At 41.7% G+C, this 72,089-nt stretch overlaps 1 protein-coding gene across 2 annotated transcripts; it reads right to left on the bottom strand.

The window, feature by feature from the left end:
* Positions 1–14,249: 14,249 nt before the first annotated feature.
* On the bottom strand, positions 14,250–55,329 carry HTR1A (5-hydroxytryptamine receptor 1A). 2 transcript variants are annotated; one of them, XR_015732089.1, is made up of 2 exons: positions 51,785–55,329; positions 14,250–14,575 (listed from the first exon to the last, which is right to left on the bottom strand). XR_015732089.1 is itself a non-coding variant. In XM_034440972.3 (1 exon), exon 1 carries the CDS (start codon positions 53,910–53,912, stop codon positions 52,575–52,577), a length of 1,338 nt encoding a protein of 445 aa, XP_034296863.1. In that variant the 5' UTR covers positions 53,913–55,329; the 3' UTR covers positions 45,523–52,574. The 2 variants fall into 2 exon arrangements, 1 of the variants encoding a protein (XP_034296863.1); XM_034440972.3 differs by lacking the exon at positions 14,250–14,575 and having other exon boundaries at positions 45,523–55,329.
* Between the last annotated feature and the right edge of the window lie 16,760 nt (positions 55,330–72,089).

A 72,089-nucleotide genomic window follows, 5' to 3' on the forward strand; every position in this document is an offset into this window, starting at 1 on the left:
ATCATTACTATATGAGCCAGCAAATTCACAAGTTGTGACTGTAGAGGTTTTACAAGAACTTTTAAATTTCTATACTTCTGTGATACTGGAATCAATTGAAAGGACTATTCAGAAAGAATAGACTATTAGAAAGAAAGACTATTAGAAAGTGTAAATATCATGTAAAGTTCCTGTCGCGATCATTTGTTTGACTATTTCTTTTTTTTTTATGTATTGTTTTAAATAAATAAAAAAAAAAGAAAGGACTATTCAAAATTATAATCTGGAGAACAAAAATGATTTGCTGGCTGGAAAAAAGGAAGAAAATCAAACTAACTTGTCTTTGGAGCAGGGAAAAAAGACTGTCAGGAACACAATGGAAGTTACCACATTGAAAACTGAGGAGTCTGAGGAGCCTTTCGGACCCTGAGTCCGAAAGGAGAAGGGCGGTATAGAAATTCGAATAAATAAATAAATAAATAAAATAAATAAAAACAGAGGTTTTGGCAGAGGCTTCTATGCAGTTAATTGAAAAGCAGCAAATAGACTCTTTCCTGCAGACTGATAAACTTTATCGTGACAATTCTTAGTTTTATAGACAGAATCAACTCTTAAGAGAGGAAGTGACTGATTATATAAGCAGGAAGAGTCGAAATGGAGGTTTCAAAATGAAAGAGATAACTTTTAGGAGAGAGCGATCTTCAAAGATGCATCAGTCTCAAATCTGCATTCAAAATTTTCAAAAATAAAAGCAGGGGGAGGAGCAATGCTGAAGGAGAAAGTATTATTGAAGATGAAGGATTGGAAAATATATAGAAAGAAAGGGAGAATTGAAGATTAATTTCTTTTGGGGAGGATTTTAATAATAAATTTGAAAAGTCTATTGAAATTAGCAATTTTTTTTTGAAGTATAAGTAAAAATGTTTAACTAAAAATGGATAGCTTTTTTAAAAAATGATTGTGGTATTAAAATGGTTAACTTTAAAGTGAACGGATAGTTTTCTGAAAGTTTTGAAATTGATATTTTGAAGAATGAATTTAAGAGTTAGAAATAATTAAACTCAATGGATTAATAATCTCTTTAAGGTTATATTCTGAAGAATATTCTACTGAAGTATTTTTTTGAGGAAGAAAAAAGAAAGAAAGAAAAATAAAAGAACTTAATGAAGTACTAAAATGGTTAATTTAAAATTGAATGGATGCAAAATAATATTTTCTTTTTTTTTCTTTTTCTTAAAGAGATATGCTTTAAAGAAAGCTTTGAAATGTTTAAATTAGAATTTTAAAAGGGGAGGCTGATGAATTTTTAAAAGAGGAGTTAAAGAGGGTGAGGGAGTTTTGAATCTTGTAGCAAATTAGCATATTTTAGCTTATGTTTAGTTTAATGCTATACCCTGTTTTTGCTCTGGGAAGTCAGGGGTGGGGGTGGGGAGGGGAGGTTGAAGGTTGTGTGGGGACAAAATGGTTGTCTAATTTTTAATATAATTAAAAGATAGATTAAGGTATTAATAGAGAAGTAAGAAAAATGGGGGAAATGTTATAATAAAGGGAATGACAATATTAAAATATGATAAATATTGGAGGAGTAAAAAGAAAATTTAAAAGATGTATTCAGAAGATATATTGAATGATTGATTATGTATTATTTGTTTGTTTGTTTACAATATTAAGATATGATAAATATTGGAGGAGCAAAAAGAAGATTTAAAAGATGTATTCAGAAGATATATTGAATGATTGATTATGTATTGTTTGTTTGTTTGTTTATAAAATAAAAAAATTGTTTTAAAAAAAAAACTACAAAGACTAGTAAAACTCCAAACCTGATCTAAGAGATTGTACATCCTAAAGCAGCAAATCTCATTAAGCAAGTTTTAAAAAATAAACTGTAGTTAGTTACTGTAGCCTAACTATTTGTGTAAAACTAAGGTCATCCACTTCACTGTGATTTAGTTCAAAGTCAGATATATTTTAACTACAATCTAGCCAAACTAGATTAACATAGTTAACCTTTTTAATCCATCCCATATCCTTACTTCAGGCCTCAGCGTTTCAATTTAATGAAAAATACATGGAGAAAGGAGATTCTACTGACCTCTGTCCTTTTTTCAGGCAGATTCAGATTCAGTTTTGGCACTGTTTAGACCTTCATTTTCATGTAATTAAACCCACATTAGTAAATAGTGGAACACCCTTGCTAAATCTATTCCCAGCCCTGCTATATGTTCATTGCCTAAGTGCCTTCCTCTTCTTTCTTATGCTGGAGAATGAATTTCTACAGGTGATAGCTCTTTATGATATGTAAATGTTTACTTGCCCTAATGCAGAGAAAACCTATACAAAGTAGACAATAGGCTCCTTAGGGTAAAAGTTATTTACCCAACTCAGAAAAGATGATGTGGACACTCTTCCTACAAACTTCTTTTCCTTCATATTTATTTATACTTATTTATTAAATTTGTAGCCCATCTTGTCGTGAGATGACTCTGGGCAGCTTAAAAGCAGATGAGATAGAGATAGATGATAGAGATGAAGATGGAAATCAAGATCGAAATGGAGATAGATGGATGTATATATAAAATTATATACGTTTTCTCACGACCAAGGACCAGAAGCCAGACCGCAGCTGCATCATTAGCCACTTTAAACCCCTCCAATCCATACATTAAGCAGACTGACACCCACCATGAAGAGCTCGCACGGCCACAAACACGAAGCCAAACAACAACAACGCAGCTCCCCAGCTCAAATCCCCCTGCAACTCAGACTAAGCTGAGCACAACCAAGCCCCCACCCAAACAGAACACACCCCCAGCCAATCAGAGCACAACCAACCCCCCATCCAATCAGAGCACAGCCAAGCCCCTAACCAATTAGAACACACCTCCACCCAATCAGAACACAGCCAAGTTCCCACCCAATCAGCTCACACCCCCACTAGCAGTTAAAAGGAAGAGACAGCTGCGATCTCACATTGCTCCTGGAAGCACGAAGCCGAGAACACCAGCCTGAAGATGACGAATGAGACTTCGTCGAAACGTCGCCAAGACACTTCCAATTTTACGTGGGAGAAGACCCGAATAACCAAAGACCTACAAAATTATATACATGTACACACACACACATACAAATAAATACACAATAAAAATACAAATTATGATTAAAAGATGGGAGAGAAGGGACCATATATTGTTTGAGCATGTAGGAATGCTCTCACACTGTATTTCATGTTAATCATTTTAATGATGTATTTGGATATTATTATGCCACCCAGATACTTTGGCAGTGAATGGCCATAATGAATAAATTAAGTAAATAAATAAAGGAATGTGATATATCTCTCTGCAGGAAGTTCATTTGGATATACCTGGAATGTCTTGGAATATTGCCATGCTATTTAGCCTTTTAGTACATGGAATTCTACAAACTGAATATTGTTGTTTTGACTTAAATTTCAGCTGAAACGTGACAGAAAGTTGTCAGGCGTTTCCCTGCCATTCTACAGTAGCAATATTTACTGATGCACTATGAATGACATCTGTTCTAAGGGCTGGCTTCAATGACTCTCAGGTATTTTAAAGTTGGGAGGAGGGTAGTATGTGTAGATATAATAGGTACCTCTATCAAGATAAACTCCAAGACTTCCTGTTAGAACAAAAGTCATAGAGTATTGCAGAACTCCAGGAGGGCACTGCTTGAATCCCTGAGCAAACCTAATTTCCCCACTGTTGAGGTTCAATAGCTTAGCTGGGCAGAATTTCTGTTGGGTGATTTTATTCTTCCTGGGAGAATCCATTAACTGTGAGGAAGAAGAGAATTTGAGACACTTCTGATTATAGCTGGAGTCTTTCAGGACAAAGGAAGGAAAATTAATGTGCCCAGACCTCAGAAGCATTCAGTAATCAGACAATGTAGATCATAGATGTTATTTTATCTTGGAAATTCCTTACAGAGAAACTTGGAACTTCACCCAATTCCTTACAATATAATTTCCCTGAGGCACAATCTCCACATTGCACTGGTTTTCACGTTGTTCTTTTATTTAATGCCTACTTGTGTTTTTCTGGGTGTAATAAATTAATAATTTAACATCTCTTTTAAGCATACATTTTCAGTGTCAGCTGTGTTTTGAGGTTTTAAAATGTCTCAGAAAATCAAGATCACAATGAATACCAAATATTGAAATTGACTGAAACTTCTCTCTTTATCTTTGTCTGTCTCTGTCCCTGTCTCTCTTTCAGAAAAGAAATTTTACTCATTTTACTTTATTTCTTTATACCTGGCTAAGGGTAAAAAAAATTAGGTGCTGGCAGCAAAGATCAATGGAAGGCTCTATTTCGGTTTGTTTTTTTAAAAAAAATGAAATAAAGAAATATCGTCTATAGATTAGATTTACAAACACATATGTGTGTTCACATACATGCACACTGATATGTATATGTTATGGGCATAGTCCTCACCATAGCCTTTGAAATTTCAGAATTGATGCAGAAAGGAGAAGGAAGGAATTGAGAAGGAAATACAATGATTCAAAAATACATCTGAGTATTTCTCCTTCCTTTGGGAGAATAAACAGTATAAAATTGTTTTTGTGGACAAAAGAGGAAGAGGAAGAGGGAGTATTAGGTGTGTTTGCCACCTTGAGTTAATTATTAAAATAATAAATTTATTATTATTATTGTACTTTACGTTATTATTTATTAATTTTAATAGATAAGATTTCAAAATCTAAATAAATAATACAAACAATATTGTGTTTTAATAAGTTTTAATTGAGATTTTAAGTGATGCCTCAAAGTTCAAGAATCACCTCAATTCAAAACAAAAGTTGGCCATCTCTCCCAGTGACATAACATCTAGAAGAGCCATTTTAAGTTCAACCAGGAAAACATTTAGAAAATAATAAAAGTTGAGCATCCTGATTGGTAACTGCAGTATTACAGAGGCAACAATAAGAACTAGCGCTATTTACGTTTCGTAACCATACAAAATCATTTTGTCTTGTATGTCTTTGTAATCTGATCTGAAAATAATGAAGATCTTGGGCATGTTTTTTCCTCCTACTTTAGAAGTTATTTTGCTATTACAACAGTAAGTAAAGGGCATCAAAGATAAGAAGCTCTTATGTAATACAGTGACCATTCCGGCTCACTTTAATAAAAAAGCTGATTTAAGCTTTTTGACCCTTCAAACTGCAAAACCTCACAGAGTCAACCAAGCCAAAGGCAACCATCTGTCAAAGACCTGTAAGAGTAAAGACAGAAATGATTGTTTCTGAAGTCAAGGCAGTCCCAGGTTCTCTCAAGCAGCAAAGAACCATTTTTTTTTTAATTGAGTGAGCAGGATATATAGCAGTTAGTGTAAGAATGGTAATTAAGTTCAAGAAGAACTTTTCCTGATTAATGACAACATGACAGCATTACACAGAGGAGGGAGATCCCCATTCAAGCATAGCACACAGCTTTCAGTGGGAAGACTATTCCAGCATACTGTATACCAACTTTAACTGCAGCATTTAGGGCAAGAAAGAAACAGAAGAATCACTATACTTCAGCCTCGGTGCGACAGGCATTTGCATTTGTTTGTTTGTTTGTTTGTTTGTTTGTTTGTTTGTTTGTTTGTTTAAATGTGTATGTCACTGGACTCATAATCATTCTGAATGGTTTGTTTTGTTGGCTCTGCTTTGGCCAATGATGTCCATAGTGTTGAGGTATAAGAAAGACAGCTATACCTGCTGCCTTATCAAACTTAATTTCTGGAGACCAAGTCTCCTCCTCCTCCTCTTCCTCCTCCTCCTTCTCCTCCTCCCACATTGAAAATGAGATATAGCTTGCCTCTGGGATTGTCTCTCCTTTGGAGGTATGTTAATGAGACTTGTTATTCTTCCTATCACTACTTCCTATCGGGACTCTTCATTTCATTTTCATTTCATTTTATTAGATATATACCGCCCTACTCCCAAAGGACTCAGGGCAGTGAACAGCCAAAGAGATAAAACATACAGACTACAAAATTTAAAAGACAATATAAAACCCAATTAAATAGTTTGGCCCAGAACAGATTAAAATACCCCTAAAATTTTAAAACAGATTTAAAATTTACAATTAAAAAGGGAAGTTAGGCCAGGCCAGCCTGCTGAAATAAAAAGGTCTTAAGGGCACGGCGGAAGGCGCGTAAATCCGGGATCCTCCGTATCTCCGGGGGGAGCTCATTCCAGATAGCAGGTGTCCCCACAGAGAAGGCTCCCCCCCGGGGGCCACCAAACAACACTGTTTGGCTAATGGCACCCTGAGGAGCCCCTCTCTATGAGAGCGTACTGGCCAGTGAGAGGCAACTGGTGGCAGCAGGCGGTCCCGGAAATACCCGGATCCTAAGCCATGGAGAGCTCTAAAGGTGGTAACCAAGACCTTAAAGTGCACCCAGAAGACCACCAGGAGCCAGTGCAGCTTGCGCAGGAGAGGTGTAACATGGGAGCACCACGTCGCTCCCATAACCACCCACGCGGCCGCACTCTGCACCAGTTGGAGCCTCCGGGTGCTCCTCAAGGGGAGCCCCATGTAGAGAGCATTGCAGTAGTCCAGGCGGGAAGTGAAGAGGGCATGAGTAACCATGTGTAAAGAGTCCCGATCCAGAAAGGGACACAACTGGCAGATCAGGCGAACCTGATAGAAAATCCTCCCGGTCACGGCTGTCGAGTGCTCTTCTAAAGACAGCCGCAAATCCAGGAGGACACCAAGTTGTGAGCCCTCTCCGTGGGGGCCAACGACTCACCCCCAATAGTCAGTGATGGCACCAACTGACTATATCGGGATGCCGGAAACCACAGCCACTCGGTCTTGGGTGGGTTTAGCCTGAGTTGTTTCTCCCCATCCAGCTCTGCACAGCCTCCAGGCACTGGGACATCACTTCAAGGGCATCATTGGGGTGGTCCGGGGTGGAGATGTACAGCTGAGTATCATCAGCGTACTGATGGTACTTCAGCCCGAAACCACGGATGAGCTTCAAGCCAATCTGACACGATCTCAAAATAACTTATAACTACTATACACATAAATTATTCTGTTCAAAACTTCCATCTATTAGCAATAGCACTTAGATGTATATATTGGTTCATAGTGCTTACGGCCCTCTCTAAGTAGTTTACAGACTCAGCATATTGCCCGCAACAATCTATGTCCTCATTTTATTGACCTTGGAAGGATGGAAAGCTGAGTCAACATTGAGCCGATCAGAATTGAATCCTGGCAATCGGCAGAATTAGCCTGCAATACTGCAATTAGCCTGCAATACCTTCCTCTTCCACCTCTTGGGATATTACTAATAGAATGTCCTTCCACCCCATTCTACTTTGGACATACTCATTGATGATTTTTTTTCTTGAAAATTCTTGAATAATTTCTACCTTCTATTTTATTTAAAATGCATCCCATTACAGATTCTCTTTCCATTTTCCTCATGATTGTTTGATTCTAAATTCAATAACCTAGAAATGTATGCACACCCTTAATGTGTGCCATTTCTGAACAAAGACACAGAAATATACATTGTTATTCTCACTCGTACAAATTTTGCAATATAGCTTTTCAGTTCAGAAGAGATTTACAAAAAGTGAAAATATATGCATCATATTAGAGAAACGTATGATTGGAACACGTTGCAGAATAAACAAAGTCACATTAAAATATGTATTGCAAAATAAATATACATGAAAGTTTCAATTTTGGAGAACATAGGAAAAAATAAGTTTAAAGCTGGAAGAATTCATAGATTTATCTCTCCTTGATTATTTCTTAAGCATTTGCTTCATTTTTATTTCATTTTTAAAGAAACGCTGCTTTTTATCCATAGCAATCTTCTTAGTACAAAAGGAGGAGAATTATTCATACATATCTGATTGAATCTTAAATAGGGCTGTAGCATCTCTAGTCTTCTGTAGAACATAAGGCTCCAGGTCAGAAGTTAATCCAAGCTTGAAGATGTTGCAAGGCAGAATTTATTGGCAGATATATGGCATTTCAGTGAAGTAAACATTTCTTTAAAGGGCCCTGTCCAGTTCCTAAATAAGCCAATAACAATTTTATTTCAGAATACCTTACCTGCTAGTATCAGAACCTGCACAGTAACTGTACAAAATACAGTACCAGAAGAAAAAGCTAGTCAAGTTTTATCCACCAAGGCACTTCTATGATGTCCTTCTTACTGTATATCATAGCTCACCAGGCAACACTAATTCAAAAACCTGGTGCTATGGTTATATTTCATCTATATGATCTTTGTGCTGTCAAGTTATTGAGCTACTGTAGTATTGAGCAGCAGTAGAATCAACCATAGCAATAAATTGTTCATTTACAAAGGCACTTTCCAAATTGGCTTTACATTTTCCATCTATAAATAGGAACATTAATAAAATTTTTGGCTGGATGCAGATTTGAAAGTGAAGGTATTGTGCAATGTGATGTGTCTCGGTTACAGTGTGCCCCTCTATATCCTGGAAGGCATTAGGATTATAAATCAGCAGAACTTTTTATGGGTGTGTGATCAGCTAACACACAAGATAACCAATGTTACTTTACCCCAAGTTCCAAAATTTATAAGAGAGAGAAGTAGTAGCCCATGAATGTAAAAGTTTGCTCTGGCTTTGAATTCATTGCAAGTCATTTTCAAATTCCAGCAAATCTTTGGACATTGTATAAATAGTTTGTCACTATAGTCAGATCTCATCAAATTTTCTATCCCTCTAATTATTTATCTGGTGGCAGGAACATAAGGAGTTTACAGCTTCATTCAGGATGTCTTAAAATCTGAAATTGCATTGTTTGTCAAGTGTCTTAATCAATGCTTCTATCATGTCTATTGGACGTCTCCCAGCCTATTCACCTTATTTATGACAAATGAAAGTCAATGGAATGTTAGTGCTTATCTTGAATCCATTCATTCTTATTTCCATAAACTAAGAGAAGCAAACTATAGGTTGGAGATATATTGTCCCAACTGGAGAATTGGGACTGGCTGAAATGTGAAAAACATTTCTCTACCTCTACACGCAAGGTAACCTTTCTCAAAGAACTGCTATAACAATGAAGTGTGGGTTGAAAACTATTTATGCCAATAAATATCTTGGGGGGGAAAGGTGAAAAGGGAAAAATGAAGTGAACAGATAAGTAAGTGCAATTATCTATTTTGCTTTGGCATTACTGTGCTTTCCTTTGTTAGCTATCTTGCAGTTCCTTTCGAAAGGAAAATGTGGCACCAATATTAAAATGAAGACAAATAAGAAGGGAGGGAGGGAGGGAGGGAGGGAGGGAGGGAAGGAAGGAAGGAAGGAAGGAAGGAAGGAAGGAAGGAAGGAAGGAAGGAAGGAAGGAAGGAAGGAAGGAAGGAAGGAAGGAAATGACTGAATCCAAAAATGGAATGAATGAACAGAATGCTAGCATTTAATTTGATTTGCTACTTTTTACTCCTTCCTTTTCCTTTGAAAGGAAAAGTGAAAATAGTAAAAGGATTTTTTCAGATCAATATAAAGGTGTGAATTATAACACCAATATTAACGGTGCATGATTTCTCTGTTGAATAAAAGGATGATTTCTCTGTTGAACAAGCAATTATTTGTCATCTCTTGGTATTTCAATACCCTTCTTTAATTTCCTAAATATTGCCACCATGGACTCCGTTTCCATTTTCTTCTTTAGTTCACAAGTCTTTCCAGCTATCATTGAAGTGCTTTCTCTCTGCAAGTTAAATGCATTTCTGCACTGACTGAGCTAGCCTTTTCAAACACAGACAGGAAATAAGCAGAGCAGTGGGGTCAGCTGGGTAGAAAAGAATGGAATCTGTCTCATATTCAGTCAGTCACCAATTACAATCTATCAGCAGGAGAGCAGGCTTGAAATTAGTTTCTTCTCAAATGCAACTCTCTGTTCACTGCTTTCAGTGTGTGGATGGCTGAAACCAGTAAACATGCCAGGACTCTTGCTTGTTTTCAAGCTATTTATGAGATTTTAGTGGGAAGAAAAAAAATAAATATCTTTTTGACCAGATAGATAGGTGATAGATAGATAGATAGATAGATAGATAGATAGATAGATAGATAGATAGATAGATAGATAGATAGATAGATAGATACAGGGCCGGATTTTCCTATAGGCCAACTAGGCTTCAGCCTAGGGCCTCAAGATCAAGAGGGGCCTACATTCAAATTGTTAGCAAAATTAAAATTACACTTTCACTATAGGTGAAAGGGCCTCATAAGTGGAATAGCCTAGGGCCTCTTTTCATCTAAATCCGGCCCTGGATAGATAGATAGATAGATAGATAGATAGATAGATAGATAGATAGATAGATAGATAGGGAGATAGATAGGGAGATAGGGAGACAGACAGACAGACAGACGATAGTTTTTTATTGATTTTGTTTTGAGGAAATTTTTATGCTTTTGGAACATAAGGCTTTATTTGGATAAGGTTAGCTAAATCAAGTCTCACCCTGGCCACCCCTACACCCATTTTAGCGAAGAGGGAAAAAGTTGTGACACGTCACATGATGACAACGTGATACCACAAGTTTGACACCTCTGCTCTACAACAATCATGGGTAACCCATGGCCCCAATAAAATCCCCTAGATCTGTGTTTCAGCTGTAAAGTTCCTTTACCACAACACACCCACATGTTATGTTGTTGAAATCTAACAATAAATTTTAAATTTCAGTAGAGGGTTTTTTTTATTTAAGTAAATTAAAATGGCCCCAAAATTGTGTGGTAAGATGTGAAGCAATGCCCTTTCCCAATGATACCCAATGATGGAGCACAAATTTGGGTGCTAACCCCCTTTGGTAATGTCAATTTTTCACCAAACACTGTTGATATATACTGTAACTCTCAAGAAGAAACTCTTTTTGAAAGATTTTAGTATTTCTGTTGATTCAGAACTGAAAGTCCTTATCCATTATCTCCCATCACCTATAACAGCTAAAATCCAAAGCACAGATCCAATTTATGCAAAAAGTTAGAGAGATAAAAGTAGGCATAACAATTATTTCCTATTAAATAATTATTCTTGATGGCTTCATTTAGATATCATGCTTTAAGCAAAGGATTGAAGATTCAAATAAGTATATATGATTCATGTATGTGTGTTTGTGTGTGTGTGTGTGTATGATATGAATAATTATAGCATGTAATATAGCTGCATCTCTTTTTTCTAGCTAACCAGCAGAAAGAAAGCCACTGACCTAAACTAATATTTCCACCATAGGAATTCCAAATAAAAGATTGGTGATTGGAGAATCTAAGGGTTGGAAGCATTCTTGAAGATCTTCTAATCCAAACCCAGTGGAGAAAAGAGTTACAAAATAACCTAATACAAAAATCAAAACATTTCCTTTAAAGTAGCCATCTTATGTTCTAGTAATTGATCTCCAAAATATACGGCTTTTCTAGACACTTCATGGGAACTATCCAAGAAAAATCAAGTCCATGAAGAGGGTAATACATAGTTTATGGGCTAATTTAAAAATCTGTTGTCCCACTAAGTGTCTATAAAATAGATCACAAAGATCTGAAGAAAATGCCAGACACCGGTTCTTAAAGAGTTTCTGGTCCATTTCTGAATCCTCAGGTTTCTGAATAACAGAAGCAGAAAAAGTCATCGGATATTCAACTGCTTTGTTTAATTTTAGACATAATAGAAAGTGTTTTACAGGTAGTACTCAACTTACAGCCATATAACAATACGACCAGACATAATTTTTCTAGCATCCACTTTGCTTGGATTTCTTCCACTCCAGCTATTATTATTATAATTTATCACTGCCTTGTGGGAAGCTGATAGCAGATCTGTTGCCATCACATTACAGCTGCTTCAAACATCATCAGATTTCACTGAACACAATTTGTTGAAACAGATTGACAATGAAACGTCATTTTTACAGGCTAAATTTGCTCTCTCTCTCTCTCTCTCTCTCTCTCTCTCTCTCTCTCTCTCTCTCTCTCTCTCTCTCTCTCTCTCTCTCTCTCTCTTTCTTTGGAAGAAACACACAACAGTTAACATTAGGGGTGTGCACAAAATAGAACATATCTTTGATTTCAAGCTTAAAACAAAAGGTTTCTTCCCAAAAGTTTCCTTTCAAATTTTACAAAACAAAACAAAAAAATTAGTCTGAACAATCTTTATTTTGGTAAAAGGAAAGAATTTTGCATCATATTTAAGCAATGAGAAACAGCGGGGAAATAAGATCAAGCCTCTTGGACTACCACAGGTAGAGAACTCTCTCTGCTACCCTTTCATTGTCATCTTGTTTTTGCTGCCTGGTTCTGGTAGCCCTTCCCTGGACTTCCTTGCGTTCCTTTCTTGGTCAGCAGCCTGACCAAGCAGCCTCCCCGCTGCTAAAAAAAAGACTAAAAGGACAATTGTAGGCTATTCTGGTTTTTAAGTTGTTGTTTCATGCATACTGTATGTGCACTTTTCCCCGTGATTTTTTTGTCTGAAGTAAAGAGCTAAGTATCTCTGTGAAAGCAACTCTCCCGAACAATCTTTGACAGCTTTCTATCTCAGCATAATATAAAGAACTTCTGATTTGTGCTGTGAAATGGGATGGTTGGATCTCACCTATTATTCTGCCTTTCCCTCTTGCATAATGCAGCAATGCTGGTTAAATCTATTTTGCTTTTCTGGGTCTTTCTTCAACAGGGGCTGGTAATAAATGCAGACATCAGAGAAGAATGAAGGAACCCGGATTCCTTACCCTGCAGAAGTTTTTCCCACATTCAGTAAAAGGAAAGCATGGCAACAACACAGTCATCAAGGCAAACAACATGATGTCGCCTTTAATCTCTACATCCCCCTAATGCTTCATTGCTTTTCTAATTTGCTTGTGAAATGTGCTAGTTATTCAGCATCTTTACTTTTTTTAATTAAAGAGACAAGTCATTAGGCAGTCTTCTTAGTTTCAGGATCTCACAAAGCAATAATTAAAGACAATTTTTGCAATCCACATAGCTGAAAAAATTGGCTGCCTTGAATATATCATCTAAGAAATGTTTGATGAACAAAGATGAAGTTAGAGGACTAGCCACGATCATACCAACATAACTAAGCAATGCAATGCGATATTACAATGTAAGATCTGCCTTCCATGTTTGTGTATGCAACACTTTATTCTCCGAGGAAGAGGAATTTATAATTTGTTATTGTGGCATAGTTTTCCATAGCCCCAGGAAAAGTGGGATGAAGAAGACAAAAGGTTTATCTAAAGGTCATCTATTTGCATCTATACTTCAGTCCTGATGTTGCCGAATATGGATTTTATCTGTTACAAAAGGAGTTTCCTCTGGCACCAAGAGCTTCTAGCACAAGGCTGGTATCCTAGCCAGCCTGCCAAAGATTTCCAGATGTAGTAAGGCGAGTGTCAGGGTTCCAAGTAACACCCCCAATGAAAGAAGACTCCAAGGCTAGAAGTTTCTCAAAGTTCCATTTTATTAGAGATGTCATATTGGCACATCTGGGAAAACCCGAATCTGAAAGCTTCCAGGTTTTCCCCACCCAAAAGAAAGTCCAAGTCCCTTCCCCTGCACCCACATGTCCATCACATGGTCCAATCAATGCACCGTCCCAACTGGAGATGCCTCCCAGTCACGCCACTCCAGGTGCAGGCTGAATATCCTTGACTCTCAGAGAAAGGAATCTTATTATGGCTAGATATCTCCACCACTCCATGCAATCCCCCCTCCCAATTTCCCACAGGACTAAGTGTGGCAGCCTGTTCTGCTCCAGCTCCGGATTTCCAAGGATATTGTCACACACCAATGGTCCTTATCAAATTTATTAAGTAGCAAGAATAAACCAAAGTCCGGCAAAGGTTGGCAATCAGCCCAGAAAACAAAATACGATAAGACTTTTCCAAAAATGCTCTGATGATAATTACAAGTTGTTTCCAGCAAGAAACTTACTAACCATGTGTGACTTAAATAGGCTAAGGGAGTGGCCAATTATCCTCAAGCCTTACTCTTGAGGAGATCTCCTCCTCTTGAGTAGCCATTCCTGCCTTTTGGCAGCCCTGCGTGCTCAAGCATTGAGAAGAGGCTCCTCCACTTCGCTCTCTCCAATTGAAGGAGCCTCTGGAGGTTCTGAAGGCCCTGGCTGAGTCTCTGCCTCTAGCACCACATCCTCTTCAGCCTCCTCACTGTCCGGCTGTGAGCACCGGCTGTGCAGGCTGCTGGCATGACACCACACCAGCCTCCTCGTTGTCGGGATCAGCCACGATCCACGCAGGCCACTGGTGGGCCACAACACAAAGAAAAAGATGGCCTCCAGGGTTGACAGCGAGACTGTCACAGGGAAAGAAATCAAGCTTAGATGATAAAGCATGCTAGCAAAGTAAGGGAAACAAACGTTGAAATGAGAGGTGGGGAAAGGGTACCTTATTTGATTCTGTATGGGCTTGTGAGTTGTTAATATGTGTTCCAAGCTCTGGTGACCAGCCTGGACCTCTATAGAATATTGAGAGAATTCAGAGAAGTAGCATCAGTCCTGAAATTTTGTTGATGTCCCAAAACTCCTTGTTAAAAGCATCATAGGTGTTTTCATCTGGAAAATGCAACCTGGAAAAGAGTGGATAGGGAAAGTAGGTTACTCACGCTGAAGTTAAATGTATAGCTCTCAAAGTAAATTCAGGGACTGTTGCCAGGGGTGAAATGCTCTGAAGTCTGCTACTGGTTCGCTTCACTACTGGTTTGCTTCGTGCATGCATGCCAAATGTGCACTTTGCTCATGCATGCGCGGTGCATGCCAAACGCGCACTTCATGTGTGCGTGCACTACAGGCGCTACCGCACAGCACTGAAAAAGGAGGATTAAGAAGCTTTTTCTGAGTCTGCAAAGGTAAGTAGAACAGCGAGGGCGGGACAGCTGTGCTGCGTGATTTAGATTTGCTTTACTGCTTTCTAGCGAATATAAATCATGCAGCACAGCTGATCATCGGAAATACCGGTTCGCCCAAACTGGTAGCATTTACTTTTACTATCGGTTCACCCGAACCGGTAGCACCTATTACTACCAGTTCGGGCGAACTGGTCCGAACTGGTAGCATTTCACCCCTGACTGTTGCCTCCAAATTATAAAGCAGTACATATATCTGAATGGCAAGGCATTCTCTAGACAGGGCACAATCACGTCTCAAAGCCTCATGTTATGACTTTGAGAGTCTAATAGCTCTTTATAAATAAGATAATTCTACAATTAGCCTGCATCCAAACTATTGGGATTATTAAGGTAGGACCAGCATTGTCACAATATGTCCTAATAGACAGAATCGTTAAGGACTTTGTCAGTGGTTCAGGGTACTGTTTAATACTGTATGTTTCATATTTATATCTAATTTGAATGTGATATTGTTTGCAGTATCTCCTTAAATTATATTTTATTTATTTATCAAATTTCTACACTGCCCTTCTCCCTTACCTGTAGGGGTGTAGGATGATATATAAACCAGATAATAAAATAATAGAAAAGCATGACTAAAAACGCAGCTAAAAACAAAAGTAAAAACAAGGTTAAAATTTACAAGTTAAAATTAAAGATCAAAATTTTAAAATGCACAAGGCTAAAAAGTTAATAAAGGAATGCCCTCAAATCATTTGCCATTCTCAGTGGTGCATAATATTGTTAGACACCCCTTCCCAGGCTAAGTGACAGAGCCAGATCTTAACTCTCTTCTAAAAAACCAGACACAGACTTAACACTCCTGATTTAACACTCTTCTGGAAAGCCTTACCTCTGGGGGTAAGAGGTTCAAATGGGTGGAGCAAAAGCAGAGCAGGCCCTCTTCCTAAATGCCACCAGTTCAATTTCCTTAACTGATGAGATTTGTAGTAATAATGTGCCAGTTATTTCATCATTATAAAGAAATAAATGCAAAGTAACTTGACAAATCTTTCTTTCTCAGATATGCACACACCTACATAAACATGTCTCCACTACAGCCACCAAGGTGAAGCCATTTTAATGGATGAACGCTCAAAGGGCTACCGTTTGTTTCTGCAAAGTGTTTATTAGATATTAAAAATTGCAGTTAAGAGTCCAGGTCTCACTTGGAGCAGGACTTAGATTGCATCTCTACATGTTCCAAGACTATTGTAAAAACATAACAGATGGCAGAACTGAAATTTATCAGGACTCTTTAATAGCTTGTTCAGCCTAACAGCAACATTTCCTGAATTAGACCTCAAAAGATCTGGCAATGTAACAACTAGAGCTTGCTGCTGTCAGCAGCAAGTACTGACCAGTTCTGGAGAACCGGTATCGGAAATTTTGAGTAGTTCGGAGAACCGGTAAATACCACCTCTGACTGGCCCCGCCCCCATCTATCCTCTGCCTCCCGAGTCCCAGCTATGCCAGGCCCACCAAGCCACACCCACTGAACCAGTAGTAAAAAAATTTGAATCCCATCACTGAACTAGAGATACCCAAAATGACATACCAAAAGCAGGAGAGGAGGGAAAGGGGAAAGGGGGGAGAGAGGAGAGGAGAGGGGAGGGGAGGGAGGAGGAGAGGGGAAAGGGAGAGGGAGAGGGAGATGGAAGGGAAGGGAAGAAGGGAAGGGAAGGGAAGAGAAGAGAAGGGGAGATTAAAATTGGGATTTAAACTGAAGTCTTCCTTTTAGCATGAAATCTGCCCTGTGACCTTCAACCAGAACTTTGCTCTCAGACCAACCCACCTCAAAGGGCTAGTGTGGAAAAAAATAGAAGGCAAGAGCATTGCATATATTGTCTAGAGTTCCACAAAATAAAAAATGAATATAAATCTAATAATTATTTTTACTCCCCAATTGTAGGGTCTTACATTTATATCTATTGAAATATGTCTTGTTGGATTTTATTCAATGTCCAAGTTTGTCAAATTTAATGTGTGGGACAACCGATTGTTCATACTATGCTGTTTATGTGCATATGTGTAGTAGATTTAAAGCCAATAATTCTTTATGGATTACCCATTCTTTAGAAATAAGAATCAGGGCAACTTTTACATATGCACAAATAAAAATCTAAATGTGTTAGGTGGATGTTCAGTGGATACTTCAGGAATTTCCCAGTCATTTGATTAGATTAGATTAGATTAGATTTATTAAATATCTATACCGCCCTTCTCTCGAAGGACTCAGGGCGGTGAACAGCCAAGATTAAAATACATACAATATAAAAATTAAAATAAATTAAAACAGAATTAGATCAGTTTGGCTTCCCCAAATTTTAAAATCACCCATTAAAATTTTAAGCCAGCCCGGCTTGCTGAAATAAGAGAGTCTTCAAAGCTCGGCGGAAAGTACGGAGGTCCAGGATCAGTCATATTCCTGGGGGTAGCTCATTCCAGAGGGCGAGTGCCCTCACAGAGAATGGTCTCCCCCTGGGGGTCATCAGTCGACATTGCTTGACCAACGACACCCTGAGGAGACCCTGAGGAGACCCTCTCTGTGGGAGCGCATTGGCCAGTGGGAGGTTATCGGTGGTAGAAGGTGGTCTCGTAAATACCCGGGCCCTAAGCCATGGAACGCTTTAAAGATGAGAACCAATACCTTGAAGCGCACCCGGAAGACTACCGGGAGCCAGTGCAGCTCGCGCAGGAGAGGTGTTACATGGGAGCGTCATGTCACCCCCATAATTACCCGCGCGGCTGCATTCTGGACCAGCTGGAGCCTCCGGGTGCTCCTCAAGGAGAGCCCCATGTAGAGAGCATTGCAGTAGTCCAGGAGAGAGGTGATGAGGGCGTAAGTGACCGTGCATAGGGAGTCCCAATCCAGAAAGGGACGCAACTGGCATATCAGGTGAACCTGATAAAAAGCCCCCCTAGCCACGGCCATCATATGCTCTTCTAAAGACAGCCGTGCATCCAGGAGGATGCCCAAGTTACGAGCCCTCTCCGTGGGGGCCAATGACTCGCTCCCAATAGCCAGCGATGGCACCAGCTGGCTATATTGGGACGCCGGCAGCCACAGCCACTCGGTCTTGGAGGGGTTGAGTCAGAGCCTGTTCCTCCCCATCCAGACCCTCACGGCCTCCAGGCACCGGGACATCACTTCAAGGGCATCATTGGGGTGGTCTGGGATGGAGATGTACAGCTGAGTGTCATCAGTGTACAGATGGCACTGCACCCCAAATCCACGGATGATCTCACCCAGTGGCTTCACATAAATGTTGAACAGGAGAGGCGAGAGGACCGACCCTTGCAGCACCCCACAAACAAGGTACCTCTAGGTCGACCTCTGCCCCCCAGCCAACACGGACTGCGACCGGTTGGAGAGATAGGAGGAAAACCACCGTAGCATGGTGCCTCCCACTCTCAACCCCTCCAGCGGCGCAGCATGATACCATGGTCGATGGTATCAAAAGTCGCTGAGAGATCTAATAGGACCAGAACAGAGGAACATCCCCTGTCCCGAGCCCTCCAGAGATCATCAACCAAAGCGACCTATGCTGTTTCCATGCTGTACCCAGGCCTGAAGCCAGACTGGAACAGATCCAGATAGACAGTTTCATCCAGGTACTGTGGGAGCTGTCGCGCAACCACACTCTCAACAACCTTCGCCACAAAGTGAAGGTTGGAGACAGGACGGTAATTTGCCAAAACAGCCGGATCCAGAGAGGGCTTCTTGAGGAGGGGCCTCACCACCGCCTCTTTCAAGGCGGGAGGTAAGAAACCCTCACTCAAAGAAGTGTTTATAATCCTCTGGAGCCAGCCTCGTGTAACCTCCCGGGTAGCCAGCACCAGCCAGGAGGGACACGGGTCCAATAAACATGTGGTTGCGTTCAACCTCCCCAGCATCCTATCCACGTCCTCGGGAGTCACAGGATCAAACTCCTCCCAGATAACATTCTCAAGACCCGCCTCGGACACCTCGCCTGAACCCACCCAGTCAGATTCCAGGCCATCCTGAATTTGAGCGATTTTATCATGCAGATAATGCACAAAATCCTCAGCACGCCCTTGCAAGGGGTCTTCCCATGCTCCCAGGTGGAGAAGGGAGTGGGTCACCCTAAACAGGGCAGCTGGGCGATTATCTGCTGACGTGATAAGAGCGGAAAAATAGTTACACTTTGCCGCTTTTATCGCCACTAAGTAGGTCTTGATATAAGACCTCACTAGTGCTTGGTCAGATCCGGAACGACTAGCCCTCCAACTACTCTCTAGGCGTCTTTTCCAGCGCTTCATCTCCCTCATCTCCTCGGAGAACCAAGGAGCTGGGCCGATTCGGGGCCGGGTCAGAGGCTGCAAAGGCACGACCCAATCTAAAGCACCAGCGGCCACTCTATCCCAGGCGGCCACCAGGTCTTCCATCGAGTTGTGAGCCAGAGTCTCAGGGAATGGCCCAAGCTCCATTTGGAACCTATCAGGATCCATCAGGCGCCTGGGGCGGAACCACCTAGTCGGTTTCGCCTCCCTGCAGTGGGGTGTAGCGGTCAGGAAGTCAAGTCTAAGGAGAGAATGGTCTGACTATGACAAGGGTTCGATGACTATATCCCCTATATCTAGGCCATTCAACCACTGACCAGAAACAAAAACCAAGTCCAGAGTGTGTCCTCCTGTGTGAGTAGGGCCATGAATTAACTGGGTCAGGTCCATGGCTGTCATGGAAGCCATGAACTCCCGAGCCACCTCCAACGTTTCACCAATGGACAGCAGGTTGAAATCCCCCATCACCAAAAGCCTGGGGGTATCATCTGCCACCCCGGCTATAACGTTGAGGAGCTCGGGCAGGGCCGCTGCCCCACAGCAGGGAGCCAGGTACGCAATCAGCAAGCCCACCCACATCCCATGGCCCCACTTCACAAGGAGAGACTCACATCTGGCTATCTGAGGTACAGTGGCCTCCCTAGGATCGAGACCTTTCTTTACAATAACCGCCACTCCCCCACCCCTACCTGGGCCCTTGGCTGATGAAATGCGCAGAAACTCGGTGGGCACATCTCAACGAGGGGGACACCCCCTCCTGGCCCAACCAGGTCTCTGTAATACCTGCCAGGTCCACTCCCCCCTCCTGAATAAGGTCACAGATGAGGGGGGCTTTGTTGACCAGGGACCTGGCATTGCACAGCATCAGCCTAAGACCGGGGCTCTGAGACCCTAGACAACCCAGGGAACGAGGTGAGCATTGGGGGCCGGAGCACATCACCGCTTGGAGACAGCGGGCGCGTGCCCCCACAACACGATGTGGCCCCCTGCTCCCACCATATCTGTCCCTCCCACCCACAGTCCTGATGAAATCGCCCTCCTCCATACCAACACTAACCCCCTCAACTCCCCGCTTCGCACCTCCCATAACGCGACCCTGTGCCGGGCCTGCCCCCCCCCCAACAAATCACCCTCCCTCTCCTTCACCAAACAACCCTCCCCCTCCAAAACCCCTTAAAAGATTAGCTAGTGACAATTTAAAAAAAAACCTCAGCCCCCTCTTCGCCGCATGCCATCTCTCGGGGTTCCAAAACCCATCATCGAGGTAGGCCCTCGATAGAGTGGAGGGCCAATCCTGTGAGAGGGAGGAATCTCGCAGAACAAGAAGCTCAGCTGCCGAATACATCTTGCTACAAGAGGATAAGGGACCATGTCCCAAAGGTCCAGATGGAGAAATAAAGGTCCAGGGGAGAGCAAATAAAATGAGAGCATCCAAAATCCAAGGTCCAAAGTCCACTGTCCCCTCACAACAGTGGGCAGAGTCTCCTGCCAAGTCGACACAGTTCAAGGGGGATATGATCCAACCACCCTCTCACAGTGATTGGTCTGATGGTCAGTCCCCTCTACTGGTGAGATGGAAGTAATGAACCAATATAGTGTCAAACACAGCCCAAGGAGTTAAAGTCCACACCACCCTCTCATGGTGGTTGGTCTGATGGTCAGTCCCCTCTGCTGGTGAGATGGAAGAAATACACCGGCTCCCATAGCATCCCAGCATATTTGGAAATCCCCCCAAATGGACAGGGGAGAAGGGCTCAGATGGAAATAAGTCAGATATCAGTGTCAATAAGCCACTGAGTCAGTGATGGCGGCAGCCAGTCCGAGATAGACATAATGAGTAGGGGAAACGATGGGAAAATCCCCAGCCCCCAAAATCCAAACGGAGGCCTCCCAATGTCTGCGAGGATCTAACCCATTAGCTGGGCAGCCCTCATGCAGAACCTAGCCAATCCCGGACGGTAGATGTTTATCTGCCATGTTGACCCCATCGACCATCCCAGTAGGGCTCAGAGTGGATGCCCTCCTCTCCGCCATCGTCTCCGCCATCGTCACACGGGTGCCATTCCAGCGGCAGCCGATACCGCCGCTGCCGCTGCCAAACAAAAAGCCCTGGCAGCGTCTCAGAACTCATCAGGGAGCCCGGCGGTCCCCAAGACGCCCAGAAGCAGCCCCGGGGCTAGGAACATCGCCGAGCCACAGACGACACCAGCAAGCCACTCGCCGCCGCTGCTCTGACCCCCGAAAGACTCCAGCGCAGAAAACGCCAACACTGCCCAGCTGATGTAATCTGCTGCACCAGACCTCACCGCCCATGCCAGAGACGCCAGAGCCGTTATCTTCATCCAGCCACGATGTCCTGAGGGGGGAAAGCCCCCAATCGGCTGGTGAAGAACTCCCCTAACCGGGCCAGGGGTCGTAGCTTTTCAAAACGACCCCCAAAGGACCTATAGGGTAAGCAAGCCATCATCCTCAAGCCGCAGTTCAGGCAGACACCGCCATCTTGGACATGTGCAGAGTAAATGATTTTTTAAGAACATTGCCTTGCTAGCTACTGGTTAAAGGAGGCAGTCTGGGATTGTAATGTGATTGCTTCTGAGCAATCTCCCTGTGTTGCCAATCCCAACTGACTCCTTGATTTACCCAGGGATTTCAGAAGATGAATCAACCAAAGCAAAACCTGGAGAGCTGGTGAAGAAAAATGAAATATGAATATGACTGAACATGAGTATGAGCTTTGCTTACAGCTGTCAAGTTTTATCAAGAACTGAGCAGGTAAATCTGCTCATGACTATTTTGATAGCATTTTGCTGGCAAAGTTGATCAGCATTGCCAAATTCTTGACTCTTCCTGGATGGGGTCTGACATGGTAACTGAGCATGAACAGGGGATTGAACTAGAAGACCTCTGTGGTCCTTCTAGCCCTATGACTCTATGTTTTACTGTTATACTACTAATACTGTACTAATTTAGATTAGCTGGAACAAGCTACATGTGAGGTATGCATGGCAGGTGCAGGTGCTTTCTGAGGTGACTGTCCTTGTTGCACACAGACCCATGCCTATCTGGGTCTGGGAGTTGTAGTAGTCTGGATGGAACAAAAGAGGTTGAATGTGAACTCCAGTATGTTCAAAAACTTTGTTTAGCAAGATTGTCAGTCAGCACCACATTGATTCTTGACTGAATGACCTATGAAGCCTTATATAGCTTCCCATTCCAGGACAATTTTTTGACAATTTCCTGCTTCCATGAAGCAAGAGAAGTCAAGGAAGTGTCAGTTTTTCTGTTGCAGCCTCAGCCTTGTGGAACACACTTCATTTGGAATTGAGTTTGCCCTTCTACTATAACTTTGCAGAAGTTACTTAAGATAAAGCTGTTCTCAAAAACATCCATAGTTAATATGCTCTCGCCTCATTATTATTGCTGTGGCTGTCGTTATTGATGTTTCTTGTTGTTATGTAATGAATGATTGCTCCATCTGTTTCTAAGATGCTAATTTTACCTATGGATGTTTTAATTCTTGATAACTTGTCATGGGTTGTTTATTACTGGAAATCACCCACCCACCATAAGAACTTAGTAAATTAGGTGGTATAGGAATAAATAAAAAAATAAACTTCCCAATAAATAGAGAAGAAAAGAGAGACAAAACAAGTGCTTTTCCATTGATGGATGAAATGATAGAAATGATAAGAGTTCTAAGTAAGAAAGAAGAACAACAGAAAGGAGGCAGTGCTGGAATCAGATGGGCAGTCAGGCTGCACAGGAACATTAAAATAAATACTTTCTTATGGGTTAGAACAGTGTGTGTGTGTGTGTGTGTGTGTGTGTATGTATTTGGACAATGTGTAATGATGGTATGCATGAGTAGCTATGGGTAGGTATAGGCAGATAAGGGCATTGCTATAAAGGAGAATATTTATAGCTCAGGATTAAAGTGAGGAGTCCTTTGCATTCTCTGACCTTGGTTGTTTTATTGCAGACATTTCATTACCCAAACTAGGTAAAATCATCAGTGCTCAATGAGTGCTCACCAATTACCCTCAAGGTCATTCCTTGATATATTCATATAATACTTCTACTTTGTGAACCAGACTGATTCCGTTTAGGTTTGGGATACAATACAAGATGCTGAGCATCATCCAGAAAACATGCATAGTAATAGGACTGGGTTATTTGCAGGACTGTCTTCTTCCAAGAGCATCTGCCCATACACAGGGAAGGCACATGAATTTTTTTTTAATAAATTAATAATTTATATATATATATATATATATATGCTGTAGCTCAAGCTGATGAAGGGAGGAGAACTTGTGGCTCAGAAGGTTAATTCAACTGCCTAACATGCAGGAAGCCCAAGTTCGAATCCGAGTAAGCTGAGTATTGCTAGCTAATGAAAGCTAAAAAGTTTGAAATAGATCTATACTAGTCTCCCTTTATTTCTTTATCAGCAAAATATAAATTTGGTATAAAATAACTATGTGTGTGTCAGTGATGGGTTCTAACCATTACCACTGGTTCGCTTCACGCACGTCAATTCACGCATTGAATTTCAATACAGCTGAGGCATGGCAATCCACTCTGCCACGCCTTACAGCTGGGCTAAAAATGAAGGAATAAAGGTAAGTATAGCGTGGGGGGTTGGCGGGAGGGCCCAGCTGACGGTTGGAGCGAACAGGTTCGCTCTCACATCAAGATTTTAGCTACCGGCTCTCCCGAACAGGGGAGAACCGGTAGCAACCCACCACTGGTGTTTGCGTATATGTATGTGTGTGTGTGTGTGTGTGTGCGCACATACATATGCACAGATATAGACATACACATATAGTATATATACACAGTATAGGCATGGGTCTGTGTGCAACAAGGACAGTCACCTCAGAAAGCACTATCTGCCATGCATACTTCCCATGTAGCTTGTTCCAGCTAATCTAAATTAGTACATAGCAGTAGAACAGGGGTGGGCAACTATGGCCCTTTTACAACCTGTGGACTTCAACTCCCAGAATTCCTGAGACAGCCTGGCTGTCTCAGGAATTCTGGGAGTTGAAGTCCACAGGTTGTAAAAGGGCCACAGTTGCCCATCCCTGCAATAGAACATAGAGTCATAGGGCTAGAAGGACCACAGAGGTCTTCTAGTTCAATCCCCTGCCTTATGCCATCTTGATCAAATGGTTGTCCAGTCTATTTTTGAAAAACTCAGCAAAAATTCTGGAATATGGGATCAGATAACAGAGATCTCTCATCTTATTCCTAGCATGAAAAAGTATAAAGAATATAGCTCTACCCCCAGTTCTAACCAGGGTGAAAGTTAGAACATTCTAAGTGGAAAACTAGCCAAATAGCTTAGAATTATTATTATTTTTGCAAGTTCTTTTGATCTACCTACCTTGAAATCTTCTTTTTAAGTATCCATAGACCTTTATGATCTAATAGTAGAAAGTAATGGAATTTCCTGCAAAAATGAATTCTATATACAGGAGAATATCTGTACCAAATTGCAAGCAGATAAATTGAGTGAACTTTTTGCATAGAGAAGTGGTGGCAGGAGAAATAATAATGTCAGTTTTTGAGTAAACTGGAGGTGACTCAGAAGTGGAGGGAAATACAGATTAAATCATTTCTCTTTGCCTTAAGAAAATATAGACCTCCATCCAGACAGGTAGATAAGGCGGTTACAAAATGTCTCGTTAAATCTTCAGAGAATAGAACACAGGAAACTGTGTAGGTCTAGTTTAATGAAAAGAAGGACTAGGGGAGACATGAGAGCAGTTTTCCAATATCTCAGGGGCTGCCACAAAGAAGAGGGAGTCAAGCTATTCTCCAAAGCACCTGAGGGCAGGACAAGAAGCAATGGGTGGAAACTAATCAAGGAGAGAAGCAACCTAGAACTAAGGAGAAATTTCCTGACAGTTAGAACAATTAATCAGTGGAACAACTTGCCTCCAGAGGTTGTGAATGCTCCAACACTGGAAGTTTTTAAGAAGATGTTGGATAACCATTTGTCTGAAGTGGTGTAGGGTTTCCTGCCTAAGCAGGGGATTGGACTAGAAGACCTCCAAGGTCCCTTCCAACTCTATTATTCTATTCTAAACTGAAGTGAACAAATAAGTAATGTCTTATCTTCATTACAATGTGACTGGAATAGCTTGCTAACAGATTTGGTAACACACTGGTGCTGTGCACAATGAAGTCAGTGAAAGGTATGACATCAGTATGTTCATTTGCCTGTTCTTCCTTTCTTCTCATGGTAACCTATGCTAATGTAATTGCTTTCTCCATTGGGATCTGTCCATTGAAATCAAAACCCCAGTAATGGAGACGAAATCTGAAATACTGAAATACTGAAATAATGCCTTCCCATTATTTGATAACTGATTAGTTTTGCTGCCATTGGTGCGGGGAAAGATTCATCTGATGATTTAAACCTTGCTCTGCATGGGAAATGCAGTAATTGCCCTGTTGCTTCTTCTTCAAAAGGTAGGCTGGTATATTGATATTCAGATTGTAGACAACATACCAACCTGCATCATGAAGGATCTCTTATTGTTGCACTTCGATGAAGTATCAAAGTTAATATATCCTCCTCAGTAGTGGTTTTCACTTACCTTCGCTACCGGTTCAGAACTGTGAGAGCGTGCATGCGAGTACTCACTTCGATCGCTCGTGGCGCTTCTGCGCATCTACAGAACCTTCTTTGCATGCGCAAAGCATCCGTGATGACATCCGGGCAGGTGGGCGGAGCCTCCCGCTGAACAGGGGCGAACCAGTAGAAACCCACCACTGATCCTCTTTGCAAATAATGGCTTTTGGATAGAGCAGAGAAGCTATGCTTTGCCACATATCTTGATCACTCCACAAAACTCCCACTTTGCTTATTGGAGATGCTATATAAGCAAAATGCCCGTTTGAATCTACAGAGCCCTTGTTTGGCCCAAGGTGGTACGATCAAGATATAGACCTGGTAGTGCTGAACTGTCATCAGAGAACATTTACATTTGGCTCATATCCTATAGGTAGAATCGATAATTCTAGGGAGAATAAATATCAACATGGCAAAGAATTCTCTTAGACCAAGGTTTGTAATTTGGACATTCTGTGTGCATCTGTATCAGTGGTGGGTTGCCCCGGTTCACACCAGTTCGCAAGAACCAGTAGTAAAACCATCGGGAGGCCCCGCCCATTGCTCCAGATGTCATCATCGGTGATCTGCGCATGCGATCCCATTGTGAACCAGTAGTAAAGGTAAGTAGAACCCATCCCTGATCTGTATGATATGTCTGCATCTAGATAAAAATATCCTTGTCTGCAGACAATCACACATACGGTAGCTTCAAGTAATCAAATAAAAAAAAAAATAGGGGATTCCTGTGTGCTAAGTTTATGATAAGAATTTTTTTTTTTAATTTTGCCTTTTTTGGAGATTTTTTTCAGGAGGATAGCTCTGTACACCATAGAGTTAAAAATACATGCTGGGATCTAACAAAAATGTGGTAGTCAGATACTGCCTGGTAATTTTCAATCTTTTTTTTTATTTGAAAAAAAAAACCATCCTTGTTTATGAGATTACAAATCACCCATATGCCAACAAGATTAACAGCATTAATTCCTCATTGTTAACACCTCCAACTGTACACTCAGCCTATGCACATTCTCCAGAGTCTTAGGGAAACAAGTAGAACTTGATTCTCTAAAATGCATGGGATTTCATTATTAATCTTGACTTTAATAATCAAGTATCTGGAAAACACAATAAAATCTACTGGAGGCATTAATTTCATTAATAATTGATTGTATTAATAATGAACTTAATACAATCAAAGAATCCTGAATGGCCCGTATTCTGCTGAATCATGCTTTCTTTGCAAACAGTCTGCTGTAAATAATCAGCATTTATAGCAATAGGACAATGGAAAGAGAACTTAATAAAGAACTGCCATTCAGGATATTAAGTATATACAGAGGGATAAGATCAAGTGCAGGCTGAGACAATATAAATCTTTTCAACTGTTCATACATTTAACAGTCCATGTCTTATGTCTTATGATGTATAGTCTTATACTTTTGAGATTTATCAGATGATCATTGGAAGCTGTTTGAGGACCATTTAGTTGTTAAAAATACTGGAAATATTAATCTCCCTTCTCTTCACCAAGGGGCAGAAAAGTTTTTAGTATTTGAACAGTTGTTGACTGAAGATGTCAATTATGCTTAAGGTTTAAAAAGCAGGAAGGGAGACTGCATTGCCTGATTTTATATTCTATTAATCTTACATTAGCATGTCTATAAATCAGGAGTGAAATCTACTTACCTTCCCTACCGGTTTGGAAGTGTGCACACGCATTATGTGCAATTTTGGACCCTCTGCACATGCGCAGAGGGTAAAAAATGGGTTACTTCCTGGTTAAAACCAGGAACTAACAACATCCGGGCGGGTGGGTGGAGCCTCACACTGCCACCGCTACTGGTTCTCTGAACCACCTGCCACCACCGCTACCGGTTTGCCTGAACCGATGCAAATCGGTAGCATTTCATCCCTGCTATAAATCCCCTATGAATATGATATCAAGATATGAATGTGAGAGCCAGTCTGGTCTAATAGTTAAGTTATCGGGCTAGAAAGCAGGAAACTGTGAGTTAGCCATGAAAGTTGGCTGGGTGACTTTGAACCAGTCACTCTTTCTCAGCCCAACAGATCTCACAGAGTTATTGTGGGGGAAAACAGGAGAAGGGGTCCTTGGTGCTCTCTGAACTTGCTTGTTTTCTTGCAGACATTTCTCTACCCTAACTAGTGTAACTAGGTAACATCATCAGTGCTAGTAAAGAGTGCTTTTTGCTGTCAGTATTCTAATGTCTTGCCTTCTGTGTGGATGGGGGCAGTCTTAAGACTCTTTGGTCAGGTTATTTACTGATGGCTCTTTGGCAGTTTCTTGATTGGGGTATTGCGTACTTGATAGTTGGTCTGAAGCTAACCTTGGAGTTAATCTATGCTGGTCTGAGTGCTGATTACTGGTGGAGAAGTGATGGAGTCTTTTTCTCTTTCGGGCTGGTTGATTGTCTCTTTTGCATAGTCTATAGATGTTGTTAATGTCTATGTGTCTATTGATGGTTGATTTGTCAAGGTGACAGTCTTTTAGAAATTCCCTGGCATTTTTGGACTTGGCCTGGTCTAGGATTGTCACATTCTCCCGATTGAAACTATGGTTAAATCTGTCTATATTTTGTGACATTAAACAATTTTTGTCATGTCTTCTGACTACCAGTTGGTGGTCATGGAATGAGTTCTGCCAATCTTCTGCCAGTTTGTCCTACAGAGTGGGACAAAATAGAAGGAGGAAGGTCTGTTGGAGATGTTCACCGCCTTGAGTTATTTGTAGAAATAATAAATGCAGGATATATATATTCATACATACATACATACTGTACATACATACATACATACATATATATACATATATATTAAAAATGATGACTTCCACTTCATAATCTCAGTGATGTTTTCTTAACTCCCATCTTATCTCTTTCTTGTTCCAATTTATTTGATTATAGTTGGTTTTGTAAACTATTATAACAATTTATAACTGTTATAAAATTATAAACTTTATTCAATTAAACTACTTTTTTTTTTAAAAAAAAAAAAAGAGGGGGGCTACAATTCATGGAATTTTTCCTTAAACTTTTTGAGGAAGATGAATGGGGCTATTCTATTACTGTTAGCTTCTACGTCAACATTCCCACATGTTTTGTTGCAGAGAGTCTATGACAAAGGAGTGCATGTGTATATTGTTTGCAGAAACAGGACGTATTCCTGAGAAACAATTGGAGTGGGCCATGGCCATCATATCTAAGATCCTTTTTAGTTTCTATTGACCAACTTGATCATTGGATTATTAGATTCCCCAGAGTGGGTAATCTAATCTGGTAATCCCAGAGTGGAGCCCACTAAATGGCTTGTATGAATATGTGTTGTCACCGGGATGAGGGTGAGTGGGGGCTACTATTTTATTAATTTGTTATTTTTTATTATTTTATTTTATTATTTTTATATGATGTCTTTATGTTTGTGTAAGCCGCCTTGAGTCACCATGGGCAAGTAGGCAGCAATATAAATTTTCATGAATGAATGAATGAATGAATGAATGAATGAATGAATGAATGAATGCACCAGAACTTTATGTTCTTTGTAGTAATGATTATAGCTTCTTCAATAAATTCTTCTTTTGTCTCTGGTCTGTTCTCCCATTCAGTTCTTTTTTTGCTTCTGTTTTACTTTCTTGTCATGCTGCTACCAATCTTTATGAACAGCCATCTCCTGCAGTAAAAAAAATTAGTAACTGGAGATCAACCCCATTATCCTCTGCTCACTCTTGGTTTGAAAATGAACTGAGATGCTTGCAAGATAAAAACAGGCAAACAAACAGCATTCAGAATAAGGCTATTTTTCTGTGCTGATAGAACTCCTTCTCTACTTCCCATCTTGCCAATCCTTTCCAAATTGCAAAAATTCTGCTTTTTAAAGATTTACCAGGCAAAATGACAAAAGACAAAAGACCCTGCACTTTTGTATTAATAGAACAAAAGATCCAATGACTTGTTGAAGATGTCCTTCAAATGGGTCTGATCCAGAAGATTGTTATGGAGAATGGTTGAAATCTGAATCTAAGAATCCATAATCCCCTAAAATCATTTCCATTTTTATTCTGGTATTAAAAATTCTGAATCTTGTATCTGGATGGTGCCAGTTTGCTCATTCTCACTTGTAAATCATTGTTTCTGACACTGCATAATAAGAAATTGTATTTGCCCTACTCCAAACTTTGTTTGCATCAGAATTTATTACTGAGAGAAGAGGGATTTTGAGGTAACGATGTCCTAGCTACAGAATACAACATGTAGAGTGAGGAACACTTGATGCCTGTCTTAGTGGCCATGATGAATGTATTGTTTCAGCAGGTATTTAAATCTTTTAACATTTTACATATTTTAAACTCACTTATTTTTATCAAGATGAGTTTTTGCTTTAGCATTGCTTTGCATCTGGGTTTTTAGCTTGCTATTTCATTTATAGTTATAAGGCGTAATGCCAGTATTTTAAACAATAAAGTGTTAATGACCAAATAAGGAACATTTTGGGAAGAAAAGAAGACATTTCACTGGGGAGGGGAAGCCGTATTTTAAGGCATAGTTGTTCATATGACTATAAAATCATAATTAGGTATTTGTTTCTGAATTTAGACAGTTTGATGTATATAGAAGGCCGTACCAGTTCACTCAGCTTCCAGCCCCATAGTTTCTATAAGCCTTGAGAAACTCTCTTTTTACGTGCAAAAATGGTGAGGCATGAGAAAAGATTTAGAACCATAGTATCCAAACTCCTCTCATCTTTTTGACATACCCATTGATTATCTACAATAGGAAGAAAAATATGTTAGCCATACTATACCAAAAATAGCTTCTCTCCCATTCAAAAAAGAAACTGACTTTGTTTCGATCAACTCTGCCATGATGATCCAATCAAAGCATTGGAAATAATATTAGTACTACTTACTACTACCGTAATTACTACATTAAGCCTACAGTTTCACTCTTGTTGAATTGTTCTACAAGGATGAAGCTTTGGACCTACCTATTAGCCCTACTTAGCTCAATAGGATTTTTTAAAGTTATAGGACTGCATGACAATCGTCCTAGCCCAAGATTTGTGCAGTTGAGAAAAAGAGCAGAGAAGTGGGATCCAAGTAACCAATTTCATAATTTCAGAGCTTTTCAGGTTAAACCACTGACATATTTTGACCCAGTTTATTTCTACTACAATCTATCAGAAAGCAGCCATGCTAATATACATGGATAGAAAGCTGATATTATAACCTCCCAAAAGCTGCTATTCAATGTGAACAACAGTACCATTTAGTATGTACCTTTATAGATGTACCCTATCATTTGGCTGTCAAGGGCTTGATCAGTTTTATTTTAGCTAAAATTACGAAGTCCATAGCTGAATTGACAGGTGTCCAGAATATTTTTTTTTTCAGATTTTGACGTACAGAATTATTTTTGACAAGTAGCTAAAGCTTCTATTAAATCAAAACAGATAGTAGCTTTTCACAGCTCTGAAGAATCATGATTTGTTCATGCATTTAATGAATAGAGGTGCAATTAAAAACAGCTATTCTATTTGAGACCAGGAAATCTGCCATTTCAAGAAGACAGCAGTGGACAAATAGACTGCCTTGGACTGCCAATAACCACAGTATTTAAAATCAATTTACTATTTGTACCAACAAAAATGATGAAGTATCTTTCCCGGAACAATCTTTGGGAGAGACTGGCCAGGTCAGGGGGAGGAGTCAAACTGGGAATTAGTCTGGTATCCTTATGTGGGCACCAGAAGACAAAATCACACACACACCTGAATGTTGTTGAACCTTATCTGATCTTACCCTGGTAGGAACCTCAGTTTGAAAAGCATTCCTATCTATAGGCTTGAACCTATAGATAATAGCTAATTGAACTCTCCACTCTTTATATCTGGATCTGTTTGTTCCTGATACAACTGTCATAAGGAGTATAAATGAAAAGTGGCAAACCAGTCATCGGTATGGCAATTCATCTACTCTCAGTCTTGCCAGGCAGAGCAGAATGTAGAGATGTCATTTTGCCAAATAACAATGTAGAGGAAGAAAATGGCTGCACCAATTTTATGATGGTATAGTTAATGGACAAGCGCAGACAAATCTTAGGTAATAGACCAATTTTGGATTCCATAGCTCCAAAGTCAACTCCTTCCTATAATTCCAATTAGGGTTAAGTCTTCCTACTGTCCTGAATATGGTGAGTCTTCTTCTGCGGTGGAACCTTTTCCCTATCTTCACAAAGATATCAGTGTATACCAACTTTCTCTCACATATCATTAACAGTGAGATATAAAACAGCAGTGTTTATAACTTTATAATACCCATATAATTTCCTATTTTTTTCTTCTAAATGTTCTCAAGCTCATATAATGAGTTCTCATAGCCTTTACATTCTTCTAAGTAGGTCACTATATATTTCCTTATTTAACATAAACTGAACTAATGTGACAAAAGATATAAATATGCAGAGAGATATCACAGCCAGTCTTTAAAAAGACATTTAAAAGACATTAACTAGGACAATGATGGTGAATTGTCAGGTCTCTGTTACTTTGAAAGGGGGAACGGTTGAGATGCGCTTTAAATTTAAAAGTTTATTTATAAATTGCACTGGAACTGGCTGCGAATTTTCTAACACCTGAGGTGGGAAACCCAGAACACATTTCAAACAATTACTAAATCATTCAATCAACCATAAAAAAATGAAAACTCTTTTAGATTTTGTTGTTGTTGTTGTTAGTTGTGAAGTCATGTCCAACCCATTGCGACCCCATGGACAACGTTCCTCCAGGCCTTCCTGTCCTCTACCATCCTCTGGAGTCCATTTAAGCTCACGCCTACTGCTTCAGTGACTCCATCCAGCCACCTCGTTCTCTGTCGTCCCTTTCTTTTTTTGCCCTCAATCTTTCCCAGCATTAGGCTCTTCTCCAGTGAGTCCTTCCTTCTCATTAGGTGGCCAAAGTATTTGAGTTTCATTTCCTTTTAGATTAGAAGTTTGTAAAGTCCCATTGTTGCAGGCATTCAGCACTTTTCTATTTTCAGAGTCACCTCAAAAGCAAACAAACGAATTTAATTATAATCATTTTTGATGGCTTTCCACTGAGCTTTCTACTCATTTAAAAAGATGGTCGCAACTTCAATAGTTTTATGAATTTTGTTACTTTAATATTTGGCAAATTGCATGTATGTCTTGTCAATGTTATTAATATTTACTACCTTGTTTTATCCGTGAACTGCCTTGAGCAGAGATTGTGCCCTACAAGATTTCCCAATAATATTTTAATTAACACAAAAATAACTATGTAAGTTCTGGTCCCTAAAAAAGACTCCTAAAAGCCACAGGCTATATTGTATGCAAACAGTTTTGTTTCATAATTGGAACCAGGTCAGGTGGTTGCTCCAAAGTATCTAACCACTGATGGTGGAAGCCATAAATGCTGCAGAAGGACCACTCCTTCTTCTGATATTTTTCCCCTTTTATAACAGCACTGGCATGATCATCACAGCTGAAAAGGGCAGTTGGAGCAGATCCTTCCTTCAGGCATTACTACATCCAGAAATAGAGACTAGGAGTAGAGTGCAGGCCTGGAAGCCATCTATTTCGATGGATTTTCAGGCCTGCCACATTTACTACTGTGGGAAACTGGGAGGGGGGATTGTATGGAGCCAGGGTGATATATAGTCATAATAACATTCCTTTCTCAGAAGGTCAAGGACATCTTGTCCTGCACCTGGACGCTGGAACTGGGAGGCATCTCCAGTTGGGACCGTGGATGATTGGACCATGTGATGGACATGTGGGTGCAGGGGAAGGGACTTGGACTTTCTTTTGGGTGGGGAAATCCTGGAAGTTTTCAGATTCGGGTTTTCCCAGATGTGCCAGTATGACAACTCTAATAAAATGGAACTTTGAGGAAACTCAAGCCTTGGAGTTTTCTTTCATTGGGGGTGTTACTTGGAACCCTGACATTGAGTTTAATAAGCCAGAGAGCTACCTCAAGCTGAAGATCTGTATTCTGTGAGTTGGCAAGACATATCTCTTCCAGGGTTAATATTTTTTATTGATGTTCATTATTAATTAATCCACCCATGATGCTTAAAGATGACTTTTTCAACCTTCTAGTTTCAAGAAGCATTGGAATTATCACTCCTAAAATGTATTCTGGAAATTCTGGGAGTTGTAGTCAAAATGCTATTGAAGTTCGCAGTTGAGGAAAGCTGTATAAAAGCATAATGAAAATCTGGCTGTGCATAATTCCTCAGTTCCTCAGTTCCCCCAAAACTGACTGGGGATCTATGCAGTACAAATATCACAATTTAGGATTGATTCTTCACAGTGATGAAATTCAAATTTTTTTACTACCGGATCTGTGGGCGTGGCTTGGTGGGCATGGCAGGGGAAGGATACTGCAAAATCTCTATTCCCACCCCACTCCTGGAGGAAGGATATTGCAAAATCTCCATTCCCACCCCACCTCTGGATCAGCCAGAGGTGGTATTTGCTGATTCTCCGAACTACTCAAAATTTCCACTACTGGTTCTCCGAACTACTCAAAATTTCTGCTATCGGTTCTCCAGAATCTGTCAGAACCTACTGGATTTCAGCCCTGATTCTTCAGTTTCATAAAGACTATACAACTTAAAAAACAACAATCTGGTTTATTGATTAGATTTTCTCTGCAAAACAGCATAGGCCCTGACTGTAAACATAGTACAACTAGCAACATTACTAAGAAAAATCACTCTATTTGTTCGTATTCAAAACAGATTCCAAAGACCCAAAACTCTCTTCAAGATTAGCCAACGTTTCTCTCTATCATTCAAATGTTTTGTCAATTGTGGTTCCACACTGAAAAGATGTTTTGTGTTCAGCATGTGCTGCTTTATTGTGAGACTCTATAAAGACAAATGAGAGCATTTTGCCAAGACGGTGGCTGGATACATAGGGAGTTATTCCAAAAAAAAACGTTGCCAAATCAATCAGCAGATATGCTGGGTGCCCTTGAAAGAAAAGTTATGATATTTGAGTTCTGTTTTCTGAATTTGATAGAAAAGAAAGTGAACCAAATGGGACATGATTGTTATTAATGGATCAGACAGTATGGAGAAAATACTAGGTACATTTTTCTCCATGTCTTCTAAAATTAAAATTGGGGTTATCAAATGGAGCATAATGGTGAAAGATTTAAGACAGAAAAATAAAGAGATCATCAAAGCCTTCACAGCTAAAACATGAGGTTTGCTACCATGAGTTGTAGTACAGTGTGTAGATGGCATTGAAAGAGTGCTAAAATAATTCATGACAGAAATGGCTGTTAGTGGCTATTCCTACTCATGAGGACAATCTGGCTTATTAGATCTTTAGCCTGATCTATCAGTTCTTTTGTTCTTTTCTGTCATTAAAGCAAACACTTTAAATGTCAACCCTTATAACTATAATAGCGGTAACTGTGAGAGGGATCTTGAAGTCTTAGTGGACAATGAGCTAAATACTGTATGAGCCAGCAGTGTGCAGCGGTAGCCAAAAGAGCCAATGCAGTCCTAAACTGCATTAACAGACGGATACAATCAAGATCAAGTGAGATAATAATACCACTCTATAAAGCCTTAGTAAGACTAAGGTACCTAGAGACCTAGAGTACTGCATCCAGTTTTGGTCACTACCAGTAGTGGGTTTCAATTTAGTTTGCTACTGATTTGCTCGTGCGCGAGCGCACACTCACATACGTGTGCAACACTTCTGCGCATTCACAGAAGCATCCAGGTGGGTGGGGCGGAGTCTCCCACTGCCGCTGCTACCAGTTCACCCGGTCCAGGAAGAACCGGTAGCAACCCACCACTGGTCAGTTGAGACTCTAGAAAAAGTGCAGAAAAGAGCAACCAGGATGATTAGGGGACTGGAGACTGAAGAACAGTTACAGGAACTGGGCATGGCTAGTCTAATGAAGAGAAGGACCAGGGGAGACATGATAGCACTTTTCCAATATTTGAGGGGCTGCCACAGAGAGGAAAGGGTCAAGCTATTATCTAAAGCATCTGTAGGCCAGACAAGGAATAATGGATAGAAAGTGAACAAGGAGAGATTTAACCTGGAAATAAGAAATTTTCTGACAGTGAGAACAATCAACCAGTGGAACAGCTTGCCTTCAGAAGTTGTGGGATCTTCATCACTTGAGACTTTCAAGAAGAGATTGGACTGCCATTTGTCAAAAATGGTGTAGGGCCGTGATGGTGAGCCTATGGCACGGGTGCCACAGGTGGCACGCGGAGCCATATCTGTGAGTGTTGCCCTAGCTCAGCTCCAGCACGCATATGCGCATTGGCCAGATGATTTTTGGGCCTTCCGGGCCCACTGGAAGTCGGGAAATGGTCCATTTCCAGCCTCCGGAGGGCCTCTGGGGGGGTGGGGAAGGCTGTGGGGAAGTCTGGGGAGAGTGAAAAACAGGCCTACCGGGCCCACCATTAACCTTTTTGCCATCGTGCCAAAAGCGTGGGTAGCATGGGGGGCGGGTGTCGTATGCGCATGCATCGGGGTGTGTGGGGGCATTGAATTATGGGTGTGGGTACACACGCACACAACCCCCCCATGCTCCCCATGCTTTTGGCACGCAATGGCAAAAAGGTTAGCCATCACTTGTGTAGGGTCTCCTGCTTGGGTGGGAGGTTGGTCTAGATGACCTCCAAGGTACCTTCCAACTCTGTTAATCTGTATCGATAACTAAAGCTACCTCATGTTTTATATTTATGTATAGTAAAAGTGGCACTGAATACTTTCTGTCAACATTTTATCATAGAATATTCTGATTTATTGTACTATTTTCTTTTTCTGTCCCTCATTGCTTTTCTTAAACATATTTTATTTTTATGTAACTTGAGGTTTTGTCCTGAGTCATTTAGGTAATGACCAGAACATCCTCTCTAAGTAAGGCATCAAGATAGTCTAAAAATCTGAGAGAGAGAGAGAGAGAGCATGAAACAAGATGTATTTTAAATTACAGTAAAAAAAAATCTTTGTACTTTTACATTATTTCTTTGGGGTTATTTTCCATAGAAAAAAGAGTAACTGATGGCAGTAAATTTCTCCTTCACTGAGATATCAGCACCATCCCAAATAGGTGACCCTAGATCCATTGACTCCCTTTAAAATCATCTCTCCAGATCAGGGATAGGCAACCTTAAACATTCAAAGAGCTACAAAAGCCCTAACCGGAAGCCCCCCATTCAATTCTGGAGCCAACCGGAAGCCCAGTCCGTCTGTCCCCCCCCCCCCTCATAGTGTCTCCTCCTAGCGCAGCATCCTTTTACCTATGCCAACCGGAACTCCAGTTCCCCAACCATAGAGTCTCCTCCTAGCACAGCATCCTTTTTCCTCTACCTGTCCTAACTGAAAGCCCTATCAATTGTGGAGATGATGGGCAACAGGGAGCTGCAGTAGAGGGATGAAAGAGCCACATGCGGCTCCAAAGCCACAGGTTGCTGACCCCTGCTCTAGATAAACGTGACTTAAAATTTTTGAGGAGCTGTCTCAGAAGACTCTGACTTACTGACTTTCACACCAGGTACAATTCCAGTCTCTGGACTCGTGGACAGTATATCCAGACACCAGCAAGAAGAATCTAGTACTGTCTACTAACAATGAACTTCAAATGTATCTTCTTTAAGTGGCTTCCCCAAGAAGAAGAATTCCTGAACGTGATTATTACATCAGCTATAGAAAATATAAACCTAGCTTCTAACTTTGGTTGTTTCCCTCCTCTCGCACTCTCACAGTTGTATGAAATAGACAACCCTATAAATCCTGTAAATAAATAAAAGAATGCTAGTGTATGACATATTTACTTTGTATAAATATACAAAAGGATGAAGGCTATTGCTGAGCACATTGTAAGCCGCCCTGAGTCTTCGGAGAAGGGCGGCATATAAATCAAATTTTATATATATATATATATGGTGCCTCTGTCATATCCTTAGGGCATGGGTCTCCAATCTTGGCAACTTTAAGACTTGTAGACTTCAACTCCCAGAGTTTTGCTTTGCTGGCTGAGGAACTCTGAGAGTTGAAGTCCACAAGTCTTAAAGTTGCCAAGGTTGGAGACCCATGCCTTAGGAGATCTGATTCTAAAGAGGCTCTTAGGAGCTAAGACTCTGATCATGTATGGTCTAATGATACTACCTAATTGGATAATGAAATGTCCGCAAGCAAACAACCAAGCTCAGAGAGCACCAACAACTTCACAGTTCCAATGCTGAGCTACATGCATTCTCTTCTATTGATAACATTAATGTTTTTTAAATTATAAAGGTGGTATAGGAAAATCTGTTATCACTATGATATATATGCTATAGCACAGAACTCTTCACGATCGTTTACTATATGTGTAATGGTGTATGTTGTAAGACTCCCAAAGTCATCTATGTGCTCTTTAACATCTCTATGAAGCCGCTGGGTGAGATCATTCATGGTTTTGGGGTAAGGTACCATCAATATGCTGATGATACTCAGCTTTATATCTCCACCCCGGATCACCTTAGGGAGGTTCTTTCTGTGATGTCCCGCTGCCTGGAAGCGGTACGGGCCTGGATGGGAAGAAGCAGACTCAGACTCAACCCATCCAAGACTGAGTGGCTGTGGATACCGGCATCTCGTGATCTAGTGGCCCCATCACTTGTGATGGAAGGGGAGGTCCTTACTCCCTCAGAAAGGGTTCGCAATCTGGGTGTCCTCCTGGACTCATGGCTCTCTTTAGAAGATCATTTGACGGCCATGACCAGGGGGGCCTTCGCTCAGGTACGCCTGGTGCGCCAGTTGCGCTCTTTCCTAGATCAGGATGCCTTTGCCACGGTCATTCATGCCTTTGTTACGTCTCGGTTGGACTACTGTAACGCCCTCTACATGGGGCTGCCCTTGGGATGCACCCGGAGACTACAGTTAGTCCAGAATGCGGCCGTGTGGGTTGTTATGGGGGCTTCTCAGTACTCCCATGTGACACCTCTCCTGCGCGAGCTGCACTGGCTACCGGTGGTCCTTCAGGTTCGTTTTAAGGTGCTGGTGCTCATCTATAAAGCCCTACATGGCTTAGGCCTGGGGTACCTGCAGGATCATCTCCTGCCATCCTCCCATCGTCCGGTGCGCTCACATAGAGCGGGCCTCCTCAGGGTGCCGTCAGCCAGACAATGTCAGCTGGTGGCCCCCAGGGGGAGCACTGACCCTCTGGAATGGGCTGCCCACCAGCCTCAGGACAGCCCCTGACCTCCTCTCCTTCCGCCGCGAATTGAAGACATGGCTTTTTCACCAAATGGGCTGAATCTGTAAGGGTGATTTTAAATAATTTTAATTAATTTTAATTAATTTTAAATTGATTTTAATGTTTATGTAATTTTTTGTTCATTTTTGTAAGCTGCCCTGAGTCCTTTGGGAGAAGGGCGGCATATAAATTACATACATACATACATACATACATACATATATATATACATACATACATACTAGCTATATAAATTTATTTAATAAATAAATAAAATTTAGTCATGAATATATGCACACACCTCAAGGTAGTTTCTATTAGCTTTTCTGTACTGCAAATGGTCTTGTACTGGTAGCTACCGCCAGCTTCTTAAGCTTCTTAAGCTTATTGGAGCATTGGCCATGCTCCAATACTAAAACAAGTACAAAAGGCAATCCAAAAAGATAGAAATTCTTAACATTAAAGAGATACTCAAGAAGAACCATTATAAATAATTAATCAAGTGATGATCTGTTAGAGAATTCTGATTGTGCTATTCCAGTTTCTTGTTCGTATTTTAATGGAGATAATGAGAATACAATCGGCAGTTTAGTTATTCACTTAATTATTTAGTTGGCCTAATAACACAAATTTCTGAAGAGGTGAAAGCTATTTTGAAGAGACTGGTAGAGAATTTGGATGATGTTACCATGCTAAAAAAAAAATCACATTATCTATCACTATTCTAGTCTCTTTCCACTCTGCCTGATATTGGGAAATCAAGCTGTGATAACCTCTGTCCCCCAGAAGAGTCTGTTTCTCTTGTTATGTTTTATATTAATCTGGAAATGTGGGGTCCTTAGTGTTCTCTGAGCAAGGCTGTTTTCTTGAAGACATTTCATTATCCAAATAGGTAACATCATCATTGCTAGAAGGGAATGGGGTTTGCATTCTGTTTACAGTTCCTTCAAGCACTGATGATGTTTTCTAGTTGGGTAATGAATGTCTACAAGAAAATAACCTAGTTCAGGGAGCACCAGTGGTGGGTTGCCCCTGGTTCAGACCGGTTCTATAGAACCAGTAGTAAAACCGGTGGGAGGCTCCGCCCACTGACCCTGATGACATCAGAAGCGATCTGCACATGCGCATAAGTGCACGTGTGTGATCCCGTTGCAAACTGGTAGTAAAGGAAAGTAGAACCCACCCCTGGAGAGCACCAAGGACCCCACTGTTCAACTCTGAGTTTCAAATATTTTCTTTTATTGGTAGCCTGGAAATTTCAGTAATACAGAGCAACTTGAGTTGGGAGTTTGGAAAAGTTTTGGACATCTTATACCTTCTTCATTGGCTATCCAATTGTTTCTGTACTCAGTTTAAAATTATTGGTTCTGTGACTTTTGTTTCTTACTCTCCTCAAGTGTTTGTGTACAGTACCCAGCCTATCTCAGCTTCCTCTATTTTGGGGTAAATGAAACTAAATTCAATTTAACATTCCAATCCTAGAAAGGAAGGTACATTAAAAAAAAGAAATGAATTGATTTTAAGAACAAGGTATCCAGTCTGAATGTTGACTTTTATACGTTCTAAAAACCCCTCCACAAAGGTTATATTACCTCTTCTCCTAGGGACCCACCTATGATTTTTGCCCTTCTGTTTCCTTTCATTTTTGAACATCACTAGAAATGCTATGAATGTCCATGAAAGATACATCTGCATTCACATCCATTTTTAATCTTTTTCTTCCGGAAGTATGCTTTACCTGACTGGATATTAATCATATATGAGCTACTATATTTTTAATTTATTTGTTTTTACATTTTAAAATAAACTCCATGTTTATCCTTTTTTATTGTTCACTCACTCTGGTCAGCACTTCTTCACCCTCCTACCATCGGGAAGGAGATATAGAAGCATAACCAGCCGCACAAACAGGCTGAAGAACAGTTTTTAATCCGTGGGCTGTCAGACTCCTGAATGCGAAATAACGTTATAACTACATAGTACGATGGACTTGCAGGGCCGGCGCAACATGTAACATGTTCACATTGGTGCAATAGGACTGGGTGTTTGTTAATATGATTTATTGGGTTAGGGATTTTCTGTCTTCACTGTGAGTTGTATTGTGTTGGGGGGGGGTGCACTGAGGGAGCTCCACCAATCTCATTGTACATATGTTGTCCAGTGACTTGAACACCATCTGGGGCAAAAATGTAGAGTACACATTTGCAGACTACTTATGGTTTTGGGATTGTGGCTCTATCACTGGCTTCTTGAGAAGCACTTCTCAGATCTTGGAAAGTTGCCCTTTCCATACAATTTGTTTTTATATGCCTTGTCTTCTATTACAGGTACAGTTTTAATTGGAGCATTGATAAGCCACTTTAACATTATTATTATTATTGGTTAATCTTTAGTGAGATTCACAGCCTTTGAGGCTGGTTAATAGCTCAGCAGCTCGAGTCCTAACCAAGGACCTAGGAACTGTTAAGGTATCGTCGGAGGATGTAAGCTGTTCTGAGTAAGGTGGTGTTTTGTAGAGTCAAAATGTTTATTATTATTATTATTATTATTATTATTATTATTATTATTATTATTATTATTGACATGGAAGATAGAATATAAATCTACTGTAAAAGCTTATTTAGGAATGTGCCTTGTTGAATTCATTGGGGCCTAATGTAAGCCTCACTCTGTTGAATGGGGAATCTTCCCAATAAGATATAGATAGCATTAAACTCTTGGCCAAAGACCATTTTCAATTAACAACCATTCAGTTTATTCAGCCTCCAATCTTCCCCTGGCAGGATTTCTTCTTTGTCTCAGGACAGCATTTAACCTCTACATTTTGAGGTCAGCAACTGTGAAGACAATCATGACTGTAATGACTTTTGTTTCATGCTGATTTTTCAAGAGTCGGGAGTAGAAATGGTAATGACATGTCTGTGTCCAAATCTTCTCTTCTCAGGGCTAAATATATCCGGCTCTTTTAATTACTTCTCTTTGGCTGAGCTTTCAAGGCAACTTCAGCCACATCATGCTACTTCAGGGTTTCACCATGTCCTGTGTGGAGCCCCAATTCTTCAAACTGGGCTTGTCCAACTGTATCACCATATCTGCCTTTGGAGGCCTCTCAGTTTCAAAAGTCAGTTGCCCCATGGAATAAGGAAGAATGCAATTTGGGAAAGAAGTCAAGAGCACCAGAACTCATTATCTGGGGATGCTCTGAGATTTTGCAGGGTAGAATAACTGGCACACATAACTATCAAGGTTCTCTTCCATGTTTCCCGAGAAGTTTGAAACAAGAAGAACCCAACCTCTAAAGCATACATTTAACTATTTGGAAAACAGGATTCTAAATAAATGATATACCAGAAATCAATACTAGTTGTTGAAGCATTGGAGTAATAAGGATTATTTCTAAATAGCATACTTTTTAAAAGAAAAATAACAGATGTCTCCTCATTATTGAGTTCTGTACCAAACAGCTAAACACTAAAACATATTGCTAAATTCTCAGATACCAGGAGATGTAAGACATATTGATTCCAACTTCTAAATCAAGTCACAAATGCAAATCATAAAACCTATAAGGTACATTTAAAGTATCAGCTAAAATGAAGAGATCTTCTAACCTTTGACCTTCAAGATTGTACTCTTGTACTACCAAGAGCCTTGGTAGTACAGTGGTCTAAGACACCCTGTTATTAAGCTGATTATTAAGACCAGCTGCCTGCAATTACTGCAGGTTCGAATCTCGCCAAGGCTCAAGGTTGACTCAGCCTTCCATCCTTTCTAAGGTAGGTAAATTGAGGACCCAGTTGTGGGGGCAATAAGCTGATTTTGTATAAATATACAAAAGGATGAAGGCTATTGCTGAGCACATTGTAAGCCGCCCTGAGTCTCCGGAGAAGGGCGGCATATAAATCAAATTTAAAAAAAAAAAAGATCAGATTTCAGTATGTCTTTTGGCTCATTCAACCAATATCCTGCTCTTCAGAAAAGGCTGAATAGAAGGGGTGTCAAACTCACATCGTCACAGCGGCATCACATGACGTATTGGGACGATTTTCTCCTTCGCTAAAATGGATGTGGGCGTGGCCAGCACGTGACGCATCCAGCCCGCGGGCCGAAAGTTTGACAGCCTTTATCTAAGGGATCTCCTTGCATTTCCCACAATTCCTTTTTGTGGGCACATTTGTTAAATTACATGAATAGCAATAGCACTTAGACTTATATACTACTTCATACTGCCTTACAGCCCTCTCTAAGCAGTTTACAGAGTCAGCATATTGCCCCCAACTATCTGGGTTCTCATTTTACTGACCTCGGAAGAATGGAAGGCTGAGTCAGCCTTGAGCCCTTCAGGATCAAACTGCTGGCAGTTGGCAGAATTAGCCTGCAATGCTGCATTCTAACCACTGTGCCACCGTGGAACCGTTGATATACCATTGATAGTTGAGGCAGACCGTTGAATCTTCAGTGGTTTTTGCCTGAACCATTTCATTATCAACAACAACAAAAGTAATTTTAAATAAAGCTGCTAGGGGATTGTGAATTTATTTGTATACATTAACCAAAGCAAAAATGGTGATCCTTCACAGCATCATACCCAATCTGGTGGCTTCCAAAAGAATTAGGACTACAACTTCCAACATTTCTAGTCTATGTGGCAATTGTCCTGGAAATGGCCTCTTGGTGAAACACTGAGAAGTCTGCCCTACCTCATCCCAAAATTACGATGTTCCAGAATCGCTATGGAACAAAAACAGAGCTACACCAGTGTGCCTAGTATACAGATTTACCTATCAAGGGACTTTTCCAGTACAGTACACTAACTCTCGAAGTTCAAAGTTATACGGTAACAATCTAGCACATCTAGAAGAACCAGGGGAATGTTCAACACCAAATACAGATAGTCCTCAATTTACGACCATAACTGAACCCAAAATTTATATTACTAAGTGAAACATTTGTTAAGGGAGTTTTGCCCCAGTTGTTAAATGAATCATTGCAATTGTTAAGCTAGTAACATTGTTATTAAGTGGATCTGGATTCCCCATTCACTTTGCTTTTCCGAAGGTCATAAAAGGTGATCACATGACCCCTGGACACTGCGATTGTCATAAATTGTCACTATGATTGTCATAAAGTCGCCAAGCATTTGAATTTTGAACACATGGCCAGGAGGATTCTGCAAAGGTCATCAGTGTGAAAAACGATCATAGGTCACTTTTTCCATGCTGTTGTAACTTTGAACGGTTGCTAAATGAACTGTTGTAAGTGTTGTAAGACAAACTGTAATACTTTTCTGTTCTTTTTTTCAGGAGAAACCAACATTTAAAATAAGTCAAAATATTTTACGTCAATAATGTGTCATTTGGCCATTCAGAATCCATAGCTCATTTTTTCTTTAAATAGGCAATTTTATGAGACAGACATTTTATTAAAACAGAACAGGGATTTCAATTTTGATTTCTTTGAAAGGATAATAGTGACTGAATCCAGCAATAGCTTAATATGTAACCTCCCCTGGGAATATCAATTAAGAGTTAAACTGTACACAAAGCTCTTCTGTCCTTTTAAATTTCCTATATTCAAGATGAAACAGTCATAACCCATTTGCAAAGGAAAATTAATTAACTGTAAAGATCAAAATGGAAGGGATAATCAAGTAGATGTGTCTCCCTTAAGCAAAATGCAGAGATTCACATAAATGCATCCTTGTGTGTGTCACTAAGATATTAGCCCAAACTGTACATCACAGCATTCCTCCTTTTATTAGTGCCAGATTCATTAAAAAGTATTATTTAGAAAAGAACAGGAATTCTATTTCTTTCCAACTAACCTATTTATGTTCCAATCTTCCATGAAAATAACCCAATTCTAACCCAATAATATTAATGTTATATAATTGTATTTAGTATGCATCCATAACTCTCCACAAAGCATGGTCCAAAAAGTCAGCACAGCAGCTCTGTGCTGCTTTTGTATGATTATTTTGAATGAGAGTAATAATAAAATAAGCTCTGCTTATTTTGTATGAGCATCAGGTGGGGCTTTGATCATGTCACCTTTTTTGACTATACCAAGGTAACCTCTGACATAAAAAACTAGAAAGTAGAAAGAAATTCTCTCAAAGAAGGATGGGGGGTGGGGCAGAGACAGAGAGATAATTTACTGCTTTCCAAAATTAATTTAGGTAGAGCTGAGTGTATTGGTATATCTAAAGAAATAACAACATAAGATTTCTCATTTGTAACAGTCATGTGTTGCAACAAGTATCACCCACACGTTATTCAGACTTTAGGAGCGGCAAGTGTAAAGTATCAGCCTCCCTTGTGTATAACTTGAAATTAAATCCTGTTATTTCAATGGAGCGTGTTTGGACTTCTGTTTTAATTTTCAAAACTATAAGACTACCACCAACAGAAATGCGTAAGATATTATAATGAAAGAAAGGAGGGAAAAATGAAATTCAAGTTCACTTTAATTCAGAAAATGCCATCCATTTTGATCCAAAAAATGAATTTTCGAACATATTAAAATCACCTGTCATTGAACATAGTAAGCAGCTGCAGCTCATCAGTGGGCATATACATTCACATAAATCACAGAATAACATTTCCTTTAGCTCTAGGTAGCACAAATTGTTTCGGATTAAAGCAGATCACCTTTTGACTCAAGCATGAGATTGAAGATGAATATCACAAAGAGAGTAGACTGTTGAGTAGTGCAAATATATTCACATCCCTGTCAAATCTAGTTAGGCTTGGGGAAAACAAATTAGGTCCCAATCCTTACCCTGTATGTAACCAGGGGTGCATTCTGTCACATCCCTAGGATTTGTGATTCTAAAGAGGGTTTTAGGAGACTCTGATCATCTCTGCAAAACCTGTCCCACTGAAACAATAGCTTTACTTAGCCCAGAATCACCTAGATATGATTCTGGAAGACAGAATTACACTTGTATTTGATGTCACTGTCCAGTCAATTTTGCAATCAGAAAGTGAACCCTTCATCCATTGTTGCTTGTTAAATTCACAGCCTTCTGTACTTTCTTTTTGTGACAGCCTTTCCAGCATTCAGAAACTGATTCCAAGCATGAGCATGCGTTAGCACGCATGTGCGTGCACACACAAACTCCTTATCCATTACTGTAAAATAATTTTAACAGCATCTGGGAAATCAACACCTGGAGTGTGAAGCAAGTTCAATTGAATGGAAGAGACCAGTTTTCCAAGTCACTGTAGTTGGACCCGAAGCCAAGGAGTCATCCATAAAATGCAATTTCAAAATGGGTTGCTGAATTTAGTTTAGGACTTGTCACGCTATTTTTTTGAGACATGCTCAAGGAAAGCATTGATTGCATTATAAAAGAGCATGAGGCAAATTGGAGAAAAAAATATGGTCAGCAATGCCTGGGAAATATTAAGAAAAGAAATATAAGAAAATTTTAGAACAAAAGTAGCCAGTCCTATCTAAAGCATTTTTATTTTATTGTATTTTGTGTCGTGACAGTAATGACTCCTGAAAACTGCCTGGACTGATTCCTGCAGGGATTTTTGGCAATATTTTCAGCCTCCTTCTAGGCTAGGGTAAGCAAGGGTAACTGGTCCAAGGTCACCCAGCTGGCTTTGTGCCTAAGGTAGGACTAGAATGTACCATCTCCCAGTCTCTATTTCCTAGTTATAGCCTGGTGCTTTATCCACTATATTAATCTGGCTCTAAAGCATCAGTAGTTAGTATTACATTAAATGGGGTTGTCTCTTAATCCATGACATCCAAAGAGCAGACTGAAAATAGTAGATTTCCAAAACAGTTCTTCAAAACTTGGTGCCTTTCAAAGATTTCACAATTTGTTCCAGGTTTTTAACTCCTAAAATTTATTTTATCACGCTGACTGCAAGTTCTGGATATTATAAAACATTTGAAGCACTTCGTGTTAAGCGAAAGTAAGATTTTAATTTTTCCCATTTCCCACATGTAACTCAAAAAAAACAGTCAGAAATCATGATAAACCCATGGGATAGTATAAGGTAGGACATACATTTTTAAATGTATATATTAATAAACCAATATAGGCTGCAATCTTATATTTATTTACCCAGAGTAAACCCCACTGAATGTGTGTCTGAGCAGATGTGGATAAAAGTGTGCTATTAAAAGACTAAATCAGCCTTCCGTAACTTGGTGTTCTCCATATATTTTGAATTTCAGCTCCTATAATTCCCAGCTGCTACAGGAGTAATTACAAGAGTTTAAGTCCAATACAGATGGAAAACAACCAGTTGGGAATTTTGGATTAAACCATACAAAGCCCTTATTCCAGAAAAAAACTGAGACATACACCCAACGGGATCAGGCAGAGAAGTCAGGTAAACACTTCAGATTGTATCATGAGTGGCAGAGAGGTTGATAGCAAAAATGTGGGTCTGAATGAAACAGCAAAACCTTTAGACGTTTGCAGTCAAATAGAGGAGAGGCCATTTGAGTTCTCAATTTCAATTTTAAAATGTCTTGAATTGCTCTTGTCAAACAGACTTCAACAGCTGTTGCACAAGTGGTTGCTGCAGAAGAATCCAACTCCATCCGAAGTCTATATTTCTATATTTGTCTATAAATCTGTATTTGCACCGAGAGAATTCTGGTTAAAATGTAACTGATTCATAAACCAGGAATATAAAGCATGGCTTAACCCTGACATTTTAGAGAAAATTTCAATAAAACTAATTTCCCTCTGCAGAGACAATGCAAAACTCACGGAAGCTTGTATTATTTGAATCATGGAATAAATCAACAGCCATGTAAATATGGCATTTTTTAAAATTGTACTATATTGCAAAACTGTATACTTTAAGGTTTACTTTGTCCTAAACTCCATACTTGCAGTCAAATCTCAATAATGCCTACATTCAGTTTATTTGCAAATTTGGAAGTTTTACTTACACAATTATGTTCTGACCTGAGCACATTATTTAAAGATTTAAATATCTTCCAGATGATATCAGTGAATTCTATCTATTCTATCTATTTCCAAAAATAAACATGGTTTTAACTTGGAATGGGATTTTATCTGTTTTACAAAACCAAGAACTCTGATGTTATTATATTTACATGTAGAAAAGATTAGCAGATTAACTGTCTTGAAAAGATTAGATTTATAGTGTTCAATGAAGCCTACTCTGTCGTAGAAAGTTTAGCCACTTAGCTATTTAGCCAAAGAGTCAACTGAAAATTGTGATAATACCTTGTTATGGAAAAACATCAATATTATTGCTGTTTTAAAAATAGACAGATTTTAGCAGTGAAAGTGAAAGCTTTAAGATTTTTTTTTTTTAAAGAAAAATATGAAGCCTAGGAATGCGCTTTCAGATCAATGAGCAATCTAGACTACCGGCTGGCAGCTGCTTAGGAATTTAAGCTGCAGTTTTCTTTTGCTTTATGGAGATACCAATGCATCTTCTTCATGACAATTATGTACTACCTCTGAACTAAAACTCAGTTGTGAATAAGGAAGAGATTGTATTCTCACTTAAAAAATATTCTTAGCATCTAATAATTAATGGGAATAAATCATGGAACAAAATGATTTAAAGAATAAAGGATGACCATATCTGGGCTGCAAAACTCCAGATGACCACTAGAGGCCAACAAAGCAAGGTAGAAAACTTTCAACTTTCTGCCGCTGTTCAGTTGTTGCCCTGATTTGTGCAGCCTGGATCTGATGGTTGAAAATAGTGGCCAAACAATGTCGACTGGCGGCCCCCAGGGGGAGAGCCTTCTCTGTGGGGGCACCTACGATCTGGAACGAGCTCCCCCTGGAGATACGGAGGATTCCGGATCTGCGTACCTTCCATCGCGCGCTTAAGACGTTCTTATTCCATCAAGCTGGCCTGACCTAAACTTTTCCTCTTTTTAAATGGAATTTTAAATTTGGTTTTAATTTATTGGGGTTTTAAAATGATTCAGCCACATTTATTTAATTAGTTTTATCTCTATTTTAAATTTTGTATCTATATGTTTTATTTTATGGCTGTTCACCGCCCTGAGTCCTTCGGGAGTAGGGCGGTATACAAATTTAATAAAATGAAAAATGAAAAAATGAAAAATAAAAGAAAAAGTTGCGACTTCTGTTTTCTAATGACAAAGATTGATTTAATTTAATATGTACCTGTGGTAGTTATGTTTGATGCTGCCTTTTATCACACAATCAACATGACAATGGAAATTCACATTTCCCCATCAGAAAGATAGCCTTCGTGCGCTCCAGCCTCAGCCAGTGAATAAACCCTATTTTGATGGATTTTAGCCAGTACACTAAACTGTAAACTACTGCTTGCAAGCCACATGGTCTAGTTTCAAACATTGTAATTTACATGAAGCTGGTAAGTGAGTTGAAAGCTAAGAAAAAAAGGGGGATATCCTAGTGAGAAAACAGGGTCTGGGGTGGGGAAAGTGGTCTTTTGGACTTACATAATAAATGAATCACATTTTTTTCTATTCTATTAATCTAATCTTCAAGCCGCTGGAAAATCCCTCCAAGAATTACATGAAAAGAATCACAGATCTGCTTCAGTGTTTCTAGGACAATCTAGAAAATATTTAGTCTCTTGCTTTATGAAGTCTTCCTAAAAAATATTCTGAATTAGCAATATGCATGCACCTGTGTGAGCAAGGGTTATTTATTGTGCCTCTATAAGAAGCATTCTAAAAGCTTTTCTATGGAAGCAAATATACTGAAATTCCTCTAATTCCAAATATGAATTCACTGTTGCTTAAAATCCATAACCTTTCCTGCTTGAAAGTAAGCATTCTTATCTTCCCGCAGAAGCCCTAAATTTCTGGAAAAGCGAGGGGAGTGGCATAAATCTGCTTGAAATTCTAGATGACTGCTTTCAGTCAAGATTGACAAGTTGGACTACATAGATCAAAGGTCTCTCTTTCTATGCCCATAGTGCTGCATCTTCTATGATCTCATCGCTCCTAGGTTTACACTGACATTTGTATGTACTACAGAACTCCGTAAACATCTGCTTAGAATACAAACTAATGGATGTTCCTTGGAACTCCTTGAGAACACTTCCAAGATCTAGCACAAGCCCCATTCCCAATGGTACCCGACAGCATTGCTGATTCCCCTAGAAAGCGCTTCTGGATTGGATGAAAGAATCAGATTCGAACTGACGGCATTTGAGGGAAGGATTCAGAGATCATTTCTAGACTTGTCTAATTGTTGTTTTTCTACAGGACAGACTCTTTGGTAAGTGAGATTCAGATATTCACTATTTTCCTTTAGGGTTTCGTTCAAGTGTGCTTCAAAAATTTAAATGTGCTTAATAAAATAAACTTGTGTGTGAGATTGTTGCTAGAACCTGTAGATCACAACCTATACTCCTGTATTAACCCACACATTTTAAAATGGGGTTCTATACGTCTCTTACAGATTAAGGATTTCTGGATTGCTTTCAGGCCCTGCACTGCAATTTTGTGACATTGATTTAGCATATATAACCAGAAAGCACCTTTTAAAAAAAGAAACCAGTTCATAAACAAGTAAACTGAGTTTACAGCCACATTTTTGTGACAGAACAATTGTTTCGGATCACTTTAAATATAGCATAGTGATCTGGGTTTGGATGGAATATCTGATGGAACTTTTACAGTGTTATTTCTAGTGTTTTAATATCTCCATGCTGGCCACATATGGCATATTATCAAACTCACGGTCTATTAAGGAATAAAGGGCTGGAGATTGGCAGCCTGCAATGGAAGTGCAGCGGGCAGCCCTGGGCCTTTATGTGCACATGGACAACATTGCAGAGAACCACAAACTGGTTCCACCCAGTTTAGAAAATAATAATAAAAAAATAAGGCAGGAGAAGGCCTTACTTTTATCTGGATCAAATTTTATAATTGCTATCTTGGCTCAAGAGGCTCTCCTCCAAACTTCTACAAGTTGTAGAAGAATCCAATGGTGCAGAAGCACCTTTGATCTTTTCCAGAGGAAACCTCAAGAAAAGAAAAGCTGCTTTATTTCTGCTGAAGCTTCTTTTTCTTCTTCTTCTTTTTGTAAATTGAAGGTTGGGGGCTTGAATGAACCCTATGCCGCACACCTGAAGCACCCAGTTATTGGCCTGCCCTCTCCATTGACTCTGTCAATGCAATCCCATATTGCTCTGCTGTTTTTTTCCCTTCTGCAATACTGAGCCCAAAGAGATTGGTGAGGCCACTTGCCTAAACTTTCTCCATGCTGGCTCCATGGGAGTTTATTTGCCCCAGATCTTCAGGCCTCTTCTAGGGTTACAGCGGAGATCCCAGCCACAACCCCACCTTACCCTTGCTGATTCTCCACAAAGCCCTGGGATTCTGCCCCAAAGTTGCCCCCAAATGAAAGCCCCCCCCCTCCAAAACAAAAACCAGAGCAAAGATTGACTTCCCAGCAAAGCTGCCTGGGAATGAATTGTTTCTCCACCCCACCGGCGTTTCAACATCCATTCACCCACGCATCCCCTTCTTTTGGAAGAAAACCCCCAACCCAAAGTGATGCTGGGAGAAGGGGCTTCGGGAAACAAACAGGCTCAGGAATCAAGTCAAGACCTTCCCAGATAGGTGGCGGGACAAGACAGACCATCCCTCCTCCCGGCCCAGCCCAGATGCCTGGCAGGCCGCTTCCAGGTCCCCGGCATCCAGGGTGGGGGTAACCTTCGCTCCCTTTCAGAGTTCCGACTTACTCGGCCTTTCCTCGAAGCAAATTCTGCGCTGCGGCCGCTTGTTACTTTCTTGCGGGTAATCCGAGAGAGAGAGGAAGAATTAGGCGAGATGAGCAGATGTTTTCTTTTAATGCATAGGGTGGCTTTTATTGTAGTTTAAATTCGGGCGGGTTCCCATGGGGAGGGGGGGCTGCTTTCCTTTCTTTCCCGTCTCAGTTTCAATCCTGCAGCCCGTCCTACCCACGAAACCGCCTCCTCCGATTTTATCACTCTCTCTTCCCCCCCCCTCCCCACCCCCCACCCCCCATTTCCCGGTCTCCAGAGTCAGATTCTCAAGCCTGGAGTAAGAAGTAAACTCCGAGAAGGAGTCGAGACCGGGACCGACAGAAACAGAGAAATCAAAAGGGACAGTCAGCTTTTCCACCGGGCGCTCCTACCTTCCAGAGCCGTCTTGCGGGAGAAGTAGCTCGGAAAGGAAGAGGACGGAGAGCAAAAAAAAAAGAAAGAAAGAAAGAAAAGAAAAGAAAAGAGCGCAGGGTCAGAGATCTCGGCCCGCGCTAGCCTTGCTTGTGTTCGGACCCCAAGGCCGCCAGGAGCCTCCAGCCATGCGGCGACCCCCAAGGACGCTCTCTTTCCCACCCCTTCCCACCCCCAAAGCCAAGGGGCCCCGAGAAAACGAGGCGAAGAATTCCGGTCCCGCAGAAGGAGGGCAAGAAGGTTCCGCCAACGAAACAAGCTCGGGCTCGCCCAAGTCCGTGGAGCCGAAGGAGATGAAGCTTTCCCGGCAAACTCGGCCGCCGTCCGCCCCGTCTCAGGACAGGCAGAACTTGCACCTGACGATCTTCTGGAAAGCACTTTGGAAATCCTTGTTGAAGTAGGCGTAGATGACCGGGTTGAGCAGGGAGTTGGAGTAGCCCAGCCAGTTGATGACGGCGCCCAGCCACTCCGGCATGGAACAGCCGACCTCGCAGAAGGGCAGCACCAGCGCCACGATGAAGAAGGGCAGCCAGCAGAGGATGAAGGTGCCCATGATGATGCCCAGCGTCTTGACCGTCTTCCGCTCGCGGGCCAGGGCCATCTTGCGCTTCGCCTCGGCGCTCTTGGCCTCGTTCTTGCGCTCCGGGGCCGGCGAGGCGGCGTCGGGGAGGGGGTGGTTGGGCAGGGGCAGCATGAGGCTCTTGGCCGAGTTGGACGGCGTCACCTCTCGCAGCTCCAGGGCCGAGGCGGCCACCCAGCCGCCTTCGCCCGGCCGGAGGGTCCCGTTGACGCAGGGCGCCCCCTTGGCTTCCGCCGCGCTCCTCCTGCCCTTGGCCGCCGCTGCCTGCTGCTGCTGCTGCTGCCGCCGCCGCTGCTCCTGCTGGGGACCGCCGTTGGTGCGTCTGGCCGGCGAGTGGGACAGGCAAGTGTCGGCCACCTTTTCCCCCGGCGCTGCGGGCAACAAGGGCGGCTGTTTCTTGTCTGCTTTGCGGACCGTCTTGCGGATGCGGAAGCGGGCCGCCTTGAAGATGCGCCCGTAGAGGACCAGCATGAGCAACAAGGGGATGTAGAAGGCGCCGAAGGTGGAGTAGATGGTGTAGCCCGGGTCCTTGCTGATGGTGCAGGCGTTGGGGTCGGAGCGGTCCTCGGGCGTCCGCCAGCCCAGCATGGGCGGGATGGAGATGAGGAAACCGATCAGCCAGGTGAGGCTGATGAGGGCGGCGGCCCGGCGGGGCGTCCGCTTGTTGACGTAGTCGATGGGGTCGGTGATGGCCCAGTAGCGGTCCAGGGCGATGGCGCACAGGTGCAAGATGGACGAGGTGCAGCACAGCACGTCGAGCGCAATGAAGAGGTCGCACATCGCCTGGCCCAGCGTCCACTTGCCCAGCACTTGGTAGAGGGCGGCCATGGGCAGCACCAGCACCGACACCATCAGGTCGGTGACGGCCAGCGAGCCGATCAGGTAGTTGGCTACCGTCTGCAGGGAGCGCTCCAGGACGATGGCCGCGATCACGCACGCGTTGCCCAACACGGCGAAGAGAATCAGCGCGCCCAGCACCACGGACGTGGCCAGCTGATAGCCCAGGCTGGCCGGGGACCCCGAGGGCGGCGGGGTTGGGGACCCGGTCGGCTCGCTGAAGCCGGCCGCCGCCGTGCCGTTGGATAGCTCCATGGCGAGAGGGGCGGGCAAGAAGGCAGCGCCTTCACTCCGGCTCTGGCAGCGGCGGGCAGCTCCTCCCGAGGGTCACCATGGCCCCCCGACGGGACAGGCGAAGGGCGGCCGCCTGCCTGGATGACGTGTCCCTTAATGAGCTATAGCGAGGGAGCGGCCGGGCTCGCCACGTCCAGCTCCTCGGGAGAGCCCCGGTCACAGTGGCAGCGCCGCGCCGGTTGCATCGCGCGTCCCAGTCTGAGCGCTCTGGGACCGACGGCGCCGAGCGCTCCGCTCTCCGACGGCACCCACTTGCTGCTCGGGGTTCCGCTTCGCCCTTCCCGAAGAACTCTCTTGCCCTCTCTTTGCCTCCAGCCGGCTGCTTCGCCCTCCTCGAATAACTCTCACTTGCTCAGCTTTCTTTTTCCCCGACTCCCCGTCGGTCTTTCCGTCCTGGCTGAGGCTGAGGCTGAGGCTTCGTCCGGATGCATCTTGTCCTCCTTCGGCTGCCCCTTCGCTTCTTTTGCCTCCTTTCTCTTCTCTCCCCTTTCGGCCCCCTCCCTCCCCTTCGGCTTCCTCGCTCCTGCTCCCGTTCTTTAGCCCTGCTGCTGCTGCTGCTGCTGCTGCTGTCGCCGACGTCTCTCTCTCTCTGCAGCTGCGCCCCCCGCCCCCCGCTTTTGTAGCTCCCGGGCTGTTCCGGGCTCCTTTCGCTCTGCCCTCCCTTTCTCTTCGATTCTCCTTTCCTCTCTAGCACCCACTCCACCCGCCACTCAGTTGGTAACTTTCCTTCTCTTTCAGTCTTTGAGGTTCTCCTACCTTTTGCTATTAGGTTCTTGTTTTGTTTCCTTCTGTCCTTTCTTTCATCTCAATCCCAGTTCTTCACTTCCAAATCTTTCCGGGTTTTTTTATGTTTCTCCACTTTGCCCCCTTCATCTTTTCTTCAGTTTCCACTCCACATCCTCCCATCGACTACTCCTCCGGCAAACACACCTTATGGGTGTGAATAGGTATTTCTCTCTGGGTTGCATTACACTCCAAGCGATGGTTCCTTTTTATCAGTAGAATGTGGAACAGCACGCCTGGTGAAACGACTAAGAAAGAGACCCTCTCTCCATTCAGAAGGGGAAACTAAACCCGAAACAGAGTTTCGAGCCTCCAGCACTCAGTCCCTCGCTTTTACCTTCACTTCTCCCAAACTTCTAACCAGTGTAAAGGAAGGCAAATCATTCCTCAGAGCAAAAGTTAAGTCGCCAGCAAATAAGGCAACCGTCCTCAACTGATACCTTTCACAGGTATCGCACTACGACTCTCAGTACTCCCAACCCTCATTCTAGAGTTGGGACTCCACACCTCCGGGTGTGTAAGAGAGTGGACAAAACTGCATCTTCTCCCTCCACTTATCCAACACATTTCACATTGGTACTGGCTGCACTGTTGGCTGCATCTTCCCTTCTTACCCAGATGGTAGTGCAGTCGCTGGGAAGCAGAATGAGCTAAGCTTTGGCCAGAGGCCAAGCTGAAAAAAATCGGGGGAAAGTATGCTCGACAAGAGAAGTAAGGACGGTCGTTCCTTATTTTGATCAGCCGAAAGAAGTAACACATTAACCGCCACAGCAATGGTTTGTGAGTGATTTGTGAAGCTGCAAAGAAGGGAGGAAACCCGGGCGCGATCCTTTTCCTCCCTCCAGCTATAATTTGGCACTTTGAAAAGAAGGCCACGAATGGGCGCTTTGCCTTTTCTCCGCCCCCCCCCCCCCTTTCTTTGCGTTTGGCAGCGGCGGCAGCAAGATTCGTTCTCGACGTCTGCTTCGTAGTCATGGGAGTTTCAGGACCACGGACAGCGCATAGCTTTAAGGGCATTTGTCGCCACCTGCAGGACTGGGAGTTTCGACTCGGAGTGAAACCTGCGGGTGCAGGCTCAGCCTACATCTGTCCTAGCTTGCCCCACAGACATCTGGAGTGTGAGAGTGCGATCATGTTTTTGCACAAAGGCAGCCGCCCCCTACTTCATATTTTTGTTGCGTTTTTCAAGTCCTTGAAGCTGTTGCAGATGAAACAGCCTGGAAAATGCAATTGAATGTCCCGTTCCCGTTTCCAGGCCAGGCTAGTAACTGACGGCTTTGCTAAATAAAGGTGGTGTTTGGGAAGGATTCAGTGCTTGACTGAGTCACTGTAAAATCGGCTTCAAACTCTGAGTCTTTAGATCACTTTCCCCTTTCTTCTCGAATATCTATTTTTCACTCATTTCAGTTTCAGGACTGCCATTTTGGGGACTAGATAAATTGACCATCCTGAAGCAGTGGGTAAATGTTTGCTGGGAGACTGCAATTAGTGCTTTTGTTTCCTCCTAAGAGAGGTTATCAGTAAGTACTCAAACAGAGTAAACATTGCTTGGTTTGATTGTGAGGAGGGTTTCCATACAAGACTGCATTAACATCCCAAAATAAAAGATTCTCAGATACAAAGTTGCTGTAGAAATAAATTACATATTTCTTCCTTTTCTAAGCTATGTCACAAGTAGATGGTGGAATACCCCGTGGAGGTACGGTTATATATCTAAGAAGAAATCTTACTGTATTTTTTATAAAACAAATTTTTGGTGTGCAAACTTTCACATTTTGGGGGGGATTGTAAGTGCAAGGAACCAGGAAACATTACTACAGAACATGAAAGCTTGTGATTAAGAATACTGTACTTTGGAACAAATGGGAAAGGAAGTTGTTTCTGTCACATAACCTTTTGGAAAGAGCTGATCAAGAAACAATGTGATGAATTAGGATGAAACAGGACTGAATGAATAAAAAAAAAAAGCAGAGATGAAATAGCAAGGGAGCTTGCTTTTAAAATGGATTAGTTTACCAGTGCATTGTTATTCATGCAAATTATTTCTACCCATTGCAGCCATTTAGCTACCTAAAGACCCATACATACTGATTCTCATCAACTTCAATAACCCCCATAAACATATCTTGCTCCTTTTCTCCCCATCTTTAAACTATAAATTTTACTGTTAATAGAAATGTTTATTTTTTTATGGTTTTATTGGTTTTCATTGCTGTAAGCCACCCAGAATTGCCTTGAAGCAAGATGGGCAGCAAACAATTCAAATAAATAAATAAATGAAATTAGAAGGAGACCAAGGGGAACTTCTGAATATGAATCTCTCCTCCCCTGAGGCAGCTGTCTCACTATGCCTAGTGATAGGACAGGCTGTGCAATGTGCATGCAAAGGCAAACATGCACACAAAGCTAAAAGCAAAGATATATATCTCTTGTTCTCAGAGCTCTAGGGAACTTTGAATTTCAGGAAATTAAAATACAACAAACTGTTAAAATTACTGATCTTCAGAAGATAAAGATGCTATAGCTTCACTTGATAGAAGAAAGCAAAAAAAAAAAATCCTAAAGAAATCTCAAAATGAGAACAGTATCTCTTCAAGCTATCTGAAATGGGCACTGGATTGGCACAGCATAAATAAATGTATTGCTTGCCAGTAAACACCTCCAAGGGAGTGGGGATGAGGGAGATTCTGTGTCTGGATGATAAATTAATTCTACTGATTGAAATAATGTTGATTAGGAGAAAAGTTGGAAAACCTTGGTGGGAAAAAATTGCAATCTGTTTTGGATATAAGGTATGATTTTGTTCAGTCTAGTCTGGATAGAATCCCAAATAACCCTTCCTTCCTTCTTTCCTTCCTTCCTTCCTTCCTTCCTTCCTTCCTTCCTTCTTTCCTTCCTTCCTTATCAACATACACATCATTCCTTTCCAAACCTGACCAAAAATCCACCCAATCCAAAATATCTTTTTGCAACAATGGCCAACTAGGTGTCCTCTAAAAGTTCACTAGCATCATGTTACCAAGTACAATGGCTTTGAACAAAAGATTTCTAGTTAGCTATCGTATTTTATAACACACTGTTTTCTGACAGCTTCTGCTTATGTGCCCAAAAAGGTGCTATTCCTCTGTTGTGGATGATGATGATGGCATCAGCAGGCTTTAGGGTCTCAAGGAAAAAAAATTATAAGAAAGGATTTTTTCCTCCTGGCATATATGTAATTAAATCAGTGAGGAAGCATTAAGTATATGAAATTAGAGTACAATACTGATTGACTGTTATGGGGAAAGGCTGAAGAGATAATGACATAGAATGTTGGTTCTCTTTCAAAGCCAACCTAGAACTAAGGAGACATTGCCTGACAGAACAATTAATCAGCGGAATGACTTGCCTCCAGAAGTTGTGGGTGCTCAACTCCGGAGATTTTAAAGAAAAGATCTTACAAGAATTTGACTGAAATGATATAAGATTTCCTGTTTGAGCAGGGATTGGACTAGAAGACCTCCAAGGTCCCTTCCCAGACCTTCAAGGTTCCCGTAAAACACCTCCTGCAAAAACACACACAAGTATCTTGCTAGAACTTCCAAAAGAAATAAACCATGCTGCAGAGTCCTCTGGTCAAAGGAATTATGGATGAAGGTGTTATTTAATCCATGATAGTAAAAAATTGATATGGGAAACCTGAAAAAAGAAATATTTCCCACATCTGGGGGGGGGGAGGCCAGTTGCCATATGGAATTTTAGCTGCTTTTGACTTCTCAACAAGCACATCAAAGATTATCCATCTGTTCCATTATGTAATACCTACGCAGCTTCGCTCCTGTGCGTTCTCCTCAAATAAACACTGCATTCTGGTTTTCACCACCCTAAATATACCAGAGTAACAGTTTTAACAGTTTTCATACTTCATAAACGTGTACAATCTGCTGAGTTACGTGCTCAGCATAGTTGGCACAGTTACATGCTCAGCACCAAACATGAGCACAATTCTGGGGTGGGCTTCACTTTATGGTAGTAAGTCCCAAGGAGAATGCCAGTGATGGTTAGAGGCTAAATAAGCAGAACAAAGGACCAGAAGAAAAAGTAGGTGAAACCCTCATCTCTTTTTTTTTCTTATGTTCCTCTATGACCCCACTTTGTTTTTATCACCTCCCCAAGTTCAAGCTGGGACAAATGGTTCCTCCCAGAACCTGAACTGATTCGTCATAAAAGATTTTAAAAATAAATTCAAATGTTATCTCAGACATTAAGGGAGAAGATTAATTACTTCTACTGCCACTTAAGAGAACCTGAGATAGCATAGGATAGGATAGGATAGGATAGGATAGGATAGGATAGGATAGGATAGGATAGGATAGAATAGAATAGAATAGAATAGAATAGAATAGAATAGAATAGAATAGAATAGAATAGAATAGAATAGAATAGAATAGAATAGAATAGAATAGAATTCTTTATTGGCCAAGTGTGATTGGACACACAAGGAATTTGTCTTGGTGCATACGCTCTCAGTGTATATAAAAGAAAAGATACATTCATCAAGAATCATAAGGTACAACAATTAATGATAGCAAAAGAGACGACCTCTTATTATTCCTGGAAAACCAGATGCTACTTTGGGGCTTCATTGGATCGCATCATTATCCTGTTAGAAGTGACTCCTGAGATACAGTAAGTAGGGAAAAAAAACAACAAGAAAAATAAGAGAAAGTGAGAAGTAATATTAGAAAAGAGCAAAAACAATGCATGCATCTTCCAGTATTATAAAAAGGATAAAATGAGGGCATTTATTTTAAATATATTTTCTGTTCCCAGATTCACAGCCATTTCTTTTTCCGTTTACAGCCATTTTCATTCATGCATTATGCTATTTGGAGGTTTTTTTCTCCCAATCCCTTTCTTAATAATGTTTGAAAATCATATGTTTTCTTCATCACTGACCCATCACACCAGTAGTGGGTTCCACTTACCTTTGCTACCGGTTTGGAACCGGAAGCACAAGTGCACGGCACTTCTGCGCATGCACAGAGCGTCCATGACAGCATCCAGGTGGGTGGGAGGAGCCTCCTGCAACCGCCACTACCAGTTCGTCTGAAACGGGGTGAACCGGTAGAAACCCACCATTGCATCACACCATGAAAACATTTTCTATGAATCTACGAATCTTTGTTAAGACTTATTTGATAAATGTTCATTGCAGTTAATACTTTTTGTCTTGTCTCTAATACTCTTGTCTATTTTTCTGGTTTTTTACGTACTGTATGTTTCTTAATGTGCCGTAGTTATTGCTCTTGTTGTCTGCCATTCCTTCACCTACTCAACGGATCTGGTTGCTATTTATCTATTTATTATGGTTCTTCACATTACAGGCAGCAACATGATGTTACCCCCCCCCCACAAAGAACAGGCTCTATTTCTAAGCACATATAGTATGATTGATTGATTGAGTGAGTGAATGAGTGAATGATTGACTGACTGATTTGCAGGGTTTATAACTGCACTAATCAACTGCCTCTGAGCAACAAATACTGTAGTTCCCCAGGTTTGTCATTTGAGATTAAAATGAACATAATGAAAATTACAAACACACATTATATGTAACCATAAAAACAGTGGTGAAATCCAAATTTTTTTACTACCGGTTTTTGGGCGTGGTGTGGCTTGGTGGACATGGCTTGGTGGGCATGGCAGGGGAAGGATACTTGAAAATCTCCATTCCCATCCCACTCCAGGGGAAGGATACTGCAAAATCCCCATTCCCTCCCCACTCCTGGGGAAAGGATATTGTAAAATCTCCATTCCTACCCCACTTTGGGGCCAGCCAGAGTTTTGCCAGTTCTCTGAACTGTTCAAAATTTCTGCTACCAGTTCTCCAGAACCTGTCAGAACCTGCTGGATTTCATCCCTGCATAAAAAGTTAGGAATCAACTTTCATACTGCAATAAAATTAAAAATAAATTAATTCATCATCAAAAAGGATGGTCATAATAAGCCTGCCTCCAAGGCTCAATGAAATAAACCATCTTCACTGACTTTCTGAAAATCAGGAGGGAAGGTGCAATTCAAATATATAGCAGGATAATACTCAGGAGGAGATGCTAAGAAGATATGCTTTTGTGATCCCTATGAGTCTCAGTCTGTAATAGGATATAGAGTAGTAAGGATATAGAGGATATAGAGTAGTAAGCCTCTATGATCAACCTCTGAGATCTTATCTCAGGTGGAAGAATATCATTGTCAGCCCTGAAGCCATTTTGGGGAGCATTTTCAGGGCTGCCACAACAAGGCTGGTTGGAGCTGTGGGAATGTGAGAGGGGAGATAGAGATAGCCAGGGGATGCGTAGCCAAAATAACATTCTTTCCCTTGGGAGCCAAGGACGCACTACTGGGTGTTGGAGGTGTCCATTTTAGGTCTTGAGATATGATAGAACCTAGAAATTTAAATGTCTCTACTGTTGATACTGTGTTGTCTAGTATTGTAAGAGGTGGTAGTAGGGGAGGGTTTCTCCTAAAGTCTACCACCATTTCTACAGTTTTGAATGAAAAGGAAACAGGATGATTTAGGAAGGGAGAGAGAGAAGTATGAACAAAGAAAATGAAGCTTTGTGACCTAACAACATGAAGAAACAGTTGCTCATTACTGACCTGTTTAAATCTCCTAGATTAAGATTGGAGAACCCATAGACAACTACTGCAAGATTCCAAATTAAATAAATCCAGCAAGCATGAGTAAGAATCAGGGATTCAAGGAGTTTCAACATGGCATTTACATTTTGCCAAACTTGTGAATTGCACATAACAAAAGAATTGACATTTCAATTCTTCTACAGAGCTATGACTTGTTTTCTTGAATGTCTACAAGAGAAAAAAAAGCCCTTTGAAAAAAAAAATGAATTTAAATTTCCTGATTTCCAATAAACTTTTTTCTTTTGTCATTCCTAGAGAGAGATTGAAAATAACATTTAGAAAAGAGCACTTGAGGGCTCTGGTTTCTCCTAACTTACACTGCACACAAATACTGAATAGTCTGGTTTGTTCTGTAACTCATTCTAGGCAGGATGAATTATTGAAATGCTTTAAATAAATAAATTCAAAAATAAACCGGTATGTAAATAAAACACACAGGTATAGTGAGCCCTCGGGTTTTTCTTGTCTTCCTTCCTAATTAAATACAGTCTGGAGTGGCTTCTGCTACAACAGAAGAATGGCAGGAATAAAAGATGCTTACACATTTCCTTGGTGGCCATGTCCCTGTTCAAAAGTATCCTGCCAAGAAGGTTGTTCAAAAAGCAGAAAGGGAGGCAGGAAGGCTGATATGTATGCAAAAAGAAAGTAGGCAGTGAAAGCAAAAGAAAGATAGCTAAAGAAAAAGGCTGACATTCTATTCCCTTATACAACCAACCATATTGTTCCCAACTGCACCACTGAGTTATTGCCATATGAACCCATCAATATTTTGGCATTATTGATTTGATTGCTTCCTTTTTTATCATATTTAAAGAGCCCTCAAGTCCGTAAAGATTCTGGGTAGTGTACAACAATTCAGCATGCCACAAAGAGGGGGCTGCGGGATTTTTTAAAACTGTCTTTGTCCAAACTTTTAAGGGGTTCGGGGAGGGGGGAGGGTGGTTGGACAGGGACTAGGGTTGTGGGTTTGGGGGATAACCCACTTAGGGGAGGGTCGGACCGGGCCAGGATGTGCAGCGGGGGTGGGGGGGATCCGGGGGTAATAGGGGGGGTCAAGCTTGTCCAGACTGTGTTTCCATCATTGGTACTGTGAGTGGGAGGGGTAGATATGGCGGGAGTAGGGGGCCATATCATGTTAAGGGAGCACGCACCCGCTGTCTTCAAGCGGTAGGGTGCTCCGGCCCCCATAGCTCCACTCGTTCTCCAGGTTGCACAGACCCTCAGGGCCTTCGACTGATGTTGTGCAACACCAGGTCTGTAGTAAATAAAGCCCCCCTCATTTGTGATCTTATTCAGGAGGGGGGAGCGGACCTGGCGGGTATTACGGAGACCTGGTTGGGCCCGGAGGGAGGGGTCCCTCTGGTAGAAATGTGCCCACCAGGCTTCCACGCATTCCATCAGCTGAGGCCTCAGGGGAGGGGCGGGGGAGTAGCGGTTATTATTAGAGAAGGCCTTAGGCTGAGGGAGACCACTGTTCCTCAGACACCCAGTTGTGAGTCCCTCCTTGTGAAGTGGGGTCATGGGGTTCAGATGGGCTTGTTGATCACGTACCTGGCTCCCTGCCATGTGGCTGCAGCCCTGCCCGAGCTACTCAATGTTATCGCCACGGTGGCGGTTGATACCCCCAGACTTATAGTCATGGGGGATTTCAACCTGCTGTCCGCGGGCGAGGCATCTGAGGTGGCTCGGGAGTTCATGGCTTCCATGACAGCCATGGACCTGACCCAGTTAATTCTTGGCCCTACGCACAGGGGGGGAAACACACTGGACCTGTTTTTTGTCTCTGGAGAGTGGTTGAGTGATCTTGAGATAGGGGACATAGTCATTGAGCCCTTGTCATGGTCGGATCACTCTCTCCTTCGCCTTGACCTTCGACCCGCGGTACCCCGCCGCAGGGAGGCAGAACTGGTAAGATGGTACCACCCCAGGCGCCTGATGGAACTTGATAGGTTCCAAAGGGAGCTTGGGCCAATCCCCGAGGATCTTGCACACGCCTCGACTGGAGACCTAGTGGCTGCTTGGGATAGAGCGGCCGCTGGAGCTCTGGATCGAGTCGTGCCTTTGCAGCCTCTGACCCGGCGCCGTTCTCACCTGGCTCCTTGGTTCACTGAGGAGCTGAGGGAGATGAAGTGCCAGAAAAGACGCCTAGAGAGTAGTTGGAGGGCTAGTCTTTCTGAATCGGACTGGACACTGGTAAGATCTCATATTAAGAATTACCTAGTGGCGATAAAAGCAGCAAAATGTACTCATTGTGCTGCTCTTATTGCATCATCAGATAATCGCCTGGCCACCCTGTTTAGGGTGACCCGCTCCCTGCTCCACCAGGAAGCGCGGGAGGACCCCTTGGAGGGTAGAGCCGAGGATTTTGTTCAGTATCTGTATGACAAAATCACTCAGATTCGGGAAGATTTGGACTCCGACTGGGTAGTCTCAGGGGGAGAGACAGGGGCAGGTCTTGAGAATGTTATCTGGGACGAGTTTGATCCTGTGACCCCAGATGACGTGGACAGGATTCTGGGTAGACTGAATGCGACCACTTGTTTATTGGACCCGTGTCCCTCCTGGTTAGTACTGGCTTCCCGGGAGGTGACGCGAGGCTGGTTCCAGGGGATTATAAATGCTTCATTGGGTGAGGGTGCCTTCCCCGCTGCCTTGAAGGAGGCGGTGGTGAGGCCTCTCCTCAAGAAGCCTTCCCTGGACCCGGCAGTATTGGCTAATTATCGTCCAGCCTCCAACCTTCACTTCATTGCGAAGGTTGTTGAGAGTGTGGTTGCACGACAGCTTCCCCAGTACCTGGATGAAACGTCGTATCTAGATCCGTTCCAGTCGGGTTTCAGGCCTGGGTACAGCACAGAAACGGCATTGGTCGCATTGGTTGATGATCTCTGGAGGGCTCGGGAAAGGGGTTGCTCCTCTGTCTTGGTCCTGTTAGATCTCTCAGCAGCTTTTGATACCATCGACCATGGTATCATGCTGCACCGGTTGGAAGTGTTGGGGGTGGGAGGCACCGTATTATGGTGGTTCTCCTCCTTTCTCTCCGACCCTGTGTTGACAGGGGGGCAGAGGTCGACCACGAGGCACCCAGCTGTACATCTCCACCCCGGACCACCCCAATGATGCCCTTGAAGTGATGTCCCGGTGCCTGGAGGCCGTACAGATCTGGATGGGGAGGAACAGGCTCAGGCTCAACCCATCCAAGACTGAGTGACTGTGGTTTCCGACGTCCCGATATAGTCAGCTGGTGCCATCGCTGACTATTGGGGGCGAATCATTGGCCCCCACGGAAAGGGCTCGCAACTTGGGCGTCCTCCTGGATTCACAGCTGTCTCTAGAAGAGCACTTGACGGCCGTGACCGGGAGGATTTTTCATCAGGTTCGCCTGATCCGCCAGTTGTGTCCCTTTCTAGATCGGGACTCCCTACACACGGTCACTCATGCCCTCGTCACCTCTCGTCTGGACTATTGTAACGCTCTCTACATGGGGCTCCCCTTGAGGTGCACTCGGAGGCTCCAACTGGTGCAGAGTGCGGCCGCGCGGGTGGTTATGGGAGCAACGTGGAGCTCCCATGTAACACCTCTCCTGCACGAGCTGCACTGGCTCCCGGTGGTCTTCCGAGTGCGCTTCAAGGTTCTGGTTACCGCCTTTAAAGCGCTCCATGGCTTAGGACCTGGTTATCTACGGGACCGCCTGCTACCACCAATAGCCTCCCACCGGCCGGTACGCTCCCATAGAGAGGGGCTCCTCTGGGTGCCGTCGGCCAAACAATGTCAACTGGCAGCCCCTAGGGGGAGAGCCTTCTCTGTGGGGGCACCTACGATCTGGAACGAGCTCCCCCCGGAGATACGGAGGATCCCGGATCTGCGCACCTTCCGCCGCGCGCTTAAAACGTTTTTATTTCAGCAAGCTGACCTGGCCTAAATCTTCTCCCTTTTAAAATTTTTAAATTCAAATTTTAAACACTAATTTTAATTTGTTTAATTATGGGATATTTTTAAAATTTAGCCAAATTGTTTAATCTGTTTTAATCTATTTTAAATTTTGTATTTCTGTGTTTTAACTTTTGGCTGTTCACCGCCCTGAGTCCTTCGGGAGAAGGGCGGTATAGAAATCTAATAAAATAAAATAAAATAAATAAATAATTCACACACACACACATACACACACACACACACACACACACACACAAAACTACTCACGTTCCCATAACTTTTACCTGGTCTAAGCAGTGTATCATAGCGCAACAATTTTTGAACTAAAGTACCTCAAATGCAGGGGCACATTTCAAAACCCGTTGCTACTGGTTTGCTCAAGGGCGCGCTCATGCGCGCAATGCTTCTGCACATGTGCAGAAGCTTCTGTGCATGTGCAAAGCGTCTGGTCGGGTGCGTGGAGCCTCCCGCCACCGCCACTACTGGTTTGCCTGCTCAAATGAGCTAACTTACAGAATCTGTGACCCATGATTCCAGTGAAACTGCAATTTGGCAAATGACATAAAACTATCATAAAATAGTTTACGACATAATGCAAGATGTCATAAAACATTTCCTGTGCTATGCTGATGTTTGTGATACATAGTCTTTCAAGACATTTCTGAATGTATCCCAACTTTTCCAGTGAAGGCACCAGAAGTTGGTGGAAAATATTGAGGAACCTGGTAAGGAAATATATCTGAAATGATCACCCCATGGCACAGATTGTCCAGTATTCATATATTCTTTATCCATCCATCCATCCATAGAGGAAGCATTCAAATTAATATTTGCTAAACAACTAATTCTCACAACACTGTCAAACTATTTACTAAGACTGTATTACTATTATTGTTCTCATTCTTCCTATTACCTATCTCTTCCTACTTATGATATAACCTTGTTGCTTGTATCTTTACGATTTATATTGTTTTATTTAATTTCCTAGATTTGATTGCTTATGTAGTATCCTATGACTATCACTAAGTGTTGTATCTTATGATTCTTGATGAATGTATTTTTTATGTACACAGAGAGCTTATGCACCGAAGATAAATTCCTTGTGTGTCCAATCACACTTGGCCAATAAAGAATTCTATTCTATTCTATTCTATTCTATTCTATTCTATTCTATTCTATTCTATTCTATTCTATCCTATCCTATCCTATCCTATCCTATCCTATCCTATCCTATCCTATTCTATTCTATTCTATTCTATTTCATTTTATTATTTTATTTTATTTTATTTTATTATTATTTTATTTTATTTTATTTTATTTTATTTTATTTTATTTTACTTTACTTTACTCTACTCTACTCTACTCTACTCTACTCTACTCTACTCTACTCTACTCTATTAGGATTTTCACTCACCCTTCCATAATCCAAGAGCCTGAGACAACAAGGGCACTCCCACTGTCTTCCCACCCCAATCTCCTCCAAAAGCAATTTGAAACTGAGTTGCTCTTGGCCTCAAAATGCAAAAACATGCTGAGTTTACCATTAACTAATCAATGGTCCCTGCAGCTGAAGAGTAAGAGGCCAGGGGGGAAAAAATCCACACATACACACATCCCAGACACAGGTTCTAGAGAAATAGAAATTCAGCCTCCCCCCTCCACATACACATACTTTCCCACTCTCATAAAAAAAGGAAATAATTTGCTTGTGCCTCCTCTACAGATGTCCCTGATTGCTTTGATGAAACATTGATTCATAAAAAAAAAAAAGGATCCAACTTGTCTTCCCATCAATGCTACTTAGCATCTAAAAGCATTTGAAGAGGCAATGATACAATATCAGTAGTTTTGCAGTATTTCTAACCATGTTTGCCTGCTGCTATCATGACTGAAGGAAAAAGAAGATAAGCCCTGTGCAATGGAGACAGGCTCTTAGAAGGATACTTTAAAATGCAGAAGGATTATTTAGGTTGCTTTGACTGCTTAACAATTTTTACAGGTTTTTTTTTCTATGCACTTTAGGAGTAACACGGATAAATAAGTATACATTTGTCCTGCTTCCCTTCCCAAAGGGAACCAGTCAGCATGCAAAGAACAAGACTGTCCGAGTTTTATTAAGCAAGAGCCTTAAAGAGGAATAACTTGCTGAGAGAAGGAGCTGAGAAGTAGACAGAGGCTACAATTTTCACAAATTGGAGAATGGACGAACTACAACATTTTTTTTTAACGTGCCCTGAGTCAGAAATTCAATTTGAAAAATGATTCTATTTTTAGAGGAGTCTGCATCAAGCTAAGATTTCATCACAATGATGACATGTGCCTTGTGATATCACAACTCTTTGTGATATCACAATTGTGATATCACAACTCTTTGTGATATCACAATTGTGATATCACAATTAGAAGCTAATCTTGCATAGCTTCTTCTCCGGTAATATTGAACTGCAAACTAGGGCATACAAAACTTTTGCCAGACCAATTCTTGAATACAGCTCATCTGTCTGGAACCCGCACTGCATATCGGACATTAATACAATCAAACGAGTCCAGAGATATTTCACAAGAAGAGTCCTCCACTCCTCTGCTCACAACAAAATACCTTATACCACCAGACTCGAAATTTTGGGCTTAGACAATTTAGAACTTTGCCGTCTTCGGTCTGACCTAAGCATAGTACATAAAATCCTCTACTACAATGTCCTACCAGCCAATGAATACTTCAGCTTCAACCAAAACAATACAAGAGCACACAATAGATACAAACTCATGGTAAACTGATCCAAACTAGACTGCAGAAAATACGACTTCAGTAACAGAGTTGTCAATGCCTGGAATGCACTACCTGACTTTGTGGTTTCTTCCCCAAATCCCCAAAACTTTAAGCTTAGACTGTCTACTGTAGACCTCACCCCATTCCTAAAAGGTCTCTAGGGGCATGCCTAAGCACACCAGCGTGCCTACCATCCCTGTCCTAATGTTTTCTTTTATTTGTATCCTTTTCATGTATTTATAATTATGTTTACACTTGTATCTGTCATAAAATATATGCTTGATGAAAATAAATAAATAAATAAATAAATAAAAAATAAACTCAAGCTCTGCCCATGCATATTTGCATGTGATATTATTAGGAAAGGATAGAAGAAGCAGAATCTATACTGAGGCCTCACAAAACACGTTTTGTTATTTTCCCCTGCTAGTTTCCCCATGGTAATATCTCATCTAATTTCCACCTACCGTGCAATGGTCCTTATTTAGACAGGGATGGCCTCAATCAAAATCGGTCTCTTTAGAACTGTATGAAAAAGTATGTGAATTTCATGCTGGCTATGAGTCAAGAGTTCTTAAAACAGCTTGCTTATATTGGTTGGTGCCAAAGATGGAAGAAAATAATGAGCAGCAGACAAGCTAACTTGACAAACCTAATTGTGGCTTCTGAACAGCAGGGGTTACTGTTTGTTTTAACTAAGTAGGAGCATCAGTTGAGGGACCATCCTAATCCCTTAATAAAAGTATTACATACATGTAATAAAAGCATAAAAATATTAATTCTGATGAGCAGTTAATAAGTGAACCATATGACTAGACTAGAGTAAATTTTACTTTTGGTGCCCAGCTAAATTTTCAATCAAACAGCAGTAATGTCATCTGTTTTGTGTTCCTTGAACTCAAAATAGAAACATCTGAGAATCATTAAATCCTGGGCTTATTGCATTGCTTATTAACTACAGGGGATTCTGAAGTGCCACAGCATGTAGCAAAAGAATATTCTTCATTACCAACCTATTTAGTCTAGTAGACCCCTACTGTTCTTATTCATTCTTTAAAATGAGTCATAGAGTTCATGCTGCAACAATTGTAAATAAGAGGCGCTTACACAAGTGTCAAGTAAAGATACTTTTCTATTTGCAAATGATTTCCTAATGTTAGATTTTCCTAGTTCTTCTCATTTTCAGTTTTTATTAGTTGATAACTTTTACGATGTTTTCAGGATTTGTATTTTATCAAAGTGTCTAGAAATGACAAAGCACTTTCAACATATAAGCTTCAAAACACAAAATATAAAGCTATTAAAAATACACCATTGAGAGTATTCTATAAAACATCCCACACAATTGTAACAAGTAGCAGATGGAAGCATTTGCTTTAAATTTTGTAAAAAAGGAAAATGTTGTACTATTTTATAATGGTAGTCTTCCAGATTTCGCTCAGTTTAAATGCCTAGCAGCAATACCATAGATGGGGATGAAGATGCTTGGATGTTCAGCAACATCTGGTAGGTCTACCCATACCTGAAAGAAACATTAAAGTAATCCTAAACAGGACTTTATAAACAATAAATTGTCCACGATAGGTCCCATCACTGAGAAGCTAAAATATAGAGCATATTTTTTTCCCAAGTAAGGATACGTCTTTATCTAGGAGTAAATCACATTGAATCTAGCAGAATTTACTTCTGAATAAACGTCTATAGATTTGACCTTACAGAGCGATTTCCCCTGTAAAATTCAATGAACAGATGGACCAAGGTAAATTATATGTTTTTAGTATTAGGATAATAAACCAATCATTTTAATTTTATAAGACAAGGTCACAGGAAGTGTAAGTGAAAGTCTCTTCTGCTTCAGTTTTCAATGTTATAACCAGTGTTATAATTCAGTCGTAAGTCTCATACTCAGATCAGTTTACTTGCATGAATTAGTCACGTAAAAAGATAATATGGGAACATATTATTTGGTCCAGCCCCAATTCAACCTGAATTGCCCACTATTACAATTTTCTTCTTACCTTCTTAAGCAGAGATTCCCTGTATTTATAAAGCTACTATGTCAAGGGTGTCAAACTCGATTTCATTGAGGTCCGCATCAGGGTTGTGTTTGACGTTGGGGGGATGGGGGCATGGCCAATTTGACATCACTCGTGTCAGAGGGGTACCTGTGGTGGCCAAGTACTAAGGCAGGACTTCCCTCAGACCTTCCCTCACTCTCATTATAATTTCCTTTTTGAAACATTTCTCCTTTTGTTTTGTTTTTAGTTTGTTTTGCTAGCCCTCTGCCAGTGAAAACGGGGCTGGGGGGGCTGCATGCAGCCCTTGAGCTCTATTTTCACTGGGAAAGGGCTGCAGGAGGCTGGCACGGCCAAAAACAGGACCTGGGAGGGCTGTGCACGGTCCTCCTGAGCTCTGTTTTCACTGGCAGAGGCACCACAGGCCAGTTCTTTGCTGTTTCCAGGGCAACCCTATGGGCCAGATCTAAGCACCTCACGGGCCGAATCTGGCCCACGGGCCTTCAGTTTGACACCCCTGTTCTATGTGATCTGGACCTTTATATAAACAGAATTTCAAAGAGCACTGTGAGTATCAAATAAATTCTCACTATGATAATGGCACCTCTTGTGTGTTTGTATATGTGTATGTGTGTACAATATTGAAGTCATGAAGGAACATATCAGAGTATGAGACGCACCTTTTTTCCCCCCTAAAAGGGGGTGAAAATTTAGGTGCATCTTATACCCCGAATGTAACCCCTCCCACCCACTGGCCCCCACTCTTTGGCCTTTGCCTCCCAGCAATTTACCTCCTTGTAGCAAGCAGTAAGACAAAATAGCTCGTTTCAGCTTCAGCACAACCTAATTAGCACAAGTTGATTCGATCGGCCTCCCAACTCTCAGCTATTTTGCTCTCAGCTTCTTTATGCTGGCCTCTGCTGCTTGCTGCAAGGAAATAAATTGCTGGGAGCAGATTTTTTTTTTCTTGTGCTAATCATGCTATGCTGAAAACGAAAATGAAAGTAAAGCAGGCTATTTGCTGTTTGCTGCAAGGAGGCAAAATTGCTGGGAGGCAGAGGCAGATTTCTTTTGCTTGTTTTCCTCACCAAAAAAGGTAGGTGCGTCTTATAGTCCGGAGCATCATATACTCTGAAAAATATGGTAAATGTTAGGCTGCAGCTATTCTTTTGAGCTGCCATGTTTCTGTTTCTATATATCAATCAGGCCTGCATTGTTCATTGGATTAAAAAAAAAAAAGAGTACAAGCTAGGACAGGGATCTGCAACCTTAAACACTCAAAGAGCCATTTGGATCCGTTTCCCACAGAAAAGAAAAAACTGGGAGCCACAAAACCTGGGTGGGCATGGCCAACTCCACATCACTCACTTCCACCAGTCACATGACACCCCCTAGCCATGCCTACCCAGCCAGTCATTAGAGCAGAGAACCGGTTATTAAAAAACACCAAGAACCACAAAAATCCTTTTGACATATCTCTCTCCCTCCTTCCCTCCCTCCCTCCCTCCCTCCCTCTCTTTCTCTCCCCCCCTCTCTCTGTATCTCTCTATGTCTCTCTCCCCCACCTTCTCTGTATCTCTCTGTCTCTGCCCTGGCCGCTTCTCCATCTACCACTGTCGCCCTTACCTCCTCAGGCCAGGCAAGGAGTGACTGGGAGGGAAAGGTGAGGGGTGGGGCCAGCCAGTGGTGGGATCACCTAACAGGGAGCCACAGCCGAAGGCCCAAAGAGCCACATGCAGCTCCAGAGCCGCAGGTTGCTGACACCCGAGCTAGGAGGTGCTTCAGTGTAGGTCTGGGCCTCCCAGTGAGACACCCCAAGCTCCACTTAATGTCCTGTGTAGTCACCTAACAACCACAACTCCCACCCTCTGGAATACTCTCTATTTGAGATGGTTTGCCCTGACACTCTTGGCTTTCCAGAAGAGCCTGAAAATGTCTGCTCCATGACCTGGGCCC

This window comes from Pantherophis guttatus, chromosome 2 (assembly GCF_059756535.1).
Source record: "Pantherophis guttatus breed Tessera chromosome 2, ASM5975653v1, whole genome shotgun sequence".
Lineage (NCBI taxonomy): Eukaryota > Metazoa > Chordata > Lepidosauria > Squamata > Colubridae > Pantherophis > Pantherophis guttatus.

Bases quoted from the DNA above. Each gene is read 5' to 3' on its own strand.
- HTR1A (XM_034440972.3), bottom strand. From the start codon at position 53,912: ATGGAGCTATCCAACGGCACGGCGGCGGCCGGCTTCAGCGAGCCGACC.